This window comes from Vigna angularis, chromosome 7, assembly GCF_016808095.1.
Source record: "Vigna angularis cultivar LongXiaoDou No.4 chromosome 7, ASM1680809v1, whole genome shotgun sequence".
NCBI lineage: Eukaryota > Viridiplantae > Streptophyta > Magnoliopsida > Fabales > Fabaceae > Vigna > Vigna angularis.
The window spans coordinates 28,843,814-28,915,902 of record NC_068976.1 but is presented as its reverse complement, the minus strand read 5'-3'; the positions used below and the strand labels follow the sequence as shown (position 1 = coordinate 28,915,902).

Genomic DNA, 72,089 nt, shown 5'->3' with positions numbered 1-72,089 from the left:
AGAATTAGACGACTAAAAAAATGTTAGCTTTATTATTAGTTGCGGAAACACATGCTTTCGTATTTTTTATGTTTTAAGAAGAAAAAAATTAGGAATAACACTAAGAAATACCCTAATATAAGTGTAAAATGTAAGGTTCTGGAAAACTGTATGGGTCATTGGGCCTTATGTTCTGGGGTAGCCAGATTCAAAGGGCCAAAGGCACCATGATCTTAGAAGGGGTTCTTTCATTTTCCCAACTTTGAACCAAATTCCAGTTTCTCTTTCTCTCTCTAAACTCAGTTTTCTTCTTTCTTCTCTGCCTTCTCTCTACCCTTACACTCATTTGCACCGTTGCATTCCCCGTTAGGTGGCGTTCTTTCACTCACGGAGCTGAGAGCTTCCTTTCTATCCGATTAGATTTTCATTTGGACGGGTAAGTCAAATTCTCCACTCTTCTTGACCTTAGGGCAAACAACTTTACTGGTTGCATAGAGCTCATTTCAATTCTCTGTCTATTATAGCTCTAAGAGCTGTTTTCATCACCATTTAGGTGGTTGTGGGGCACTATTTAGGTTTTCTCTGTGAAGGTGCTGTTAGGGCACTCTAGTTGGCTGTACTGCTCAACCTCAAGGTAAGGGGAGCTAGTCATATACTGTTTGGACTGTATTATGTGTGTGTTTGAATAACTTGTGATTCATGGTACTGCTATATTATGTTTTGGAAATGAACATGTTGATTTGTATTTGCTGGATGTGTTAAAGTTGTGTATACATGATGTGCTGAACCTTGTTTCACTTGGATGAGCATGTGTTGGTTGTACTGGTTTCTGGATTGGAATAAGAACTCTGGGAAATAGTTAGAATGGATAGTGGGTGGATACATGAACTGTTGCAGGTTACTGTGAGGTAAGGAGAGCTAGATCTGTTTCTATAGATTGTAGAAATATTAAACTGTGTTTGACATCTGTGATATTCTGTTCTTTGATGAAAATCTAGGAAAAAGGGGAATGAAAAAGGGGCTCTGGAAACGTGGTTGTGATTCTGCAAAATTCTGCAGAATTCGAAAGTGACGTTCGTCCAAATAGTAATTTAAATATGTAAACGTTCGTCCCAAATGGTAATTTAAATAGGTAAATGTTCGCCCAAACAATCTTCCACCTGATAGGGTTCAGTTTGTAAACGTCCGTTCAAACAGTATTCGACCTGAGAGTGTTCGGTCTTATTATGTGCTAATGATCGTTAGCGTTCGACCTGGATCAGGTATTCTGAGGTTTAGCTTGTAAGCGTTCGGTCTTGGTGTATTAGTGATGGTTAACGTTCGGTCTTGATGATGTTTATTCTCAGTTAGTGATCGTCCATAGTGAACGTTCGGTCTTGATGAGGTTTATTCTCAGTTAGTGATCGTTCTCGATCATGTTTGTCCTCAGGTAGTACCTGTCATAGGTACCGTTCGGTCTTGATGAGGCTTGATCTTTGAGCGTTCGTCCAAACAATATGCGATCCATTATGATGTTCGGTTTTAGCGTTCGGCCAATTGTGTTCAATCTAATATGGTGTTCGGTTTTGAACGTTCGGCCTATTATTGTTTGATCTCTCAGTGTTCGTCCAGACAGTATTCGACCTAATAGTGCAGTAAATAGTGTTCGGCCAAATAGTGTTCGTCTAAATAGTGTTCGGCAAATAGCGTCTGTCCGAATAGCGTTCATCCAAATAGCGTTCGGTAAATAGTATTCGGCTAAATAGTGTTCGGCCAAATAGGTCTCGACCAATAGTGTTCGGTTCTAAGTCCATTTGCTCTTGTTCTCGGTTGAATTGAGTGTGCACAATGTTTGGAATATATATACTGTGATGTGATTTATGTGAAAAGTATGTGAATGCATGATATGTTGGATTTACTGTGATAATATGGAGGTATCTGGTTATTCATGACTTGGGTTAAGTTTCGTAGTAACAGTATGATTCATGGACGTAATTCCATGATCCTCAAGGAGAGGATACATGGTGGGGATTTGGGGGTGTATGGAATGATTGCATGGTAGCTCAGTTTTGGGGGTTTTCCTGACGCTCCAATGGTCTTTCATTCTCAAGTAGAGAGGATTGATCCATGTGGTGAAGAGTAGCAAGAGGTCCTAGTCGTGGAGGCTTCCAGTATGCTCCAGGGCGCAGAACGGACTAACCTCGTGAGGGTGGTAGGGTGGAACCCATTGGCAATGGCTTTGCAAAGCAGTAGAGGCCACCACGAGTGCATAACCCGCCATAGCTCGGTAATCATTCTGGTCCGGACGAGTCGTTCTATAAAGCAATGGGTCTTGTGATGTCAATGTGCTATAGATAAGTGGCTTTTGCATGTCGTATGTGATTGATTAACATGATTTTTGTATCTAGCTCACCCTTGCTTGTTTGTATTGCTTGTGTATGTTTCTTCTTGCAATGATCATCCTTTTGGGATGGGAGCAGATGGCGAGGAGGTTCCTTTGGAGACAGCTTTGGAAGTTGAAGACAATGCTGCTACCTAGTCCCCTATGATGTTATTAGTTTGATTTTGTAGTCTGAAATACTACTTCCCTTTCAGCTTACATTTTAGATCTCTTTGGAGTTTAAGCTTATATTCTGAAGTTACTTAGAGGATGACTATAATCCTATTTACTCTCAACTGCTTTCCTATATTATGCATGTGGACGTCTTTATTATATATATGTTCTCTATATAATTGGGATGTCACATAAAAGCTATAAATATGATGAAGAAAAAAAAGAAAATTTATAACAGTTTTATTCAAAAGAAATTCAAAATAATGATTTCTATGAAAAAATAGTTAATAACAATTGTATTATAAAGAGTAAAAATTAAAATATAAAATATGAAAATAGAAGAAAATCATTTTTATACGTAGATATAGATTATTAATATTATTGATTTTAAAAATTTATATAATTTACTCGATAAAAATTTAAAAAGTGACTTTTGCAAAAAAAAAATATATGTTTTTGATAATTTTAAAATTTATATAGCTCATTAAAAATAAAAAATTTTAAAATTTATATAGCTCATTAAAAATTTTACTTTTTGCTTTTTAATAAATATTAGCTTAGTAATGGAATTTTTCTTAACATTTTACAGAAACAAATGTTGTAACATCCCATAAAATACAGTAATAAACCATATAAAATAGAATATTCACATATATTAATATATCAAATCAGTCTTACAATTAAAGAGATAAAGCATGCTAGTGGCCGAACGGCATTACACAACTACACAAATATTAAAAGTGTACAAACTGAGCATACCTGACCGAACGGTTTACAAAATAGAAATACCGAACGGTCAAATTAAGCAAAAAGGGAAGGGGTCGCTCTAATATATTACTCTAATCTAACTAAACTAAACAGACAACCGAACATACTACTGTTCGGCCTTCACTTCAACATCCACGAGGTTTGCTTCCTCCAAATTTTCTTCTTCCAGCGTTTCCTCAAGCAACGCCTCTCCATCTGCTCACATCCACACGGATGATCATTGCATAGACAGGACGGACGTACAAGGACGATAGACAACACAATGAAAAACGAAGGGTAAGCTTATTGAATTTAATTCAAGTAATAACATGCATTTCATAACACATCAAACATATCAAATATTTCACAACACATGATTCACTCAATTCTTTAACTCAATCAATTCCTGATACTAGACTGACTGTCCGGACCGTATGAATTCTGTGTAGCTACGACGTTCGTGCACCCGGTGATATAGTAACTGGAATTTTCATCAGCTACCCCCCCGAGGTTAGTCCGTTCCGTCCAAGTTACAGTTATGGACTAGGACCTCCTGCCGTTCCCACACATGACATACTCCTCTCTACTTGAGAACGAGCACTCACGGAACATCAGGATGAACCGCCAGCTAAGCTTAACACATTCATACTTTACAAATCTCAACTTTCATCCAAGAGTCGTTCCTCCCTGGAACGCTCGTTCAAAATCCACAACCATCATTTCATCTCATATATTGTTCATTCTTTATACTTTTTCACTTTAATATCATTTTTATCATCCGTTCCAATTACTTAAAATGACGAGCGTTCAGCCCTCTTCATAATGAGGACGAACGTTAAAACTGAGATCGAGAAACACTCGTTTCAGAACATAATAAAACCGACACATATCAGATGACGAATGTCATTACCACTCGAATAAGTTGAATGAAACTGACTCTAGAACGATCCGATCAAAACTCAGAATAAGTTAAGTACAAGGACTCTAGGTCGCATCCAAATGGATAAAGATACCTCAAGACGATTTAAATGACCATACCAAGAATAATTTAATTATAGAAACCAACTGCCAGTCAATGACCGAACGTGGTACACGGAGTTACTGAAATTTGAACGAACGCTATCTCCAACCATTTGATAATTAAAAATAAGGACGAGCGTTCGGTATAAGACCGAGCGCCACTCATAACGTACGCTTTGGGTCGAGACCCATTACTGGTTTGAACTGATAGTAGAAATAGAAATTAATATAATAATAAGAGATGGGGAAGTTAGGTTTTTAAGAATGACTAAGTGTACGAATTTATATTTACAAGCTTCTCAATTTCTCACATAACACTCAGGGAATCTACGTTTGGCCGAACGCTCAAACGTAGCACTTAATACAAGAGGGCGTTCGTCCTCAACTAGAAATCTTTCCAAATGAAATAATTCAATTCAAAGAAGTGTACTAACAGCACCGAACGGTCAAGGACCATTCAATGACGAACGTTCATTATCATAGGAAAATCATATTCACAGTTTCATTTCATTATACTCATTTCTCAGCATAAACTTTCATACTTTCAAATACTCATATCATAGTCCATTACATTTTTCTCATACTTCAACTCATAATCATAATCATATACCAAAAATCAAGTATCACAATTTCATGCTTCATAAAAATCATATAACGTTCATACAGCACAACACATACACAAGAATTAAACTGAATAAGCTTCCCTTACCTGGATCAGTGGTGAACGTCCTAAGGGTATGAATTTTGATTCGTCCAACTACAGCTTTCTATCCCCAACGATTAAGTCTAACCATAAAAATAAAGAAGAACTTAGATGGTATCCCTGCATGCACCCAAAACTGGGTTTTGCATGAAACCCAAGAACGAACGACCAGAAACGAGAACTTACCAGTTTCAGAGTCTAGATCTGTTCGGTCCAAAATGAAGCTTACGACGTCGGGAGTACTTCTATGGTTTCTGAATGATGAACGGAGAAGAGAAATGGTAGGTTTCAGTAGAGAGAAGGAGGAGGTTTCTAGAGAGAATGAGGAGAAAAATGGAGGTCTGAGTTTAGGAAGGAGAAGGTGCGTGCAGGAGAGTGAGCAGCGTTTTCAGAAAATCATTTTGTTTACCCTGCTTCCGAACGGTCGTGCACTCTCCTGTTGACACCTGCACTCCACTAACTGACTTCCGAAGTTTCTACTGTGACACTTGGCGTTAAAGCATGGAATGTTGAGTGCATTTTTAATGCATCTGAGCAAGTGACGTGGGTGCATTTATGAGAGCAAACAGGTGGCTTTGGGGGTGCATTTAATGAGACGTGACAAATGTCAACACAATTAGTTTATAAATATTTTTTTGGATTAAATTAATAATTTTCAAATTTACTAAAAAATTAAAGTCATGTTAAAATTAATTAAGAAAACATATAATCATCTATCATGACCAACTTTGGTGAGTGGTGATAAATTAAAAATTTGATGGTAAAACAAGTTGGTATACTTATTCAAAATTCAACTTCCGATAAATATTTTAGAAAGTTATTCAAATCACTATTTCCAAGCCAAAACAAATACTTGTTCAGTTAACAAAATTTATCAGGACAAGATCAACCGTTTGACATATGAATATTAGCATCATTGAAACAAGGATAACAAAACACTGGAAACAATTTTCAATTTATAAAACCGGCGACAGCGTACAAACAAACTTTGCTGTCACTCCCTACATTCCACAAAAATTCAAACCAGAATAATTGTCTGATCAAGCACATAAAAAATATCACAACCAATACATGCACATACCCAATAGCAGTTCCTGTCAATCTAAATGACCAACTGATCACCAACATTTGAAAGGACAACATAATCATCCACTATAATTTCACAGAATTTAAAACTAGGTTATCTGGTTCCTTATACCTGCACATACCCAATAGCAGTTCCCTTTACCTGGTTCACTTTCCTTTTATCTACAATTCTCAACTCAACATCGCCTGCATCACGTTCCCAACTCCCTCGTTCACTCTTTGGCCTCCAATGGTTGACTTTACAGTGCTCTCCACTCACCCTTCACAGCCCCTAATTAATCACTCTCAAGAAAACTTCTTGGCAAGAAAGGCCCACTTTGGGATCCTTTGATTTCTAAACAAAATCACAAAATTGTAAAGCTTACACAAACAAATTCATCAATAAGAATTAAGAAATAACTTTGGTTCAACATCTCAATGTTAAAAAGAAATGTAAGAACAAAATTGAAGTTTCAATGTTAATACATTTAAGACACAAGGAAAGCATACTGACCCTAAGCAAAAAATCATATGACCTAGAAAAGTTAAAGCGCAAAATTGAATTAAAAAACAAGAACAGAGACAAATCCAACTAGGCATCACGATTAAGCTACAAAGAATTACTAAGGGTCTATCAAACTACTTTCAGATTGCAAAAATAAGTAAAGTGAAGTACTGGAAATGTAAAATGTGCAAGAAAGATTAAAGAACTGAAATTTAACATCATATGCAAATAATTGCATAATCAAAATTTTATTTCATAAAAGGGTTATGCTTTTAGTCCCTCAACTGTCAAGCGATTTTAAATTTAGTCTCTTTTTTAAACTTTGGTACACTTTGATCCTTTTTCCTAAAAAAACTATAAATTTTTGTCTTCCAAAACTAACGTGACGGTATGTCATGCTGTGCCAATGTAAACATAGAAACTCTCTCTCTCCACAACCACCCCACCTCCGCTTCTTTTTATCCTTCGTTAGACGTGTTCTCCTTCCCTCCAACACCAAACCTCGTCTCTCTTTCTCCTACCAGAAAAAGTGTCGCTACACCGGCATCCCTAACCACGCAGACCCGCAAACTCAAGGTGCTGCAATTGTCGCAACTCGTTCTTCCTCGTTCCGGGGGAGAGTTTCTAAGTTTACAACGTGGCACACGTTAGCCAACTTAGTCTATTTTTAACCGTGTTGGTTTTGGAGGACGAAAATTTATAGTTTCCTTAAGGACAAAGATCAAAGTGTACCAAAGTTTGAAAGAGAGACTAAATCTAAAATTGTTGATAGTTGAGGGATAAAAGATATTTAACCCTAAAAGAAAAGATGAAAATGTATTGAGTTCAAGGAAAATAATTAGTACAAGAAAGTTTACTAAATAACTGTCCCGACCACTTTATGTTCATGGAAGAACTGAATGCAATCTCACTAACATAAACCTCCCAACTTCGTCAGCCACTTTGTGCTCACCGAAATAAGAGTGCTCTAACCTAATTGTTGAACTCTCTACAATCATGAAATGAAGAAAAAAAAATGAAAAACCTAAAGAAGAGAAGAAGTCTCCCCGTTAAGACCTACAAACCCTATTTTATAAAAGGGGAAAAGAAGAAAAATCATTATACCTAACCCTCTCTTTACTCAAATTGCAACTTTGATGCCAAAAACCGGTTTGTGCCCAATGCCCAAGAGCTTCAATCAACTTCTGCAACTTCTGCAACTTCTGCTTAACGTTTAGGCCCATGCCTTCAAGCACAAAACCACTCCTCTCTCGCACCTAGTCCCTTTGTTTCCAACATTGTTGTTCAACTCACATTTTTGTGCTATTTTAGCGTTCCAACCGCCAAGATTCCAATAGGTGTTTCATCCTACGCCTACATGCATTTCACTCTGCACTTTCAATTTTCTAAAATACGTCTAATTAATAAGGTGGTTATTAATTTTTTGTTTCTTGAAAATTTTTTTGTCTAATGGACTGTATTTCCATTTTCCTCCTATCACCAAACATGCATCCTTGCATTGACTACACTCCTGCACCCCGCACCTCTACACCCTCATTTCATTTTTATTAACAGACCTTACACCTTAGCACCTCATTTGAATTGCAGCTCTATGCTAATCTTATGAAAATTTGTTGAATGGTTATTTTAATCTGTTGCATATGAAAATCAAAAAATGAACACATCAGCTATTGAGATTGGATGCAGGACTAGTCGGATGTGGACATCCGATGTCTACAATTTTGGATGTCAAAATCTGATTCCAGTTTAACATCATATATAAAAGTTTAATTATATTACTTATTTAATTATTTTATTAGTTTATAATTATTTTTAAAATTATATATGATTTTGTATGAGTTTATAATGTAATTATGTAATTTTTAATTAATATAAAATAATTTCTATGAATTTATTAAAATTAACATATTTGCTTTTGAATTAAAATAAACTTAATGAGCTTATCGAATATGCAATTTCAATGATTACAGTTTTGAATTTCAGAATCCGACTATATATAAATCGGATGTTCATATCCGAAGTTTTATTTTATAATTAAGTTTAATATCCTATTTGGTCTCCACTTTCGTTGGACAATGTCAATTTAGTCTCCATTTTAAAAGTGTTTGGAATATGTCCACAATTAGTAAAATTTGGGTCTAATTTGTCCCTTCCGTTAAGTATAACCAAACAGAGTTAGTGCATTGATGATCTGACACCAGTTATTGACAACATGTCAATATATTGTTTTATGCATGCTGACGTGTTACTTATTAACAGAAGATATGGTGCTTTATTAAGATAGAGTTTTCTAATTTGGGGAAAATATGATTTAGGGCATAGATAGAACCAATTAGGGTCTTCTTCTCCTTTTACGAACATGGTACAACGGTGGGTCTTCTTCTTCAAATTTGTATAGTTGCCACCTGCTCTCGCCTCTCCTTCCTCCGCCCCTGCTCACCGCCTTCCCTCCCCAACTGCTCTCACTGCTCCTTCCAATGCCACCTCATCAAAACTCCCTCCCACCTCTTCCCTGACTACAGATCCACCCACCACTCCCCTCAGTACTCAAACTCCCCCTGCCTGACCGACATCCTCGGCTTCCTCCAACAATTCCTCAATGAAGGAATCCAACTCGATTGGGACCAAAGTCGTGACCTGTACTTCACTAACTGCACTGTCTATCGCGCCAACAACGACACCTGTGGGTTCAACTCATCCTCCAAGAATAAACCATTGCTCTGCTTCCGCTACCGCTCCCAATACACACTCACCCCACCATGGATTCGCAAATTCAAACCGAACAAAATGGCTTTTTTCGCTGCCGCTACCCACAACTTCGACCCCAAGCGGAAAATCAGGGACGGCGGGTTTAGGTCTGTCTACCTCCTGCAACTCCGTGACGGTCGCCTTACGGTGGTGAAGTACCTCCACCGCAACCACTCCTCCGCCGCGTTCTCTACCAAGTCCTTCTGTAACGAGATCCTCATCCTCTCCTCGTCCACCACGTGAACCTAGTGAAGCTCCACGGTTACTGCAGTGACCCGAAGGGAAGGAGAGGAAGAAGACCCACCGCTGAGAAGAAGACAAATTTAAAGAAGACTCTAATTGGTTCTATCTATGCCCCAAATCATATTTTCCCCAAATTAAAAAACCCTATCTTAATAAAACGCTATATCTTTTTTAAGTAAGTTACACGTCAGCATGCATAAAACAATATATTGACACATTGTCAATAACTGATGCCAGATCATCAATGAACTAACTTCGTTTGGTTATACTTAACGGAAGGGACAAATTAGACACAAATTTATCATCAATGAACTAACTTCGTTTGGTTATACTTAACGGAAGGGACAAATTAGACACAAATTTTACTAACTGTGAACATATTCCAAACACTTTTAAAAATGAGGACTGAATTGACATTGTCCAACAAAAGTGAGGACAAAATAGGGTATTAAACCTTATAGTTACTTATTATTTTATTATTTTACTTCCTTATCTTTCTATTCTTATTTTTAATTGGACTATGATATGTTAACAATTTTTTCACAATAGATTATGTGTCACTATTTTATTGGTCCGTATATTTGAAATGAACCCATCACAAACTACCACATAGACTGTTATAAAAAAGTTATAAAAAAAGGTTGTTAAAAAAACATTTTCCTGTTTAATTTCTCCTTCCTACCATCCACATCAACCTTCATTTCAATTTCACATAAACCACCCTCTGCATATCTCTCAATTTTTTCTTATAAGCCATCACGTTAAACAAACTCTTCTTCCCCTTAACCCTTAAAACTCACCTTAATTCTTCCTCCTTCTTTTCTATTTCCCACTATCACAAACTTCCATCTCTGCTAGTTTCTAAACAACCCATCTTCTTCTTCATACAAGTTTCACTTTCTTTCCTAACTATCCTTTCCTCTACTACAGCAAGACCCATGCCCATAAGATAATTTCCTAGTCACTCCCCTTACTACTTCCATCCACACTCTTTTCTTCTTCTCCTACTAATAAACCTACCATTCTCAAAACTATTCACACCTAGACTGGTTCATTTAAATCATGCATTCTAGTTTAAGAAACCATCTCCATCTCTTTCCTCGTCTACACACTCCCCTGCCTCTTTCACGTATAACATTGGCCAATATCTACTACCTCTCTTTCCTCCCTCATTCTTCTCTTTCTTTCTTTTGTCCCCACTAAGATTTACGTATATTATTATCAACTTTCCACATTACCCACGACTCATAAAGCTCTTCTTTCTCATTTCTAAGCAATGCTCTCCACTTTCATGCTTTACCTCATGTACATAGACCATTCTCTTATTTCTTTCTCTGCCAACCTCACGGTGCAGCCCTTCAAACTCGCTCCCTGTCTCACCTAAACATATGCAAGGACTATAATTGAAATGCGAAAGAAAGAAGTAGGAGGGAAAGTTTGTGCACGTTGATAACAACAAATAAGAATCTTTGACCACTTTAAAAAAATATTAAAAACTTCTTAACTAGGGGATAATGTAGGTATTTTATAAAACTTTGGAGGTGTAGGATGAAGTACTTGGAGGTGAATCACCCGACTCCAATGTGTGTTGTGCGTTGTGGCTCACAAGCACATGGTCCACAAATTTGAAAGAGTCACCCCTTTTTTTAGGGGTTATTCTGCAAAAATCAGAAATTGTAACAAGGTTAAAAAGCAAAAGATACAATAAAAAGGCTATCTAGACAAAATTGTTTATATTTTCATTTTTTATTTTTCTTAAAGGAACAAAGATTATTATCTACATTAGAACACTACAAAAAACAACTTTTTAAATGATTTTTCAGTAGAAAAAAAAATGTATACAAAAACTAAAATATAACAACTCTAGAAATTTACAAACTAGTTAAACTAAAAAGGATTATTAGGGGAAAAGGAAAAATAATGGAGTGTTAACATAAAACTTCTAGGACATCTTGCATCTCTCACTATTCATCCTATAATTTTCTACTTGAGATTGGATGATTATTAGAATGATAGGATAACTCTTAATATTGAATCAATATATCAATATATCAATACATACACTATTAAAATGTCACCATAGAATCTCTTCATGAGATCCTTGAAATTACGCCAAACATATACAATGTTCATATCTATTAACAAGCTCATCATCATCACCATTTCATACATCTTTATTCATATGTATATTTATCCATAAATCTATCAATCAATCTCAAACAATCATCATAAACCAATTATCATTTTTAACTTTCACAATATCATACATTAAACTTATCATATTAGAACATATAAAAAAAATATAGTCAGACTCTGTAATTTTACTCAGTGAGAATATCTATTCGCTCAACGATAGCACTTGAAAACTCACTTGTCCAACGACCAGATAGCTCACCCAACGAGATAATAACCGGAACTCATACTTAATTTTTTTCAAAAGTGGCCCAACAAGACTTGTCTCGCCCAATTATTTTCAAGGAAATGAATTCTTTGACTTTGGTTTCGTCCAGCGAATATTTTCTAGCCTAGCGACTAATAAGTCAGTAGTTCTCTGACTTTGACATTGTCCAACGAGTACATTCTCGCTCAACGAACAAAAAGTCAGTTATTCTCTGACTTTGGCTTTTGCCTAGTGAGTATATTCTCGCCTAGTGAGTCTATATCATTCTACATAATATAATTCTGCATATTTATGTCATGTCAGCCCTGCAACTTAGTCCAACAACAATCATAGATGCCAAATACCAACTATCAAATTTTACACTACTCAATGACTCAATTCATATAAATTGTAATACCAACCATACAACATCCAATTTCAAATTACAATTCATGTAAGTCAAATTAAATCTTAACTCAACTCTACATATCTCTTTCATCAAATAGCTCAATCACATAAACAAAATATATTACAAGCATATAATTAACAATTAAAAGGTATTTATCGATTACAAACAATGCAATTAGCTTCCCTTACTTAAAAAAATATGTCAAACTACCAAGAATCTTAAAAACACCTCCAAACACACAAGAACTTTAAACAAATGACCAGAAAGTCCAAAAACCTAAAAAGAGAAAGTTCTCAAGAAAAAAATGATGTTTTTAAAATAATGAAACCCTATTTTATAAAAACTCTATTTATATTAAAAATTTAATATTAAAATAATCTAATCTCGTTATTTTAAACAATTATAAATTCTGAAACACTACTCTCTCCACAAATTTGAATCGTATCTAATATTTATAAAAAATGTGTTAAATTGAATTCAATAAAATCTAAACAGATCAATTTATTACTTAATCTATATTATCCAATTCAATTACTATGTAGTTATTTACCTTTTCATTTTTTTCTAATCTCAATAAGAACTCATTCGGCAGAAAAAAAAAACCAATAACATGTATAAATAAAAAGTTTAAAAAGATTAATTGTCACAACTATGATTACTTAAATTGTGATTACAGAGTCTTATATAAACATTTTCTTACTTTAATAATTTTTTACACTCATATTACTAATTTTTAACTTTACGTTAAAGTTCTTTTTAAATATTTCCACCTACAATCATATTTTTATTTTATTTTACTTTTCAATTATTACACACAAATTATTACATAAATTATTTTAACCAAATAAATATACATTTATCAAAATTAATTTTACAAAAACTAACCATAATTACAATATTTTATTATGATAATTTTTCTATTACCATAATTACAATATATTCAAATTATCTTATTTATTATAATCACTCTTCAAATTTTTTATTTCCAGCTAATTTGTAAATATTAAATTAAATATATTTTTTAAATTTGTATTAACATGAATTTATAAAAAATATAATTTTTAATAAAGTAATTTATTATAAATAAATATCAAATCAATAAAACTAGAAAAAAATGCTGTTAAGAATTCGTTCCTCCAAAAACAAAATTCAGCCGCAAACAACCTACCAAATTAGAAAAAAGAATGATGAAATCTAGGCTTTTGCAAAAAAAAAATAAAAATTGTACTTAAATAGTAAAATGGTCTAGTTTGGAAAAAATTATGATGGTCTATTCATATTAATAAAGTTCAAAAGTCACAACATTTCCCCATTAATAAGGACATAAGAAGATTAATAAAATATAATGCATTGATGAAATCTCATTAATGGCGTTGGTTGAACGCTTTATAAGTATTACTAGTTTTAAACCCTTGCATGCACACTGTTTGATGTTTCTTTATGTGTTTTTTATGGTAGTAAATATATATATTATATTAAAAGATTTTAAATATATGTTATATTAAAAGATATTTAAAGGTTGAAGAAAAAATAATAATATTTTCAAATTTATAATTAAATTTTAAATAGAATCAACATGAAAAATTATTCATAAGATTGGAAAGTCAATGTATGTATAGAAAGGTAAAAGGTAAATTTTGTAAAAATATAAAGGAAGTATCATATAAAAAGGGTACAGAGTAAACTCTTTAAAAATATAAATATTAATAGATCATGCAAAAATATATTTAATATAAATGAATATATTAGTCTAATGTGTATTGCTAAATTCATATAAATAGTGTATCAATATATTCGTCTAATATTTAATACTAGACTTGTCTAATTAGTATATGGATACACTAATCTAATGTATATGAATAGACTAATGTAATGTGTATTACAAGACATATCAGTGTACGAACATATTTAATATATTTAATATGTTTAATATATTTTTTTAAAATACATATTAGTGTATAAACATATTGGTCTAATGTATATTGCTAGACTCGTATAATTAATGTATCAACACATTTGTCTAATATTTAGCTTTGTCTGATCAGTACATGGACACACTTGTCTAATGTGTATGAATAGACTAGTGTAATGTGTATTACAAGACACATCTAATAAAAGAATCTGTATTACAAGATTAGTGTAATAGACTCGTATAATGTTTTAAACCTTTGAAACAAACAATTAATGTAAAACCCCTGAAAAAGGAATTTTAGAAGTGATGATGGTCTAAAAATAGTGAGACTAGATTATTTTAATATTAAACGATTTTATTATAAATAGTTTTGTTATAAGCGAGTTTCATTATTTTAAAACGTACCATCTCTCTAGAAACCACTTTTCTAGAGTTCTCTACCTTCTCTATAAGAGTTCTTGATCTCAAGTCATCTGTTCGACAATCACTATTAAAAAAACAGCGTATAACGTCACGCGTTCAACATCCAACCACTGAATAACTAACGTTAAAAATGAGCGGTAACATTTTTGTAAATAAATACAATTATTAAACGTCGTTTATAATTATAATTCGACGTAAAAGGATATAAAACGTCAAATGACTTTTAAATTCGACGTCAAAAGGTTAGTGAATTCAATAAAAAAATTGAGCGGGAGATTGAAAATTCATTCACTTTATCTTAGCGCGTGATACTCTCTTCTCTTCTCAAACTTTTCTCGAACGAAGTTTGATGAGCATCACATGTAATTTTTTTTTCATTTGATACAAATGCATGTTAATTAATTACTTTATGTATGATTTTTGTTTGTTTTAACCGATTATTTTCGTGCTCTTGTCCTTCATAGGCGCATTCTTCTTTCTCTCTCACTGTGACGAAACTTTATTCAGACGAACCCACCTTTTGAAGGTTAGTTTTCATTTTCGTTTTCGTTTTGAAGAACTTATTTGTTGAACTTGTTTGTTTTTTTTTTATTGAACTTGTTTGTTCTTGTTGTTTAGTTGAACTTGTTTGTTGTTGTTATTTGATTGAACTTGTTTGTTGTTGGTTATTATTGTTTGTTGTTGATACTACACTACACGCTCGTAGTTCATGCTTTATAAAATACCAAACACTGAAATTTGTTGTTTTTTTGTTTTTCAAGTCTCATAAGTTAACGTTGTATATTAACAAAATTCAACATTAATTTAACGTCTCCTGATACAACGTCGTTCGCGAATTCGCCGTTAAAAGCCCAAAATAATCGACGTTGTACGCAATTTTTATACTAGTGGATCAAGAAGTGTCTAGGCAATCTTGGCGTCGAGGGCTACAATTCCTACCGATCAATTTCTTGATTTGAGACGATAAGTTTCATTCCTCTTTTCTAGGTTTCCTCTTAAATATGTGATCATACATAAATTCTATCTTTGCGTGTGATTAGAATCTCCTTCTCTTAAATTTTAGCTCAATTTAAGATCTAAGAGTCGTTTCCTATCTCCAATCGATGATTTATAGGGTTTTCTAGTGTTTTCTTGCGGTGCAAGCATCGATCAGGGTTTTATAGAGTTGTGCAGCGCTTCTCTAAGGTAAGGGAAGCTAGATAATTGCTTTTAAATTGTATGAATGTTGTGTAAAGGACTGGTAGTGAATATTAGATTTCTTAAATGTGAATGTTAAATTAGTGCTCTTGATAAATTTGAGATTTTGATGAAGTTTATGATCATTAGTAGTTAAGATAAAAGTAGCATCTGTTTGTTGTATGTTTATGATGCTGAAATTTGATATTGATGAAGTGAATTGTGTTAATTGTACTGTTGAAGGAAAATAATAATACTAGTTGAAGAAGATTTGGTTGAAATTGGGGTTTTGGGTAGAGAATGGGTGAGCAAGAGTGAGTGAACTGTTTTGAGGTATTGGAGATTAGTTATGAACTGGTTTTATGCAGGTTGAACATCTTGGAAGTGGTAGAAATCTAAATTGTTGGTAGATAATGAGGATGAAGTAGAGTTCTATTTGTGTTAGAACTCAATTTGGAGGAAGTAAGGTAGTGAAAATTGGAGTTTGGAGTTTTGTGTGCAAATGGTTAGTTTGGACAGTTTTGGTAAGTCATGTGGAACTTGTTAGAGCCCATAAGTTACTTGAAATTGTATCACAAATGGTAGAATTCAATTTGGGTCTCTAAGTTGAGTTTTTGAGAGTTTTTGGGTGAGATTTTGAGTTTCTTTGTTTAGATTTAGGTTAGAAGTGTTTATACAATCTTGGTTAAGTATAATTAGGTATATAATACAATATAGGGGAGTTAGAAGTTGGGAAAAATAGTTGGAATTGGTAAACTTGGTGTAGGTTGTGTAATTCTGCAGATTTGGTGCTGCAGAATATGCATACTCGTTGAGTGAGTGGATTCGCTTAGCGACTAGTGATAGAGGTGGGTTGTTTGTCTAAGGACATTCGTTGAGCGAATGGTGTGCGTTGAGCGAATTGTTGGGGTCTGGGAGCACTGTCAGTTTTATTCGTTGAGCGAATGGTGTGCGTTGAGCGAGTGAGTTGAGGGTCTAATCCACTGTTTGGTGGGTTTCGCTTAGCGAAGGTAGCGAGGGTATGCGCTTAGGAACTGGTCCAGGTTTTTGTTTACACTTTTCTTATTTGTTCTTGTTTGATTTGAATGATGTGGTGATTTATCTTGGATTATGTTTGAGGGTGTACTGAGTTATATATGTGTCAAAGAGATAAAATGTGATTCAAATGGAAGTAAAGTATGGTTTCAAAGTATGGATTCAAATGGTGTGGAAGAGAATTCCATGGAGGAATTTCTCAGTGGTTGTTTCAAAGGTTGTAAGTATGAATATGGGAAATTCAGTCTTGGAGTTCATCCTGACATTCTAATGATCACCTATTCTCAAGTAGAGATGGCTGGGGCATGTCGTGAGAATAACAGGAGGTCCTAGTCTAGGGGCTTTTCCTTGGTCTAAGGTGAGTGATAACAGACTAACCTTGTGTGATAGCTTAGGGTGGGCCAATTGTTTCACCACAACAAGTGCACGAACTACCATAGCTACATATTCATACTAATCCGGATAGTCAAGTCTAAGGTCTTTACAGGTTAAGATCTTTGAAATGATGTATGTGATATAAATGATTTATGTATGTTATGTTATAAATGTGATATGATTTCTTTGGTATCTAGCTTACCCTTACTTCTGTGTTGTATGTTGTGTATTGTTTTCTCTTTTACAATGATCATCTTAACTGGTGTGAGTTTAGGGATGACATCTTTTAGGGAATTCAAAGTTTGGTTGAGAGGAAAAAGCAACATGATCAATAGTCTTTGGTTCGTCAAGAATATGATCTCTCGTCTTAGTAGCCTCAAGTTACTTATAAGTTCTCATTTATGTACGCCTTATTTTAGTAGTTTTATACTACTAAAATGTGATGTTACAATTAAATACAATTTTAATACGAAATTCTTTATAGAAGTGATTAGTGTAATTATTTATGAAGTAATATTAATTTAAATTTTATGTACTAAAATATTTAATAATAAAAATATTTATATTATAAATTAATAAAAATGTCTTATAGTTGATTTGATAGTTTTTGGTTGATATAAAATTATTATTATTATTTTTAAATGATAATATTTTAAAAAATAAAAATAAAAATATATTTTTTAAAAATAGTTTTATAAGTGACTAAGTAACGAAATATAATAAAGGAAAATAAGTTGTATAGAAAAAACTAATTAATATCATGTTTAAAAAACTAACAATTGAAACCGTTATCAATAAAATAAACATAGAATAAATAATTATTTAAAATTTTAAACAGAATTTAATATACATATCATTAATGCTAATTTTTATTAGATAAAATTAATTTAATTCTTAAATACGAAAAATAAAAAAATATTCAATAATTATAATATTTATGTTATTATTTAATATGAAAATGATGAATATAATTTTTCGTTGGTAAATATTTTAAGACAAAATTATGTCATCACACTTGTTTTTATATTTTTTTATATATAAACATATATTATTTAAAAAATTAAAGTAAAATATATTTTTTAAAATTTTATTTTATTAAATGATTAAGTAATTAGAAATCATAAAAAAATAGTATATAAAAAAGTAATGCTTTAAATATAAATAATTTTTTAACATAATAAATTTGTTAAAAATAGGTTGGAAAAAACTTTTAATAATGGTCAAAATGTGTGTATGGACACACATATAAATAACTACTTATTTATTTATTTTAAAAATCAACTTACTTTAAAAATTAAATTTATAAATTAAATTTATGAATGCAACATATATTAAAGCTTATATTTTCAATTTATTATGTAAAAGAAATTGACATAAGATATTATATTATTTTACAATGATCACCTAGATTGATTGACAAGAGAATTTATGAATTAGTGTTTTGGTATAAGAAAATTTGTAATATTAAATATGATTCTAAATTTTTATGATTTGGTATATTTAAGTACTAAATTTAATTATTTATTGCTTAAATTAAATTATTAGATATATTTGGCTTTTATTGGTTTGAACATTTTAAATTGTTAAAATGAATTAAAAAAAATATAAAACAAAGTTTATAATATTACGAAGTGTTTTTTTTATTACAAATATATATATTTTAAATCTTTGAAATGAATTATTAAATATAATTTTAATATGGAGTTATATGTAGAGGTGATTAGTGTAATTATTTATTAGGTAATATTAATTTTAATTTTACATACTAAGTATGAAGAATATTGAATGATAAAAATATCTATATTACAACTTAATACAAATTTTTTATTGTTGATAGTTTTTCTTAAGATAAAATTACTATTAATATTTTTCATGGATAATATTTTACAAAATAAAATTAAATATACTTTTAAAATTTAATTTTGTAAGTGATTAAGAAATAAATTATCGTAAAAGAATAAAAGTAATATAAACAAATAATTAATATCATAAAAATATCAAATAAAAAAAAACTGACAGTTGAAATATTTATCAATAGAATAAACATTGTTAAAATACTTATTTAAAACCTTATAGGGACTTTTATGTACATATCATTACTGCTAATTTTTATTACATTAAATTAATTTAATTTTTACGTACTAAAAGAAAAAACAATATTAAATAATAAAAATATTTATATTATTATTTATTATAAAAAAGATAAATATAATTTTTTATTGAATAAATTTTTAAGACAATTATTTCATGAAAGTTGTTTCTATATTTTATCATCAATAAACATATATTATTTTTTAAATAATATCATTTTAAAAAATAAAATTAGACTATATTTTTATATATTTAATTTTATTAAATGACCAAAATAATACTTTTAAAATATGTTAGAATTTTTTTTTAATATTTTTAAAATAATACTTTTTAATACAATAAATATGTTAGAAAATATTTTTAATAATGGTTAAAATATGTGTGAGGACACACATTTAAAGAATTATTTATTTTAAAAATTAACTTACTTTAAAAATAATTTTCAAAAATAGAATATGGATTAAAGTGTATATTTTTAATTTATTATTTAAAAAAATTGATGTAAGATATTTTATTTTATAATGATCATCTATATTGATAGACAAAATAATATCAACTTTAGATACAAGTAAGTTGTATAGGAGATTAGAATGCCAAATAAAAAAAAAACATATTAATCAAAACAAATAAGTAAATTGTGTTAGTTATATGAGTAAAAATGATAGTATTTTGCAAAATAAAATTACTATATCTTTCTTAAGTTAAAATTACTATTATTGTTTTTAAATGATAGTATTTTGGAAAATAAAATTCAAATATCTTTCTTAGATTTAATTTTATAAGTGATTAAGTAATGAAAATCATAAAAGAAAAAAATAGTACAAAAAAATTAATACCATAAAAATATTAAAACGACAAAAGGACTGACTAGTGAAACATTTATCAATAGAATAAACATGGATAAGAAGGTAATTTTCCTAATATCATGTTTTATTATATTATAATAAGTATTAGATATTTGTTTAAATTTTAAATAATACATAATAAATAACTGACTAAAAAAATAATTTCAACTCCATGTGACAGTAAAATAAATGTAAATAAAAAAATTAGTTTAAAAATAAAATAAATTGATAAAAATGTAAAAAAATTATATTTACATGTAACAATAAAATAAATATAAAATATTAAAAAGTAAAATAAATAATTTAAAAATTAAATAAATTGATAAAAAAGTAAAATAAATTCTATGTACATGTGTTAACTGTGTCATCCCAAAATATACGACATGCATATATAATAAAGACGTCATTGAGTTATAATATTGGAAAGCAGTTAGAGACATATAACAAACTATATTGGTTACAGTTATCCAAAATAAAATTAGAGTTGGTCTCCTAAACATAAAGGACCATGTGAATTATCATCAGAATAATATTACTAATCAAGATCCTAGACATACTAAGCTGCAGCATCATCGTCTTCCAGCACTTGCTCCACAGACACCTCCTCTTCATATGCTCACATCCAATTTTGGATAATCATTACAAAAGAAAGCATACCCAAACAAAGCACGAACACACAAGCAACGATGAGCTAGTTTCACAAGCAAGCATACTATATTAAAGTAAACAATTCATCAAATAAATACTTTAAGCCAAGCAAGTTAAACCATACAAAGGAACATGTCATAAACTAGACTTGACTCGTTCGGACTTAGAATGATAGTCAAGCTATGGCGGGTCCTGCACTGGTGGTGACTTATGAAACTTGGGTTCCCCACCCTGCCACACTCACGAGGTTAGCTTGTTTTGGGCCTTGAGGCATACTGGAAGCCCCCAAGACTAAGACCTCCTGTTACTCCTCACCACATGGATTAATCCCTCTACTTGAGTATGATTAGCCATTGGAGTTTCAGAATGACCCCCAAGACTGAGCTCCTACTTTCATTCTAAAATATTAAGGATCTCACCAAGAGGTCCTACACAGATGGAACTTGATTTACAACTTGGATCATACTTTCATCACTTTGTAATCATATACTTTTTGCCACAATCAACATATACACAATCTCAACAATATACATTACTCACCACTCACAAATTATAAAAATAACATCTCCACAATTGAATCTAAGTTAATCAATACCAAGAACCAAACAACTCCAACTAACCCATAACAACTCATAAAATGCATCAATTTATACATACCTACAAGTAATATAATTATTGATAACTTTATGCATCTACAATCAACTTGTTTTATTTTATTTTCATCCTAGTAGAGATCTTTCTTTACCCCAATTGGTCACCGGAGAGGACCCAGATGTCTGAACGCATCAAACTCACCTTCGACGGGAGCACATATGACTAGTCACAACTGACTGGACCAGGCCAGGGTTGCTCTATGATCAGGGATGTGCCAACTCAGGTTTTTAAGGTTCCTCTATCCTACCATCAAAGAAAGGCTCTCAACAATTAACAATTAATTTATTTAAATTATCTACCTGTTCTCTTATGCTCTAAATCTGAAATGCCTAATTTTAATATTTTCACTTCCTCTCACAGCAACCTTAAACAGTACCTGTACATCTATTTAATACCCATATACATGCTATTACAAAACCCTTACTCCAAACCTTCCAACAAGATCAATTTCAGCCAACAAACTCATTCAAAACAGATTAAATTCATCACATCACAACATGCACAATTTCACAGTTTCAGTTATAACACCCAATACAATAAAAGTCATAAAACAGTTTCACAAGAGTTCAACATTCATATGCATATATTTTTATAAAATAAATTCATACAAAAATAATTAGCTCCCCTTACCTTAGTGGTTATAAGCACAACAACCTTTAGACGAAACCCCAAAACAGTACTCTTGCACAGAAGCAAGTTCAATAGGATCTACAAAACGTCAAATTGGGTACAGAGACATCTCTTAGAGTTAGAATAGATAGAGAATCTAGAGAGGAAAACCATTGACTACATGCAACTAGAAAATTGCATGCCCTAGGTTCAAAGGAAAAAGGGGAAACAGAAAAAGATAACTTACCTGTCCAAAACGAAAATCTAATCGGATGAAGGGAAAACTCTCAACTCCGTGAACGAAAGCACACTACCTATTTGAAATTTCAACGGTGGGAAGTGGTGGAAAAGTAGAGAGAAGTCAAAGCAAGAAGAAGAAAATGAAGCTGAACTTAGAGAGAGAAAGAGAAACTGGATGAAGAACTCAGAGTTGGAAAATGAGACCTCTTCTAAGGTCCTAGTATCCTCAGCTTCTTAGGCCAGGCTGCGGGCCCAATAGCCTTACATTTTTAGGCTCTTAATTAACAAAATATATATAAAAAATTGAAAAATAAAATAAATGAATTAAAAAAATAACTTTCAGGTATATGTGATAACAAAATAAATATAAATACATTAAAATAAAAATAAATAAATAAGTAATAAAAATTTATGAATACGTAATAGAAAAATAAATATAAATAAAATTTTAAAAATATCAAATAATTAAAAGCCTAATATATAAGACATCTGCAAATACTAATTATCGGTCACGAATTTTATCAACGAATCTCGAAGGTACAAAATTTTTTTTCTATTCCAAGACTGACATAATTAATGTAACTGTACAGAAGTTTAATTTATTTATACTTTTTTATATTATACTATTTTCTAGCTCAGTTTAAAGAAATTGAACATTTGCATTTGTAGTTTACTTAACTGCCATAAACTAAACAGTCATCATCCTCTATTAGTAGAGACTATGTCACCACTACGTGTAATAACAACTGGATGCATAGAGAGTTGAGTTAGTAGTATTTTTTCTACTGTAACTGATCCTATAACCTCGTTGACATTATTTTTTGTAGTGATTTAATGACTACTTTTAATTATTATCTATGCATTATGTATAAATTAAAAATTGTATTATGTATATAAGACATATAACATTTTATTGTACATTTTTATTTATTCCTTATAATTATAATTTTGAATTATTACTTATCCTGAGGATCTAATTTTCATCTAATCTTTGATTTTTTTTTTCTGTTTTACTCTCTCAATATTTATTTGTTCCAAATCTTTTAGATTTTTAACATGACAATATAAATTGTTCAATATTGATGATTTAATATTTAATCTCATAATTATTATTTTTATTTTATAAAAAAATAAAAATAATCATATAATACAAGAAATCTTGGTATCATAGTTAAAAAGCGTTATATATATATATATATATATATATATATATATATATATATATATATTTCAAATTATTTAAAAAAATTAGTTTTATGGTTAAACTAAAATATATATCTAATTTGTCTTTATAATTTATGATATAAAAGAAAATGAAAGGTTGTGAGACAAATATAATTTAAAGGTAAAAGGTTAAATATATTTTATATTTTATAGGAATAATTATCATTAAACTAAATATGTTTTTGCTCTGAGAGTTAGGTGTAAGTTTTGAAGAAAGAAAATTAGGAAAAAGAATAAAAACATAAAGGAAAAACAAAAATAAATAAAATTTATTAGAATTCTATGTTAATTTTAATTATTTTTTTATAGAAAATATTACAAAGTTATTTAATTTTATTTATTTAATAAGGTTTGAAATAAATCTAAAGTATTTCCCTCACGTTTAAGAGTAAACTTTTAAATAAAACAAACTTCCAAGAAATTATATTAACTTTTGATAAATGATTTCTGTTAAATATGATTTTTTTAATAGATAACATAAAAATTATATTCTATACATAATAACATATTATATGATTTGTATAAAGTCTAAAAATATATAATTTATTTTAAAGACAAAAACAAAGAACAATATTTAAAACCCAAAATAAAATATCTGTCGTAAACACTGTAAAAAATTTGAACGAAAAGGGAGTGCTGTAAAACTGACTTACGCTAATAGTCTTGAAATGATTTGGTTATTAATTAATTGTATAAGTTCAGTTGTTAAACTCTTAAACAATACAGTTTAGATATAATATTAAGTAGTTAAGTTTTTTTAGTTTATTAAAAATATAATTAATTATTGTTTATTTACTTATGTCTAGCCCTACTTAAACTAACAATTTATTTTTAGAAATATTTTGATTATTACAAAAAGTTAATTTTTTATTTATAAAAAATGAAAAAAATTAAAAGATAGAATAGTGAATGTAAAGTGTGGATACAAATTTGTTAATGTGAAAACTATAGTATCTTTTCAGTCCATAGTTAAATCTAATTGAACACACTAGAAAGAGTACTTCAAAAGGCATGCAACTAGGCAGCAACATTTATTTATCCACCAACATTTCAATAAACCTAAACAAACACACAACACAACCAACAACAAGAAGATTCTTTCATTCAACTTAAAAGTCACACAACACTACACTGACAGATATATAGGGAACTTCAGAAACAACCAACCAACCAACCCTTTTAGAACTTCACTTCACTAGATGGCGAGAATGAGTCCTGGAACAGACTCGTCGCAAAGCTTGCTCTGCCAAACGCTTGTACACATGGCAGAAGCAACAACATCGTCCGAGCCATGGAAGCCGAGCCTGGTGACGGTCACGGAGGTGTTGACGTACTCCCTAATTTCCGTGATGACGCCGTCTGCGGTGGTGGTCCACGCGTGCACCCACCACACCAAGTTGGTCTCGTCGAACCCTTCAGCGATGGTCACTGATCCGAAGCCAACGATGAGGTCAGGAACCAGCACAGGCTTGGAGGAGGAAGAGGAGGTGGTGGCGGCGGTGAGATGAGGAATGAGGTGGTGGCGGTGGGAGGGTGGGCCGTGGAACCACCACTCCAAGTCTGGGGCTAGAAGACGGTGCATTGTGTTGGTGTCCTCTGAGGTTATGGCTTTGTATAAGTCCGTTATGGTTCTCTTGTTGCGATCTTCTTGATCGTGTAGCCATGGTTTCTGTGAATTCGAGTTTGCCAGTTCCGGAATAATGAGTATGTAAAGTGATTGTTTTAGTATGAATGCGAGAGAGGGGGATGTCAGGAATTGGAGTGGAAGACAATGGTCATGAAATGTTCTTATATAGGTCTCTCGAGAGTTTACATCAGACCATGTTTTAGAGTTTTAATAATTAGGGTTAGTGCTATAAGATAACAATCCATCAATAAAATTATTTTATTAATAGACCTGCATTAGAAATTATAAGGGTTTGTGCACACTTTTTCAATTAAAAATTTGCATTATTGGTTTCTTATGGGCATATATGTTTGCATTTTCTTAATAAAAATTTGATGTTTGTCTTTTATATTTTTTTTAGGAGACAGGTATAATATTTGGCGCATGTGTTCACATTATTTAAATTCAATTAATGCTGGTGTTACAATAAAGGAAAAAAGAAAAGTCTTATATGTATCAATTTTTGAAGTGAAACAAAATTAATTATATGTATCAATTTTGAAGGATGTCATATCCATTAATAAATGTAGTTTAGTGGGAGGGAAATTAAGGAAAAGAGAAATTACTTTATATGTATATATGGAATATCCCAATAATTCTTTATGAAAATATATATTTTTGTTTGGCAATAAAAAGAAAACAGCTTTTTCTCGATAAACAGTTGTCTCATAAGGCAATGTAAGAAATATTTCAGTTGGTAATGAAGGCTTTACAATATTCAGATTCTCCCACATAGTTAATATGATTGGCTCTTTTGTTTATAGAATGCGGCGTTCAAAATCATATTGGCTCTTTCGGGGTGATTTTTCGTCAATTGCTATTTGAAGGAATGAACTGCAGTTTGCAGATGGTGAATTTGATTTGAGAGAAAATGATCTTCAAAGTCAACTTTGAGTTTTACTGTTTTTTATTGGATAGTTCTATTTTAACAAGTATTCCAGTTAATTGGTCGATCGTATGTTGTTGTTTGTAAGATTGAAGAAGAATTTGTTCTGCACCTAGTTTTCTATCCATGTAATGGTCTGTTATTTGGTTGTTGTCTATTAAAGCTATTTTGTACTCGGAAATATATGTTATTTAGAACTTTATGGCTGAATTTTATATCTAGGGTTATTTGCACTAGTGCATAAAGGGCTTTAGACATCTATTCTTTTAACCTTTTAACGTCCGATATGTATCCGACGTCTTTGTGGGTGACGTTACTCAGACGTCGGGTACGCTGTCCCGACGTCTATATAGACGTCGGATGTGGTCATCTCCGACATCTATATAGACGTCAAAGGGATACACCCGACGTCTATATAGACGTCAGAGGGGGGTATATCCACTAGTGCAGTAAGAGGAAACGACAACGGTTATTTTTGTCCTTTGGATGCGGTTCTTGAACCGAGGTATATACAGACGAGGCAAAAAGTCTAGACTTTTATGCCTCGGTTATGAACCGAGGCAAAAAGATGGATGATTTCTCTTCGGTTCATTGTGAACCAAGGCAGTATGTCAACCTCTACTGCCTCGGTTGGGACCTGAACCGAGGCAGTAGGGCCTTTTTTTTTCGTGAGTCTTTATTGACAAGGTTAAACAGGTCTCGAACAGGGAGGAAGAGTTCTCCGAAAGGGAAGAAGCAATTTAGAATTAATCAACCTCAAGAAAACAGTTGCACTGATAGCTGAGTTGCTTAGTTTGCTCCTGTGCCAGAAATTCTACTCAAATTCTTGAAATGATTGCACAAGAAAATCCAGTCAAATTCTCTTTCACAGAAATATCCAATAGCAAGAAATACCTTCATTGTTCTTGTCATCTTCATCTGTGATGAATGTTTTTGAATCATAGATGAAACCCCGTTCAAATCCCTAACCCCCAAATCCAGTCAAAACCCAGTTCAAATCCCTAACCCCCAATCGGATGACCAACAACCCCAAACCTCCTCCAACAGTCGCGAAGTCCCCAAACCTGCAGCAATAATGGCGATGCGGAGACGCTTTGCCGTGAAACTCCCTTGCGCCGCGGAGACGCTTTGTCGTGACCACGGTGCCTCCAAATCGCTTCCTCTCCATGCGTGAACGAACCAGGAATAAGGAAGGAAAGGACGCCTCCCACCTCGACGACGAGCCTCCACCCGAAATGTCGTTGTCGCCTCCTCGTGCCACCAGCATTCGCAAATTCGAACCAGGATGAAGGAGAAGAAGAAAAGCCCATAAGCGAGAAAGGCCTCACCCTCACAATAACCTGCAAAAAAGGCAAGAAGCGAGAAAGGGAAGTCAGATCGAAAAGAGTAATAGGTGAAAGCAACCTTGATGCCGGAATCAGAGGATGCGGGGAGGGAATTGTCTGTTAGGGCATCAACAGCCATGGCAAACTTAGCGGGGGAAGGAACGACGAGATTGGGATCGGAGGGAGGGTCATTCTCTTTGGGCGGGTTTTGGCGGAGCTAGGAGAGGCGGTTGTGGTGGTCGTATTAGCGAGTGGAAGAAGCATGAAGTGCTTCATTTTGGGGCAGAGAGGAGAACGAAATGGGGAAAGAATCGTGTGGAAGAAGAGTTCATTTTAGGGCAGAGAGGAGAATGAAATGGAGGAAGTGCACAACCCTTAGCTCGAGAAAAGTGGAGGCACCGTCGACTCCTTGGAGAAATCACCGGAGGCAGCGACAACGACAGCAGGGAGCACCAGCAGAGATGAAGAAAGTGCGAGAGAGAAAAGACGAAACGACGAGGAAGATAGAGAGTGAAATCTGAATATGAACCTACGAAAGAACAACCAAAGCAATATGCCTCGGTTCTTCAGATAACTGAGGCCTCAAAGCCTTTTGACTTCGGTTCCAAAGCAACCCGAGGTTGTTTCTCCTGGTCAGAACGCTCAAAAGGGGTTGCTGACTTGACTGACTTGATGTGTTGCAGGTGTTTTGCAGGTGAGTCAGGCGTTTTGCTCCGGTTCTGCTAGAACCCAAGGTAGTATCACCTTTTTACACAGTTTTCTGACCGTTTCAGACGAAAAGGTGGCATGGTAGGTGATGTTTAGGCACCGGTTCCCTATGCAACCGAAGTTGTATCAGCGTTATGCACCGGTTCTGTATGAACCGAGGCCTATAAGGTCTCCATAATTGCGGATCTGCCACCGCATTTGGATATGCACCGGTTTGGTTTAGACAGATGTCTATTGTGCGAGTTTAAAGACACATTTTGTACTAGTGACCCGACGTCTATATAGACGTCGGATGTGGTCATCTCCGACGTCTACAGGCCCTAAAATGTTTTGTTTACTGTAACTCATTGGACGTCGGTTTGTGAATTGACAGACGTCTATAGACGTCGGTTAGTGCACTAACTGACGTCTACTGGGTGTTTATTTTTAAAAAATTAATTTATTTTTACAATAAAACCACACTTGAAAAACAGAAAATTGTCCCAGAACAATATAGTATAATATATATATGCGTTTCATATAAAGAAAGTTCTACTTAATGTAAAAAACAATCCAATACCAAAACTATCAAAATATAAACTTAAACTAAACCTAAGTAATGCTCAACAACAAATATAAGTGTTCCTAGCTCCATCTTTGTAGAAGATAAGTTGTCCACTCCTGTTTTATCTGCCTAATTGTGTCCTCTGGTATAAGAGATGTACTCTTGAAGCGCTACAAAATGAAGAAAGATTCATTATGGTTTCATATATATGTTTAAAGATGAATTTGATTTGTAATGTATTCAAGGTATGCATCATTACCTCATTCCAGTCATCTGTACTGACAACTCGAATGATGGTCTTAATCCAACACATGACATAGAAGCCACATTCCCATGAATCTAGCTGCTGGTTACACTAAAATGACAAACTAAATAGTCAAGAATTTAGATCATTCAATAACATAGAAAATGAATTAGATGTATAAATGACTTACAACCTTTGGATACAAAATTTTAACTAGTTGACCTTGAGATTTACCAATAACTCTATTTAGATTGAAAACACAAAGTAAAATTAATATAACTATATTTATCATAAAAGTTTAAGGTGAACATCAAATTCAAAGTCATTTTTGGAGAAACACTTACCCTTGAAGCATGGTTCTCAAGTCAGTTTTCATCTTCCTGTGCAACGAACAAAAGCATATAATTTTACATTGTTTGAGAATGATGACCATCAGCTGCCAGTGCGACCTATCACGAAGGACAAATAGTTATTTAACTAATTAAGGAAACTTTAATAATGAACTTTTACATATAACAACACCTACCCATCAATGTATGACACAAGGTATACGTCTCTTTTTGACTCATCCATCCATGTTTGCAAATAATGTTGTCTGTTTTCAAGTGTGTTACCAGAAGGTTGAATGGTCTAAGGTTCAACAAATTCGTACATGGAAGACCGACCTTGGTCTACAACGATTGTGTCCATGTACCTAAAACAACAAAGTTAAGTTGTTAGAAACTAGGAATCTAAATAAAACTAATATGGAAGACAAAATTAACTATCTTACATAGTTGAATGATGGAAATATTCAACATCCTGTCTCCCCCAATCACCTCCAATGCATCATGTCAATGTGATATATACTGGCATATGGGGGGAAGACCAAATACTCTCAAATCCTAGTATAGTTCTAATGGTGCTCTCTTTAACCTTCACACTTCTTAAACAGTTACAAAAACTTTGTTTTTCTTTTTTAGAAAGAGTGTGACAGGCTGGGGGCAGATAGGTGCGTCTTCCTATTATCTGTGGATGTAACTCAGATCGGATTCCCATGTCAGCCAAATCTTGTCGTGCTTTTATTCCGTCTTTGCTCTTCCCTTTCACGTTTAATAAAGTTCCGATGACACTGTCACAGACATTTTTTTCAACGTGCATCACATCAATACAATGTCTAACATCAAGTTTACACCAGTATGGAAGCTTAAAATATATTGATCGTTTCTTCCAAATGTTTTTTGCAAAGGTACTTTTATGATGTTTTCCAAACACAATGTTAATGTTTTTGACTTTGTTGTATACCTTTTTCACCATTCCGAGGTCTGGACACAACCTCATCCTCAGCACTTCCATTAAATGCTTTTTTCAATCTACGATAAGGGTGATTACGAGGAAGGAATTTCCGATGTCTTGTATATACCGTCTTCTGACCATGCTTCAATTGAAGGTAACTAGTGTTTTCTTCACATATGGGACATGCAAAATGACCTTTAACACTATAACCGCTCAAGTTTCCATACGTTGGGAAATCATTTATAGTGCAAAACAACATTGCATGCAAACAGAACTGTTCCTCAACATGTGAATCAAACACTTCCACCCCTTCTTCCCACAACAATTTCAAATCATCAATTAAAGGTTTTAAGTAAACATCAATGTCATTTCCAGGTTGTCTAGGACCCGATATCATCATGGACAACATCACATAATTTCTCTTCATGCACAACAAAGGAGAAAGACTGTATATCATCAACATAACTGGCCATGAACTGTGTTTGCTACTTAAGTTTCCATAAGGATTCATACCATCAGTTGCAAGTGCAAGTCTTAAGTTTCTTGGATCTGCACCAAATTCTGGAAATTTTTCATCAATCTTCTTCCATTGTGGTGAATCAGCTGGGTATTGAAGAAGATTATCGCACTTTCTTTCGTCAAAGTGCCATTTAAGGTTCTTTGCATCTTCTTTAATAGAGAACATACGTTTGAACCTAGATATTATAGGAAAATACCACATCACCTTAGTAGGTGCACCATCATTACCTTCATCAGTGTTTCTGTCAGATTTCTTTTTAAAACGGGATAAACCACATGTTGGAAAACACTTTAGCGAAGCAAACTCCTTTATGTACAAAACACAATCATTAGGACAAGCATGTATCTTTTGATATTCAAGACCCATTGGACATAAAAAAAATTTTGCCTCGTAATTACGAATATGTAAAGTATTATTTTCTGGAAGCATCTCCTTCAACAACTCCAACAACTCTGTGAAACTTTTATCGGTACATCCATTCCTTGCTTTTAAACTAAACAACTTTAAAGTTGCAGACAGACGTGTAAAGTTCGAGCATCCTGGGAACAACGGTTGCTCTGAATCATTTATAAGAGAATCATACAAATTAGCTCTTCCAAAATTATCTTCACCGACATCACGTATCATGTCCTCTAAATGATCATTTATCCATTCTTCCACATAATTCGTTCGTCGTGACGTGGTAGGCTGGTCCAATACTTCTCCATGCCAAGTCCAAACGGTATAAGTTCTCATTATGCCGAACATGAATAGATGGTCACGCACATTGCCTAAGTCTTGCCGTATTTGATTAAGACAACAAACACAAGGACAAAAATATGTCCCGTTCACAAACTTAGCATTTTGTTCAACATATTGCAAGAACTCTGAAACACCCTTATCATATTCTTCACTGATGCGACGTTCATTCATCCAGGTTTGATCCATACTATGTTCGTAAAATCATTCATCAGTTTAAGTTTTTTAACTCTCACAAGGTTAGGCCTTACCTATTCAGAAAAATTATTTTTCATAATTTGCTAAGACACATGCAAAGAAGTCTACATCATAAATTTGATAAGATTTTGGCAGCATTTCGCATTGGTCTCCGTAATACACGAAATGAGAGTAGTCAAGGATGACCACAATCAAATATGCATCCGGAGAACAACACAAATACTGAACCAAAATTTTATCAATCTTATCCATAAACTCTAACGTACATGTTATAGCAAATTATGAAAAATAATTTTCTCAAACTGTCCAATCGGACAATTCAAAATTTAATACAAACGATTAAAAGATTAATCGTTTGTGTTAAATTTCAAACGGGAACTAAGTTTCACTCAATGATTTGATACTTATAATCTAACATGCCAATTATAATAACACAACTATCACATGCATATTCAAAAGCCAATAACACATGCAGACCTTAAAGTCAAAAACATGCATACGCAAAAGCCAATAACATGTATACGCAAAGGCCAATAACATGCATACAAAAAAATTATCAACAAAGAAGCTAACCTTTTTAGCAGATTAAAAAAGAAATGCAGGGAAATGGAGTAATGCAGGCCCAAAAACGTATAATAAAACAGTCAAAAGCGTCGCCCAAGTTAACAAGCCAGAAACTGCACCAAAACGTAACGAAAACGAATTTTAATCGGTTCAAATGGAAGATATTTCATGAAAGAGTAATTTAATCGGAGTAAAAGTAAATTTAAATGATCCAAAAGAGAGGAAACACACCTGGAAATGCAATGTGTAAGAGAGAAAACGCGGGAAAGACGATGAACAGTAAGCGTAACTCCTCGCGGGTTCGCGTTTTCAGTATAAATGACTGTAGACGTCGGGTTCTGGTGAGCCCCAACGTCTATAATATTATAGACGTCGGGGACCTAACTAATATGACGTCTTTGTGATTTAAATATTCATATTCGCGGGGCTTATAGACGTCCGTTGAGGGGGGCTCGACGTCTATAATATTATAGACGTCGAGACCCCACTCAAACAAACGTCTAAATGGCTGAAAAAAATAACTCCTCACCTACCTTGTCAGCCATTTAGACGTCCGTTATGGGACGTCGGGGCCCCCCTAACGGACGTCTAAATGGCTGAAAAAAAAATCTTCACCTACCCTGTCAGCCACATAGGCGTCCGGGCCCCACTCAAACGGACGTATAAATGGCTTAAAAAAATAACTCCTCACCTACCATGTCAGCACTTAGGCGTCTGTTGGGGGGGGGGAAGCTCCGACGTCTATAATATTATAGACGTCAGGTCCCCCCCTAACGGACGTCTATATGCCCACTTATTTACGAAAATGTCACCGGTCAATAATTTACGTTGGTGTTTTGGTGGACCGACGTCTATTGGGTGACATTAAAGGCCAATTCTGCACTAGTGTTGATACAAGAGTCAAAATTATTATTTTTTAAATCAAGCCAATTAATAATTAATATCATATAATTAAGCTAATTAATTTTTTGTATTTAGATTATTAAATCTCATGTAATTATGTTATACATAATTAAATATCTTATTTAGATCATATTGTTATGTATATATATCTATCTAATAGTTCATACATCCAAATTATCTTTCTCGCTTACATGGTAACACTAGTCTTTCTAATATTGTCATATCTTCTTACATAGTGCTCCTCTTTTTTATGCATTGCCTCTATCTTCAACAGCTTAGCTCCATTGTTGTTCGTCCCAGTCGCCAACAACGTGCAAAACGGAGTAAGCCTAGCCAATGGAACCTTCAGTACGCTCGTGTCTTCTTGCATTTGATGGTCATACGTCCCTTCAATTTTACGCACCACCTCATGGCGTCGTCGTCGTTTCCTATTTCCATCGCATCTTTCATCTCCATTAATAACCTGCTTTCATACTCTTACTCCCTTCTCCCACTCGCGCACTGTCCCTTGGTCCTCGAGACTATGCACCACCACCTGAAAGGTCTCGTCATGTCTCGTGCCTCACCGTTGATGCCACATCTTCAACCAACTCTCCACTAGACTCCTCACCGTTCATTCTATCATAGTTTTCCCCAGGTAAAACTGAATTTCACTCGACACTCATTGTCTCTAATATAAAAAAATAACACCTCTTTATGCTAGAAATGGAGAAGGATTATTATGTTATGTAGGCTGAACATTTTGAAACTCATGCTCGGGCCATTAGAGTTATTTACCATATCATCCCTCAACTTTGGAAGAAACGTTCAACTCCAGTCGATGCTGATCACAAACAATGGACCACCCTTGATTTTATTGTACTTGAATGGATCTACTCTGCTATCTTTTTTGATCTCCTTGTGATTGTCATTGACAAAGGTTCCATAACTATGGATACCTGGAATCGTTTAACTATAATTTTTTAGGACAACCATAATTCCTGTATTTATGCTCTCGAGCAAGATTTCTTTTCTACTCGCATGAATGACTTTTCAAATGTTTTTGCATACTATCAGCGTCTTAGACGACTCTTTGATCAGTTATGGAATGTTGGTGCTCTTGTCAACAATCATCCTTTGGTTCTACAACTTGTCTCTTGTTTGTCTGAGCTTTTTCATGGTGTAGTAACCCTGATCCATCAGAGCCATCCTTTGCCTTCTTTCCTTCAGGCTTGTTCTATGTTAACTCTTAAGGAATCTGGTATAGCAAAGATGTAAACCATGGCTTCTCACATCGCCATGCACACTTCAACCCTAAGGGATATTGATCACTACTTTCTAGATTGCTTCAATCGTTGCTTGAATCATTGTTATGGGTTTAGCCGTAATCACAACAATCATGGTTGCTTTGGTTGATGTGATCAACACAATGATTGTCACTTAAATGGTTCATTTGGTTCGTCTGACTCTCATGTTGTAGTTCCTTCTCCATCATGGCAACCACCTCAGTATGCCCCTTGGAATCCATTGGGTTGGACTCCTCCTCTTTGGGGGCATGCCTCCTTGTCCTTATCCTACATCTCGGTGGACTCGCCCTACAAGACCTTCAAAGCAAGCTGACATTCTTGGTCAAAGTCATTAGACATACTCTGTCTCAAACTCCCCAACACCCACCAACATTGTTGCTATTATGCACACCATCTCCCTGACGCCTCCTAACAACACGTAGTACATGGACATTAGAGCCTTGTCACATTCAATGCATCACAAGGTAATCGATAGTCTTTTTCTAATTTGAGTTATTTGAATCATACACTTATTGTTGGTAGTGGTCTAGGTATTCCAATTCAGGGCTCTAGTCACACAACCTTTCCTATTTATTGGTCTAACTTCTGGTATCTAGGTATTCCAATTCAGGGCTCTAGTCACACAACCTTTCCTATTTATTGGTCTAACTTCTGGTATCTAGCACAATCGTCTTAGCCATCCCAATTCCTCTATTTTATAGTCTTTTCATAAGAATAAGTTTGTTGCCTGTGAACATTTAAATTTAAATACTATTTGTGATTCTTATCTATTTGGCAAACATGTTAAGTTGCCTTTTATCTCATCCAATAATGCTACTTTGATGCATTTTGATACTTTACACAGTGATCTTTGGACATCACATGTTTTAAGTTCCTCTAGTAATCCTTATTATGTTTTTTTTATGATTACTTTGATTTCCTATGGACATTTCCTTTAGGTAATAAATCTCAAGTTTTTGAAAAGTTCACATCTCTCACTAATCAAATTCAAACATAATTTTAGCAAAAAATTAAATATTTTCAATGTGATAACGGACATGAATATGAAAATACTTTGTTTAATTGGTTTTGTGATGATAATGGTTCTTCTTCCAAAACAGAAAAGCAAAATGTAAAATCTGAATCATTAACAACATGATTAACACTATCTTTGCTCATTTATTCGTTCCCCCTTCATTTTGGCATCACGCCCTTCAAATGGCTAATTATCTTCTTAATATACTTTCTCATAAGACTTTGTCTAATCAGTCTCACACTCAACTTTGTATTATCGTGATCCCTCTTATACACATTTGCGAGTTTTTGATTGTCTTTGTTATCCTTTGTTTCCATCTCCAACCATTAACAAACTACAAACATTATTGACTTCATGTGTTTTCTTAGGATATTCCCGTAATGACAAAGGTTACAAATGTTTTAATTTTTCAAATAGAAAGATGATAATGTCACAATATGTCATTTTTTATGAAACAATTTTATTTTGCTCATATGCCTTCCTCTTCTATCTATAATTATGATCATTTCATTGATGACATACATCCCTCTCTTCTTCATCCATGGATCAACCTTGGCCTAGAGCCTTTTCCTAACTTATAGCTCACCAAATTACTCTCCTTATCATGTAGCACATCCACCTCTACGACCATCATTTCTACCTCACCTACTTTAAACTAGGCTAACCTACCTTTGAACCCTACACATGCACCACAGTTTGCCCCTCCTACTAGGACCATGGCCAATCGTAGCATGATAGGTGTCTAAACATCTAGAAAACTCTTTAACCTTTCTGTTTCTATTGATGACCCGACCATATCACCTCTTCCCAAAAATCCTAAAATTGTTTTCTCAAACCATAATTGAAAATCTGCAATGCAATTTGAATTTGATGCTTTAATTAAGGATAATACGTGGGATGTGGTTTCGCGACCTTGTGATGTTAATATCATTCATGGATTTTGAGACATACAAAGAAATATAATGGTCATTTTGAGCGTTACAAAGCTCGTTTTATAGGTGATAGAAGATCTTAAATTACAGGTTTGGATTCTAATGAGACATTCAATCCGGTGGTGAAACTTGCCACCATTCACATAGTTCTCACCATTACTTTCTCCAAATTTTGGCCCATTTACTGTTGCATGTTCAAAATGCATTTCTATATGGTGATCTCCATGAGATTGTGGACATTAATCTACCATTAGATTCTAGCATAGTACTTTAGATAACTATTATGTAATATTTTATAATATAAGGGAATTTTATTTATTATGAGAACAATATGTAAATGTTGTAAGATATTACGAAAGCAATTATATTGAATTAATATTATTTTCTAGTTTGGATGGAGGGGAAGTAAATAGGCCCCTCAAGATCGAAGCTCTATAAGGTTAGTGAATGAGGTTGTAAGTCAGTTTGGTACAACTGACTTAGAGTGTGTTTATATATTTGTAAATTTTATTTTTCCACGTCGGTGGGCACTTAATATTTTTCTACTTCATCGGGTTTAATTAATTTTGCTACCACAAAGTAGTATTGCTTTTGCCGCCTCTACCTCGATGGATAGTGATACTTTTCTAACTAAGCAAGTAATCCTTTTTCTACCTTGGCGAGTAGTGATATTTGGCCAATAGATGTACAATGTATGATTCTCGTCTTAGTATGTTTCCTTGGTGAGCGGTATATGAATCAAATCTTGGTGGGTGAAAAATGCTACTTAATAGGTTATGCACGAGATATACCTTAGGTTTAAATTTTGTGATATAATGGTGCTACCTCGGTGTTAGTGGATAAGTTATACATGTATAGGTTGTAATTTTTTGCTACCTTGGCAGGTAATGCATATGAATCTCTACAGGTTGTAATTTTGTGCTACCTCAATGGGTAATGCATATGTACCTTTGTGGGTTATAATTTTGTGCTACATTAGTGGGTAGTGCACATGTACCACTATAAATCATAATTTTGTTCTATATAAGTGGGTAATGCACATGTACCTTTGTGGTTTGTAATTTAGTGCTATTTCGACTGGTAAAGAACATGTACATATGTGGGTTGTAATTTGGTGCTACCTCAACAGGAAGTGCACATGCACCTTTGTGGGTTGTATCTTTTATGCTACTTCATCGGGTAGTACATATGTTATTGTGCTATCTTAGTGGATAATGCACTTGTTATTGTGTTATCTAAACAGGTAATACACTTGTTATTGTGTTACCTTGGCGGGTAACACACCTATTATTGTACTACCTTAACGGGTAATGCATCTGTTATTGTGCTACCTCGACAAATAGTGTACTTATTATTGTGCTACCTTGATGAATAATGCAGTTGTTATTGTACCACATTAACTTGTAGTGTAACAATTATCGTGATTCAGCGGGTAGTGCAACTATTATTATGCTACTTTGGTGTGAAGTTCATCAATTATTGTGCTACCTCAATGAGTAATTCGCCTGTTATTGTGCTACCTCAACAAGTATTACACCTATTATTTTCTTACTCAGTGAGTAATGCATCATTTATTGTGTTACATCGGTGGGTGGTGCACATGTTATTGTGATACCTTAGTAGGTAGTTTGCGGGTTGGTGATGTTTAACTTGAATACCTTATCTTGGTTGTTGTGTAAAGTTGGATAATTACAAATGTTGGTGTTAATCTTTCCTTTTTTGTATGACTTTATATGAACAAACTACATCTTTGAACTTGGCCTTTGAAGCCTTTCTATTATTCTCTTTCTGATAAGGATGATATTTATATTGCCTTAGCCCTAAATGTTGTTTATAGAAAAGATGAGATAAACTTTTATGAAAGGAAACTAAGACCAAACAAACCAATATGTGCAACATAAATAGAAATTTATTTTCGAATGTCCAAGGTAAAAAGATATGAACGCTAAGTATATTCTTCTTATTGCAACTAGATGTTGGAAATGGTGTTACACTAGAGTTTGTAGTTGGTTGTTGACCCATCATACATACAATTTATAGTTTGAATATATGATACAAACTCCTTTATTTTGTAAAGCTTTATAGAGGAATTTTGGCAACACATCGTAGGATTCTACTAGTTTAATATTCCTTATTTTAATAAAAATATAATAAAAATATATTAAAACCTTTATGGGAAAGACAATCAAAGTGCTTGAGAAAATAAATTAAAATTAAGGAAACTTTGTAACTTTACTTGAAAAAAAAATGATAATAATTTTATTTTTCACATGGTTTCTCTCATTTTCAACAAAATGATTATCAAACTAACTATTTTAGTAAATAAAAAAGGTTAAAAATTGTCACCTATCAAATAATATCCAACAATGGGTCAATTTTATCCCCTTTTACATATCTTATGCTAATTAAGAAAAAAATAAAGATTATCACCATAATTCATAAATTAATCTCTTTATCAAACATATATGGTGCATATAATTTACAAAACATAACACAATATAAAAAGAGATAATAATAAAAAATAATAATTATAATAATATGGAAATTTATATTACGAATTATATGACTAAAATATAAAATAAATATTTTAATTTGATAAGCAAACAAGCGTTAGATTATTATAGCAACAATAATCGCACACATAGACATTTAAATATGAATATGATTCTGTTTACCTTGATGTACCTCTATATAAAGGTAAACCTTGTGGATAACATTTATGGCCTTTAGTTGAAAAGGTTAAAAATAAGTTAGAAAAGTGTCTTTGTCATGTATATGAAGGGAAACTTATACTTATGACACTAAGTGCATATTGTTACATAGTTTTCAAATTTATGAGTGACCTACTTAAAAGGCTTGATTCTTTGATGAAAACTTTTTATGGTCTAATCATATTTTCTAGCATGTATATCTTGTGAGAATAATGGCTTGTGAATTAAATATAATACTAACATGAAAAGAGTTATGATTTAAAAGGCTTGTTGGGACATAATAGTTGGTAACTCAATATGGGTTGATATCCTTAAATCTTGGGGTATAAAAAAGAATGGTGGATACAATTCTATTATTGATTTATTACAAGCATTAAAAAATTAATCATTTTAGAAAAATATTCTTAGCAAATTTGTAATAAAGGGTGTAAGAAATATTTTTCTACACATGAAACATACATGAGTTGATTTATGGTCAATACTATCAAATGAATCCAAAATTTATATTAATCCTTAATGAACCCATATTCCAATTCCTAATGAAATAAAATGCAAAAGCATACATCAATTTGTCATTCAAAATTATATGGATCATCATATTAACAACTGAGTATGTCATCTTCCAATATAAAGGATTTAAAGTACTTCTACCTTGGTTAGTAGTGATGTACGTTTGACAAGTGTACCAATCGTTATTGTAGTAACAAAATATTGTCCTTTAGGATTAAATAAGTTGAGTACTAGCTTATTAATTCACGTAATTTTGAACAACCAAAAATCAAGTGAAATAATGAATATAACAAATTATGAGAATTCAATTAATGTAAACAATGTTAGAGAATTTGTTTCATACTCTTTCATATAAATTCCTATTGATGTTCGAATTATAATTATCCACTTGAGTTTATTAAGAGCTTGTTTACCTTTAATTCCTTAGACAAACAAACTTATCCATTGAATTGTAAACCCAAATTTACAAAATTCAATAATATCATGAAGAACAATTATTATCTAATTGAAAACTAATTAGCTATGCCCAACTTCTCAATTGTGACAACATCTAATCTATTCTATTTATAATCACAAACAATCCCTAATTTCTCAATTGTGAAACTGCTTATAGAATAGACATTAGAAGATAAATAGAACACTGGAATAATTAAAATTAACTAAACATCAATTGAAAAGGTTCAGAAATTATAATCCAAAGTATTACATTAATCCTCTAACAAAAAGCAAAATTAGTTCTATATAATGTAAAATTCCAAAGAAAAACTAAAAGAAGAAGAAATGAAGAGTTGTCTCGTGCTTTTTGATGTGCGTTTTATGATCCCCTCCTTCTTCTAATTGTTACATTTTAAATTGTTATCTCCCTCACTTTTCCTCTAATTCCCTCTTTTAGGAGAGTGGTTACTCTCTTCTAGTAATTGTCCTTCATTTCTCTATTTTTTTAATCTCTTTAAATTGACACATAATGAGATGTTAGTAACTCCTCTGAACAATTCCACTGCTCATGGAAAAATCCATAATCTGCTTGTGCTCTTCTCTAGTTTCAATTTTGCTCTCCTAAAGTAAATCCACAAGTTGTGGAAAAAGCCACAACTCAATTGTGGAACTCTCTGGTTTGCATTCTATTTCTCTTGAAACAAATCCTCAGGTTGTGGAAACTTTCACAACTCAGTTGTGGAACTCTCTGGTTTCGAATCTGCATTTTAGAGATAGTTCCATAGTTTGTGGAAATGTTCACAACTAAGTTGTGGAACTCTCTGGTCTCAACTTTGCATATTGGACATCAATTCTTCCAAAGTTGTGATTTTAACACTAAGAAACACCTATCTACAAGAAAAATACAATACCCAAATGTATGATATGAAACAAAGATAATGCATGATAAAATCATTCAATTGCTGCAATTGTGCATGCAAATGGCCTAAACTAAGATATGAATGCATTTTGTTCACACATAAAGTAGTATAGTAATTTATACTTCTATATTAGTTTATATGAATTTATAGATGAAGAGCACAAAATAGAACATACAAAGTATGTAATATCTCCTTTCCTACAAATTAGATAAATACTCATTTTGTAACTTTTATCAATTGTATTCTAAACTTTAATAATTCTAATTTGACCCCTCGTTAAATAAAAAAATTACCTATAGTATTTATAGAAAATTTCCCTAACATTTATATATTTAGCCATAAACTTAATATTACCATACCAATTTAATATCTCGGCGAAACGAATAATGATCCCAAAACATTTATATATATATATATATATATATATATATATATATATATATATATATATGTGTGTGTGTGTATGTGATCCAAAATACTAACATTGTGTAGCATTTTATAGCCACAATTAATTTGTTCTTGTTTTAGTAAAATCATTTGATAAAGACAATAATAACATCTAAAAACAATAATAGATAAAATTTTGTATGTAATATATAAATTTTTAGGAAAATAATAATAGATTATAAAAACATATGTTTCAACACAATTATTTTGTTAAAAAAAATTCATATATTAAACAAACCTAATACGAGGCAGAATATGTAAAACAAGATGATACAATAATCAAACAATTTGGATAAGAGGAATACTAAAAAAATATGAAGTAGAGTGAGCCAACACATCATAATCATACAAATAATGAAGTTACAATTGGAATAATGAATAATCTTGTTTTAAATTAAATTTTTTTATTGCGATACCAAAGAAAAGTTAATTTTTTGTCTTAGTTTTTGTATTGTACTTTACTAATACAAGTAATAGAAAAACACATAAGATATTCTTAAATGTCTAAAATAAATAGTGTAATAATCTCAACCATGATAATTGATCTTTTATTTGAACCTCAAAGGAGTGTGAAAAGAGATTCTCCGAGTCTCACGATGGATGTCATATGTTCTTATCGAAAAAGAGCATAGATTTTTTGAAGTGACATGGAGAGATTAGATAGTTGATGTGTAAATAAAACTAGATGAAAATCCACGAGCAAAAGATTCTCTAATGCTCAAATTAGTATTAACATAATAAAACTTAAGTATATATGAGATTGATTATGTGTACTCATTGTGAGAATGCATAGTCTTTATAAGAAGGTATGGTAATTAATTGATAATACTAATGATTGATAGATTATACTTCATTTAATTGATTACTTCTATATATATGTATATCAATTATTAGATTTCCTTCTATGATGTATTATGCTCATAATTGTAAATATTACATAAAGATATTATAAGAACAAGTATATTGATTTAATATTATTTTTTAATCTTGAATTAAATGACTATTTATATGATAAAAAGTGCTTAAAAAAGCTATCACAATGTCATAGACTCAATTAATAAAATCATATAAAAGGAAATAACCATAATGATGTGTGTATTTTCTTGAATAATGAATCCTAAAAAATAACACAATACAAAAATTTGTTTACAAATTATTTTATATTAACTAGTTTTATTAGTTTTTTTAGTACACATTTACAAATAAAAATAGTTCAAATTTATATATATATATATATAAAAGAAAGGTGGATGTGTTAGTCAAAGGAGGAGGAGAAAAAGGAAGAGTAGGAGAGGAGTAGGAGAAGGAAGAGGAAGAAGAGAAAGATGGAAAAGAAGAAGAGAGGAGAAGAAGAAAATAGGACAAAGAAGAAGAAATGAGGAAGGAAAACAAAATCATGTTATGTCAGATAATTATCGACAATGAAAATTCATAGATAATTATCGATAATGAAAATTCAATGGTAATTACCGAAAAATATTTATCAATGGATAATTACAAATTGATTTCGAATTTTTATAATTATTGATGATTTTTTTATCTGTCAATAAATATTTTCTATTAGTCATTAATAAGTTATCAATAATCTTCGCCTAGCGGTGGTTGGGGTGCCAAGGCGTTAGGGTTTGCGACCGGGAGAGGTCGGTCTGCTGTGAAGGGCGCAAGTTCTTCCGTTGGAGGCACCGGCGGCGGCTGACCTCGTTGGTGGCCAGGAGAACGTATCCCGTTGAGTGAGGGTGTTTCTCTCTCGCGTACGAGGAGAAGACATAAAAGGAGGTCTTTCGCGGTCGCCGACGATGAGTTTTTCGACGAGCGGCGTCGCCGGCGAAGCCTTTGGCCGACCGAAGGAGGGTACTGGCTTAGTGGGTGCTGGCTCGGTGGGTGTCGGCTCGGTGGGTGTCGGCTTGGTGGGTGTCGGCTCGGTGGGTGCCGGCTCGGTGGGTGCTACTGTTCTCACGGAGAAAGAAGATAGGATGATCCTTGTTTTTCCCAGGAAAGAAGAAAGGCAACTAACATCATGTTGGGATTGAAGCTGCGACGGTCGGTGCGGATCGAAGAAGGAGACACTGACGTTTGCATTGAAAAAGATCCAACGTGGCAAACCTTAGGAAGTAAAGATGTCATCACACGTGAGCATACATTAGCCACCTCAGCTTTTTTTTAACGCCGTTGGTTTTGGATGACGAAAAATTATGGTTTTCTTAAGAAGAAGGATCAAAGTCTACCAAAGTTTGAAAGAGAAACTAAAAACAAAATCACAATAATTTAAGGACTAAAAACATATTTAACCTTAAAATTTACTAACAAAACTTGATGAATTTTGAACCGTCAAGTTTTCATAATAGATTAATACCGATAAATTTTATCCATCAATAATTTTATCCATCAAATCAAGACATAATATTCAAAATATTTTGATTCATACATAACAAGGCGGCGGGATGAAGACGAATTTCATTATCTCATTTTCATTGAAGTAAAAATTTATATTCATCTATATGATATTCATCCATGTGATGTCTAATAGATATAAAAAATTTGTGTGATCCTAATTGGATAATGGGTATACTTGTATTTATGCTCATACCATTTTCTTCATGTTTCAACGTCACTACAAGAAAATACCATATTATTAAAGGTAAAAAGTTGTCAATAAAATAATATTTATCAATAAATTTTACCAACAAATTTTATAATTTTAATTATTGGTGGATATTTTCATTAGTAATAAATCAATCGATAAAATATGTTGATAATATATAATTTATATTACTAAAAGAAATATTCGTTGATAAATTCTATTAATAAAATAAGTATTAAATTTTTCACTTTAAATTTAATCATGATGATAAAATTTATTGATAATGAATTTTTTTAAATTCGAGATAAATCCATTGATAATTGAATTTGAAAACTTATTGGTAAATTGTGAATAATTGAATTTTTTATATCAATAATTACATTTTTGATATCAATAATTAAATTTTTGATAATTTGTTGATAAATCCTTTAATATTTTTTCGTTCAACCTTTTGGGGAAAAAAGTTTTTCAACACCAAATCAACCTCCAGAACAAATTATTTCGTCTTTTCTAACCATATATAACATGAACCTTCAAAGTATATTCTTTCATGTTTTCAAGCTATGTTGTTAATATTTTGAAGATAAATGAGTCTAACTATTCAGGTTTCCGTTGTTGAGTTACCTGTTCTAATAACATTTAGAAATTTTATCAAATTGTATGAGACACACGAATCTACTAGTAATACTACTTAAATGACACACTAATAAATAATATAATTTACCTCTACTTTACTTACAACATATACGCTTATTTCTTCTCCTTACGTTAATATAATATGAAACCTATTTTTTTCATTTTCAATTTATAAATCATATTTATAAAAAAAAATAAAAAAATCAAACTTAGTTATTCTGCAATTGTTCATTAGGATTTCGGCAATTGATTGGCACATATTAATCTTCTTCATAATAATCTAATATAAAATAGAAGTATTTGAGATCGCTGAAAAGGATTTAAAATCCTTAATATATTTAATTTCAATAATGAACTCTCTTATATCTTTTTGAGCTTATAATTCGACTTAATATCTTATCAATATATATATCTCATACAAATGGAAATCATATATATATATATATATATATATATATATATATATATATATATATATATATTTTGTAAATACCGTTCATCCTTTTTGCGTAATATATATATATATATATATATATATATATATATATATATATATATATATATATATATATATATATATATATATATATATTAATTTCTTGAATAAATGAAATAATATTATATTATTCATTTACTTTTTTCAAATACAAAAAAAAAAAAATAGTCAAGTGACTTATGTAGAAGCATGGCTCTATTTTACATCATAATTTTTGAAATACATAGAATTTTTTATATTCTCGAACCGTACGAGGATAAAACTTTCTATACGTTTCTAGGGGTATCTATATCAATCCCAAATGATTGTTTATCAAATTGTTGTAAGGAATGTTCAACTCCAAAGAGAGGAAAGAGATCTTCAGAAAGTGGATCCTATAAAGAATGAAACCTATTTCAATATTCCTTTTATTCTTTCATTTCTTTGTCTAAGAGCTGTCAAAATGGATTGTAATCCGAGTTAATCCAACTCACCACCGAGTTTAAAAAAATTATAATTTTTTTATACAGATTAATTTTCAACCCGACTCACTTAGAACCCAGTTCATCTGAGTTGAACCTGTGACGAGCCGGGTTGACTTACCAACCCACCTAATTTAATTTAATTATTTATTATTTTGTGTTTTAATATTATTAGTTAGCATTTTTTTTATTATATTGTAGATGGGATAAAAAAAAGATGTTTTAAGAGAGAAAAATATTACAAATTTATCTATTCAATATTCTAATATTATAGATGGACAAGTGATAAAAAATTATCAATATTAAAAACTTATTTGTTTACCTTTTGTGCTTGTTTTAGGATTACGCTTGAATTGTATAATTTATTTTTTTAAATTGTCTTTGAAGTTTAATATCATTTTAGAGTAAAATTTATTTAGATTTAAATTAAAAAAATGTATAATTTTTTTTATTTTAAAAAAACTTATAATTAATTGAGTCAGTGAGTCAACCCGTTTAATCCACCAACCCATGGTAAGTCGAGTCGGGTTCGAATTTTTTTAACTCGCTAATAAGTGAACCGAGTTGGGTTGAGTCACTAAGTGACCAACCAATGACGGGTCAGGCCAGATCAAGCTGGATTACTCGTTTTCACAACTTTATGTGTTAGTTTTCATACCTAGAACTTTCAATAACTGAATTCTTGATTTTTGTTTCCGTTATGACTAGGTTTTATTTGACTCAAGCATAGAAAATTATTGAGTAGTTATGTATTGTCTGAAGAAGAACCTCGTGGGGTGGTAATATAAAAGTATATCTCAGAGGCACATAATTCAGATTAAAAATCACTTTGATTCAAGTTGCCATTAGTGGATCATTTTGGACCAGAACATACACCACCTAAGCATGAATGGATGCAATAGAAAACCACCATAATTGCTCACATTATATTCTCCTTTCTTGCTAAAGCCATTATTTCCTCCATTATCTTCACTTTTAATCCTCGCTTCTTCACAATTATTGTCATATTTAGTATACTTGTTGTGAGCGTTTGACAATATAATTTGGATAACTTAGTAAATCATTTAGTGGCGTTTCTTTCTCAAAAACACAAGTCAAGCATTAAGGCACTCAACCTTTAGGTTTATATTCTGCCATCAATCACAATGAATACTTTTGTTTCAATATTTATAAGGAAGATTTTTTATATAAAAATTATACTATACTTAAGATTATACTGTATTTTTCTGAGATTGTCACACGACTTTCATACCATTCATGAATTTTTTAATCACACACCAATTAAACAATGAATTGATAAGTCTTTCTTTTTCTTTTTGATCGATATATGTTAGTTTTAATAGTTTTGTAACAGCGAAGAGAGTTAAATCCATAATAGATTGGTGAGTCTTTTTCTTTGCTCAACTTTTTTTTATTTTTATTTAATAGGAAACTTAAACTCATACTTAAAATTTTCAACACTTATAATTATAAGATTATAGTAAGAAATAAAACCCTAATTAAAATGTATGCATCAGCATTAAAAGTGAATACCGAAAGGAATAGACCACTAAAAAATGAAGACATTACGCATTTATTCGTGGTGCCTTACACGTTGCATGCACATGTCGTATTGCTTTGGGTATTTCGTAGTTTTGCACTAATTTTTTTTATCTGATTTATCTGAATTACGCATGCAATCTTTTTGATATACTGTAGGCAAAAAGTTCTTGATATTTGTCGTAGTGGTCTTAGTATTTAGTCACCTCTGAGGGAGATCTTGTCATTCCACTTCCTCGTCTTCCCAATGAATTCCTTCTAAATTGTTCTCTTTCGTTATTTAAAAACAACGATAGAGAGAGGAAGATATAAAACGATTATATGAGATATTTGATTGATATATGATTTGAACAAGTGTCGATTGTATATGCATTGTTACCATAATTTTAGTATTGATTAAATAATCACCAACTATAGAAGGTAATTTTGGCGTATTGCCTTGTAGAAGTTAACTAAAAATGCTGACCCATGCCGTTGACATAATTAAACCTAGTTTGATTTGATACATTCTTAGACGAGGTTTATTTAATTCCAAAGCCAAAACATATTACAAGTCTTAACAAAAATGTAAAATAAAAGAAACTATTTATAGGAAAACTATGTAGTAAATTGAGGTCTATGATAGGGTTTCATAATTGGAAATGGGTTCAACGAGGACAATATACAAAGTATAAAACCGTGCAATTAATTAACATATAACATCATTTAACATAGTATGCCAATTTCGGAACACAGTTAGCCAAATCGTTTTTGAGAATAAGATAAAATTTATAGTTACTCTCCTTTTCATTTGAAACAAATGTCATTTTAACTCACTTTACACTTAAGAAACAATTGTTTTATTTTCTAAATTATTTCTTGATTAAATAATCAACTTCTTTGATTTGTTTAATTAACAATAATTTTGTTCAACAAATATTATGCACGATGAAGTACTCGCAAAATACTATTATAAATAAATGTTTTTCATCAATGAATTATGATTTTTACTTTTATTTTTAATTCAGTTTTATATTTCTAACCATAAAAAATCATGGAATTTGTTATATTTACTAATTAACTTTATTTAACACAATAACAAAATAGTCAATTACATTTTTTGTTTATTTATGGCTTAAATGGTGAATTTCTTTTTAGTACCCAGTTTTAAAAATGAAGACATTGGATCCTTATGTTATGAAAAGTGTATGAATAAGGTTATGTCCGCTAAGTTGACAGTAACGACGTTAAATCCATGTTAATGTGATCATACTTTTTCTCTTTTCTCTTCTACTGTCCAGTTTTTTCTCTCTTTTGTTCAGTTTTTTCTTTGATAATTTGTTGAACTTGTTCTTTCTTTGTAGACCTTATTCATATATTTTTCATAACATAGAGACCCAATGTCTTCATTTTTAAAACCAAGTATTAAACAAAGATTCACCTCTTATGAAAACGATGTAAGCATTTAAGCCTTTATTTATTCATTTACTTAATTTCAAATATGTATCATTCATTTTAAATAATTTAAATTAAAAATTAATAAAAAATACATTCAAAGTTTAAAATAATATATTCATACCATATATGATCAAAATTTACAGTGTACATAAATGCAACCCTCTCACTGTAAGTTGATATTATAAAATTAAATTCTAATAACAATTAAATTGATCAAGAATCACTCATTCCCAAATATTGATCCTTTACTTTATGAGTGATTCCATGACAATCAAATAATCTAAAATGTACAAGCCATTCTGATTCAGACTACCTGTTTGATCAGAACTAACCTCCTCTAAACAACAAAAACAATGCGAAGCAATAATTATTACAACCATGGGAAGCAAAATTCAATGAGAGGATAAATATGACAAAAGAAAAAGGAATCTGATTCACCTCTCCTAATGGAAAATATGATACACCCATGCTGTTGCCGCAAAAACCACTGTTCAACTTCCTCATTAATTTCGAGTTGAACGCTGTGACTAAAAAGAAGCTTAGTGGAGAAAAGAATCTGTAAATCACTTTTGCTTCGGTAACCTGTTGTAGTTTGTAAGTTGTCCCTGCCTCAATCAGAGCATTGATTCTCAATGCTTGAAATTACTGTTGATTCTCATATGTCGAGACATTCTCCTCATCCACTACTTTCAGTGCAAGAAATCACCAGCCAGAAAAATTGGTAAAATTGAATTCATTACTCAAGGTGTAAACCATAGAACGGAGATTGACACAGTGGGCATGATGATTTGTGAGAAGTAGAAAACCATTTACAAAGACAAGCAGAATGAAATTTGTGTTTGCATGTCTTGCAACCAAGACGAGGAAGACTGTGGTCTGCGGTGTGAATTACACTGTAACAGATCGGGCACTCCTCAACACCTTCAAATTCTTTATCGAAATTGCGCTTCCAAATTCCTATAGCTTCTGCTAAAGCCCCATTCTGCAGGACCAGAAGAAATAATAGTTAGTTTCAACGCAAACCTGCTCTGATAATCATTAATTCTCAAATTAATCCATTGTGCACTTAATTTCACACTGGTAAAACTAAAAAGTAATCAATCACAGGAAATAACTTCAGCAAACTGTTATATTTGAACTAATCATGCAATGCAAACAAAGAGTAACTTCAGCGCAAACCTGCTCTGATAATCATTAATTATCACGTTAATCCATTGTCCACTGAATTTCATAAAGGTTTATACTATTCAGCAAGACTGGTATAAACTAAAAAGTAATCGATCACAGGAAAGAATTCTCAATAAACTATATTTCAACTAATCATGCAAGGCAAACAAAAAAGAGTAAGTTATACGAGTTTTGACTCTACACGATTAATTCTGAGCAACTTGCAAAAGTGGGCAGCAGAAGCCCACTACAAAATACCTGATTACGAACAAATAGCATCATTGACATCAACCATTTCCTTTGCTTGGTCTCAGCAATTCCAAGGCTCCTTGTACAATCAACATCTACTGGCCTTAGTGGATAAGATGCAGGGAGACGAATGACTAGATCCATTCCCGTTTCATCCTTTGTGTAAGTAGCAACAATCTCATTTGCTGATTTGCTTACACTTACTGAGAAATTCTCATCACGAAAGTCGGCTTTCTTAATCTGCATTGAAGATTATAAGTGAGCATATATAATAGAACTAAGCTTATACCTATATAAACTAGTGCATGTTACAATAATAAAGAACAAACAAAGCCTCTTTCCACTAGGTGGGCTGGCTACAAGGACCAAACAATGACGCTGGGTTGTGGCATAAACAAGTGTTTAGAACTTTAGAACATTGAGATTTGATCCACACCAAAATAGATCCTCTGTAACTATGACCTATGGATTCTAAGCAACAGTTACAGCACAAAATCTCATTGACAGCTGAAATTTATGCTCTAAACCTTCCCCCAGTTAACCTCTAGTAGAATCCTTGTTAATGCCACCCTTGAATCATCAGATTTGTAATAGTACTTACAATCAAGGTTAAAAGTTTAGAACAAGCATACATATTAGTGTATCTATTAATATAACTTTGTTCGGAAAGAGTAATGTGATTATCACGCAAAATGTTTAATTAGTTTGTGCTATTCAACAAATATGATACGATCATGCAACTTGACCTTAAAATGTCCACACTCTAGGATAACAGATTCTGCTATTTCACGAAAATATTTATCAAACGGCAAACTACTTACATGGACAAGAAATTACATCATACCTGAGACAATTCATTTGCAATGAGAGGAGGGCTGCAGCAAGTCCTTGTAAAGGATTCAATGACAGCTGAAGTGTTACGGTCACGTAAATCACTAAACCAGCCACGTACATAAGCTGGAAGAACCTGGAGCATTAAACCATATATTGCACCAGCAAGTGATGAAATTTTCTCCGATTCAACAGGCCAAAGAGATTCCACAGCAAACAAGAGTGAACCAGTTGTGGTGGCACGGGTTGCAGCACTTGCAGCTTCCGACAAACCACCAGAGAGCTCTGCATCTTTCTTCTTTAGACTCTGAACTGTGAAAGTCTCTACAGGAATATGCTGAAAAAGGCAATCCAAAACAACTGGAGTAGCAGAGTCTTGTATGTACTGGATCAGTCTCTCCCTTTGAGACGAGGAAGATAATGACTGTAGATGTGATAACAACAAAGACCAAGCAAGGAAGAGATTTACCTGCAATGTATTTTGTAGATCATTAGTACCATCAATGAAACGGTAAAGTAAATGAGTAAATAAACATTAGAAAATGTTTATGAAGCATAGTTCAATTACATTCCCATATAATATAAAGCATTCTTACGCGTTGATGTGAAAGAGACTCCGTTCCAAGAACCTCAAAAGGTGCCCTTTCTACCATGACAGATATTTCCTTTTTCAGATGGACCTTTTCTTCTATTGACATGTCATGCCCCCTGACATCAACGTCAGTAGCAGCATATACGTTTGAGTTGCAAGCATTATCTTCAAGGATGGCAATGCTTAAAACAGGCTCATTTGAAAGAACAAAATATGCAGCAAACTGCAATGGAGGAATTGGCTTGGAAGTAAAAAGTAAAGCATACAAAGAGCTAATAGACCCTTTCCTTAGTCCCCAAAATTCAACTGACTTCACTGCTTTATCTCTACATTGTGAAGAGGAATTAACAACCCCAAAAGATACCAAATTCCAGAAGTGTGTATATTCAACCCGTGATGATGCAACAACTAAGGCAGCTTCTTTACAGCAAGCAGATGCAATAGCCTCAGAAATTCCAGTACAAAATAGTAGGCGGAGGACACCCTCTAGAATTCGATCTTTAACAGAATCCAAATTTTCTGATTTAAATGTACGTAGATTATCTCTCTCTTCATCTTGTTGAAGTTTACAATGCTTAAGGAGAAGCAAAAAAGAGAAAAGGGCATTTTCACAAATCTTTATTGGAAAAGGATCTGAAATTAAAATAATTTGCTCAATTTTCTGACTCATCAGATTTAAATTATCAGCTGAGCTATCAACAACACCATTTATATTTTCAGTTATATCCTCCATCATGACAACTGCTGATTGAATCCAACACCTTAGGTTAGACAATAAAAAGTCCCAATCTTCTTTACAGAATTCATTCCAGCAATATCCTACAGAAACAATCATAAGTTTTGATAGAAGCATCTGCACCACTGTAAGCTGATTAAATATAGCTGATCCACCAGCAACATGTCTTTGCTTCTGGAATAATTTACAGAGAAGCTTCCTCTCATCAGAGCTGATACTTCTCGCTGACTTCAATGCTTGTGGACCAGACACTGAGATGAAGGGATAACAGGCAATAACCAACTGAAGCCAATCTTCCATGTCTACAAGAATAACGAGCAATTTCATTAATACCAACATTATTCATCGCGAGATTTTTTGGATAGAAATTTTTCATGGTAACAGTTTCATTTGAACAAAGTGAACAATTAGCACTATAAAAAAAAAAAGCACACACCCATATACACAATCATCTTAAAGTACACAAAAAATACATAATTTTAATGGAATCTCTATCCATACTGATAAAAATGCATTTTCAGAACAAACTGGTGAATTATCAGTGTTTTTATCTGAGAAAGGGAAGTTTACCTTCTCCTGTCTTCCATGTGACCAAAGGTGGAAGACTTAGTGCCCTCTCCAGCCAGTCTATCATAGTATTTTGCACGAATCTTTCTTCTAAAGAACAATGATGGACACCAGTACCAGGTTCCTCATACCCATAAAATGGTTCTAGAAGTATATTTATAAGCAAAGGTAGAATCTTAAGACAATTAGTATTAACTGCTTCCCCAATAAAGAGTTTATTCACAAAAAGTTCTATCAGACTGGATGCCTTTGCTGGGCCCCATATTTTCTCTTTGAATAAAGCAGAGAGAAACGAAATAAGTGCTCTTAAGAATGGTTCTTCAACACCTTCCATTTCATCAGCTGGAACTGGCCACATACTAACGGAACTCTTTGTGCCAGTGCCTCCATAAACAAGGGAACCATCAAGCAAAATTCTCAACGTTTCATCTAACAGGCCTTCCTGGACATAATTATTGCCCTTGGCATAAGCACAGAATGAAGGTAAGAAAGAAGACATAGCACAGCTTCCAGGCCATCTCCACGTGCACAGGATTTCAGCACCTAACCATGCAGAAGATGCAAGCTCTTGACCTTTTCCAAGCAAAGATGGATTAAGAACACCACACCCAGAAATAACTCTATCAATCCCTATTTTTGATATTAACTTGTCAATTAAAGCAACAAACTTCTTGTCTCCAGAAGCCTGCATTCAGTATAAATTAGTGGTTAAAGTAGCACATAATTTTCTCTATATATTATGCAGAATGTTTTATTTCCTAGAAGCCATAACTAGCTTTATCATAAACCACTGTCTGAAGGCACTAAAATTTGTTCTGAGCATTCACAAAAATAAAATAGCAGAAATACTAACTACATACTGAGTCAATAAACTCCAAAGGAGTCTTATTAGCTATTATTTGGTGAAGCCAACAATAGCTCAATGAGCTAAGGATACGTATGAATAAATTTCTCTATAAGAACTACTAGAAGAAATATAAAAAAAAATGGAAAGAGTTTTCTCCATAAACTAAAATTAACGTATGCATAAATTAATTTGGAGAAACTCCCCCATATTAGCTTTTCTAAAACATGACTTTTAGTTTATGCATGAGCTAATTTTAGCTCGTAGTAGAGAAACTTATTTCATGTTCCTTCTTATTTTCCACTTCTAGAAGTGTTTTTGAAGAAATATATTGAAACACCCTATATTCACATCGATGTAGTTTTACAAGAAATTTGTTTCCAGTATGTATGTCAAAATAAATAACATGAATGATTCCATTTTACTTAGTAAGCAATAGTACATTTCAAAAATGAAAGATGAACACATAAACATGTCAATACCTTTGTCAAGCTAAAATTTGGAGTAACAAACGCAGGCCACATTTCATCCTTACTCAGTAGATATTGTAGCAGACTTTGTTCTTCATTTTCATCCACACAGACATGTTCAAGAACTTCAAGAACCCATGTACAGCATAACGATACAATTTCATCATTAATAAGTCTGTCTTCGGCAAATAGCGCTAACCTTGTTGACTGAACTAAGATATTTGACAATCTCTTGCGGCTATCTGAGCAAAGGCTTTTCAAAAATTGAACATTTATATTGTTATGGAAAGCACACACTAATTCACCAAATGTTATCCTGGGCTTGATTTGTATCATTGAATTGTCATCAAGTGAATAACCTAGTGCTTTGCTTAAATTACACTCCCATTCAATGACAAAAATTGCAGATAAAATTCCAGATACAAGTCCACTTTCCCCATCAAGAGTCTTCAGGCTATAGAAACTACCATCAAGTATCTCAAGAGAAAATTGAGCTATCTCAACAATGTTGAGAGAACTATCAAATTCTACAGGGATTTTTTCATCATTGATTAAAACAGAAGCTGCATTCTGTACCCAAAAGAAAGGTGAAGCCTGGAGAAAACATAGTAACTTCCTGAAAATCTCTTCATAAATGAGAATCAAAGCATTTCTTGACAAAAAAGAAGATTTTTCTTCTGTTAAACCACCGAGAAGAGAGCTGCAGGTAAAGAACATAAGATCAGAGTGAAGTTTAAGCAACTTTTTATAAATTCATGCTAGGCATGATGCCTTCACATCAATAAATTTATCAAAAGAAAACAAAAACAAAAAATGTATGTGGGGGAGGGGGCAAACCAAACCCATATAACAAATTACAAAAAGAACCTCCAAACAAAAATTAATCAAGTCTATCCTTTATTTCTGTGGAACAGGTTCAAAATATTTATATCTATTCAACATTGTATATCAGTCTATTATACCAGCTACACATGCCTTTTTTTCCCCATAAGCCTTGATGGCTTCAGATGCATATTATCCATGTCAACTTTCAAACATCATAAACTACAGAAACTATCCACTTTCCAATATCTTGCATAATTAGTTGCATGTTCATAGACATGATGATGTTTAAAGTGGACTCTCTGCATTAGCATTTGTCAGATTGGAAAAGATAGGCTGTCATCAAAACCTAACCACCACAAAAATCCTTTTTAACAAGAGACAATGAAGCATCAGACTCAGTCCATTCAATTCTGTTATGAGACAAAATTATGTACAAACATATTCATGGCATGCATGCATTGACACAATCAAAACAATTAGAACCACTTGTCACCAATTGATGCATTCCATTTCACACCCATTACTACCCCCCACCCCCTCCTTGCTAAAATGAATGTTAGTTTCCAAACTATAAGAGAATTTTAAATAGGGTTCTTGGACTTATAAATTATTTTTAATTGGATGCCTGAGATGGGATTTCGTCAAAGTTAGACAAAATAATCTCGATCCTTGTTAAAGTACAAGGATGCTCTTGAAAATTCCCAAATAGTTCAAAGATCAAATTTCTAGTTTAATATTCAGTAGGTCCAAAACTGTTCGGAAATTTTCAAACAGGTCTCTACATCTGAAAAGGGGTCAAGAGTATCCTTTCCAACATCAACAGAAACCTAGCCCAGAAACCTAAACATTATCTTTTAGAGTACAAGGACTTATTTAAAAATTCTAACGTAATTTATGGATCCATTGATTAATGTTAGAATGTAATCCGCTGTTACAGATTTGTAAGAAATTAACAGTTACATATTCTAGAAAATTAGGATGATTGATTCCTAATTATTAGGTTGATATTTATTATAATTGATTCAGAAAATTAGTATAAATACATACTGTGTGTGATCTGCATTAGACACACAATAAATTCAGTAAATATACATTTCTATAATTAATTTACCCTATTTCCATTTTTGCTTGATATATCCAATTTTGAAAATTACTAATCTGTTTAATGCAAGAAATGGGATCAAGACCAAAATAGAGGAAGATAACTAAACTTTGGATTTAAAATAAAAAAAGAAAAGAGAAGACTATAGCAATTATATTATTGACATGTATAGTTCTTGACAGGTGAATAAATAAATAATGTGTGCTATTACTTCATCTTGCCGCTGAAATGTTGAATTAACATACCATATAAACTGCACATGAGAAGTGCTGAAGGGCGGCAGGGATTGAGAAATAGCAATAGCAGATGATTCGAGATATTGATGATGCCAATCTTTGGCATTGCTGCCTGGACTATGACTGGAATCATCTTCCACTTTCCTCTTCATTCTCCCATCCCTTGCTTTTTCTAGGAGCATAGCCAATATTGCCGCATGGTCAGCATCTAATAACCTTGATTCAAACTCAGAATAACTTTGGCCAATCACATAGTTGACGATGAAGGACCATTGTTCTGAGAAATACTCATCATCCAGCAGTGCCAACAACAAATCTAGCAGAGCACTGGTTGAGCAACTATTTGATTGCAGGCACCAAGGAACAAATATATTCTTGAATATTTGCATAAAGTCTTCAGCTTCCCCTAATTTATCCCCATTACACGAAACCTGACTAGAGTAATGCCCTTTGTTTTTAATAAAAACTTCTTGGACAATCATTTGTGGTCCAAATACTGAAATAGCAACTGTCAGAAGTCTCACAGTATCTGGTGAATCCTGATATTTAAAAAACAGGGTGAGTCTGGAAAAACATGGTAGAAAATATCATTCACATCTAAAGTAATCATTTGATGCTTATTAAATTTAACATTATTGTAACCCTATGCAACTTTCAAGCCTATTTCTAAACAGGCTAAGCTAACAACAGTGGCATCATAACTGATTCCCATAAGTTGCTAGTGTAACTTACACCAACTATTACATCATTCAATAACTAGTAATACAATTTATTATCAAAAACCCACCTGGACTGGAAGTTCCTTTCATGTAGATCATATCTGCAATATTTTATATTTGATACCTTTCATGTAATCAACATAATATGAACTTTTCAAAATATATTAAAATATGAAGAATTTTATTAAGGTCGTATTGTTTGTTTGTTTTTCATAAAATTTGACAAACACCATCAATGTAATATAAAATTATAACTCACCAGTTAGATTGATTAAGATCACATTCATTGGTGTAATAGTTGATGTAAGTTACACTAGTGTAATAACTGATGTAAGTAACAATTAGAATAGGGGCTGTCAAACAACTTTTACACTTACAATAAGATATGTAATATATTATATGAAGCATAAATCTAACAACTTATTTATATTTTACGTGTTTCTTAACTATTCTCTTGTTGAAAAGCCCCCAAAAATATCTCCTTTGTATACTATACCACTTGTCTCTAGATTTAAACAATTACTGTTTAAAAGACCTAAAAATAATCTTCAGAGCAACAATAGAGCCCATCAAACCCAGATTTGTTTAATAAAAGAGTCTGATTCTAAGCATAGATAAAAATATAAATGATTAAGCCAGAAAAATATTACAAGGTGAGCAAGTACTAACAGGAACTCCATTCTGATTAAGATGAAAATGTTGTATATACTCCACATTACATATATGTGATATGTCAATACCAATTTCTCATTATCCAACCGATCATTAAAATTACAAAACAAGAATAAGATAGATTACAGAGTCAGAAGTTTGTAGAAATATCAACTTACTGAAGATTTAATGAGTGAGAAAGACTTCGCCAACATTGGTCCCACAATATAGGCCAATGGCCAAATTGCACCTTTCAGCACAGCATGTTTTTCCAGCAAAAACATGAACAAAATGATTCGTTCAACAATGTCCACATTAACTGCTTGCTCAAGAGCACCCATGCAATTAACCTGAAGTTCCTCAATAAAAACAGATAGAACATTGATATCCAATATATAAATGCCTAAAAGGATTTCAATAAAGCAGTTCCCCAACTCTTGCAAATAGGGCATAGGATACTTCATACTCAGCATATCCACTTTCTCGTTTTCAGAAACATTTTCCTCCGATGAAAATGTTGCTTTTCCTGCGTTGATTATGTCATCGGCTCTCGAGGTTCCAGCTGTAAGGAAATCCTTCCAAAAAAGCTTTACAAGGACATGATCAACAAGAGTGACTCGGAAATGACAGATTGACTCTTCTCCATCATTATATCTAATACAAGCAGAAGACAGGTTATAATAAAAAGGGACAAGGAAAGCTAAATATTTTCTTTGGTGGGTGAGGGGCATATTGACATGTTGTAAATAGATCCGCAAAATGCAGCCAAAGAATTAAAAGGAAAAAGTTTTGCACCTTGAAGCATTTTTCAAAGACCAAAGGAAACATTCTTGCAGTGCCTGGAAAAATGCCAGTCTATCTGTAGATAGAGAAACTCTCCTTCCAGCCCACAAGTTCTTGAAAAATTCAAGAAAAAACTTATCCCCTCTGACAGATGTAGGTGGAACATTGTCTAAAAATAAAACCAAAGCTGGATATGAAACCTTCTGGGAACCAAAACAACCATTCCTAAGAAAATTCCAAAATGGATTTAGTATGCTTTTTTGAATGTTTAAGGAAGACCAACCATCCGGGAATTTTCTAGAGAAAAGTAATATTACATCCCACATTGAGGGATGACAAGTTGGATCCTTCTCATTGAAAGCACCAAGAATTGCACCAGCAACAGTTTTTAAATTTCCATCATTAATAGCCTGTGGCATATTTTTTATTAAGCTCTTCAATACACTATAAGTAGCTGATCGAATGCTAGGCCTTTGTGACCTCAAAAAGTCATGAAAGTATTTATGATCTTTGAACAGCTTCTCAGTAAAAGAAACAGCAGCCACCCTAGCCTTAGAAGCATGTTTAGGTTCAGTAGTTACGTTCTCAAAACCAGGTCCTTGTTGTAAGCAAATTAAAACATCAAGAAGAGTGGCCAATGCTAACAACGTTGATGATATCACCTGTAAGATCAAACGAATATTAGACTTTAAGTAAAAAAAGTATGCCACTAAGATAGGTTGACACCTTTGAGCAAAAGATTAAATGACTAAATTAAAAATAGATGTCTTCCTATAATCAGTTTGTAAAAAAAGCTTCCATGATGCAATAAGCATACCATAATTTTAAAATCCTTACATCATATAATAACTAAAAAATGTCTGTTGTGTTTGTGATACCAAAAGAAGGTATCGACCCAATAAATTTTACTGTAGAGAATATCTTTCTTAATCCACTAAAAAGGAGATCCAATGCAAATCAATAAATCAAAGACTTGATTTCTAAGTGTGTTAAAGTGATTCTCACGATATACCTGCTGATATATCTCATCTAACTCATCTGTAGCTACAGCTTTATCAGATAAATTTTGCGGTGTGAGCTTTAGGTTTTCTTCTAAATACATAAATATTTGTGTTGTGCATAAAATCAAAGCATCAAGTCTCTTTTCCTGTGCTGGAAAGGCTGCCTGTCACAATCCAACAAAGGATTAAAACAAATAACACAGCACAAATTTGGTAATAAGGTTGTAAAGTACAAGTTTAAAATCTGCTGTGCAGAATATACCTAGTTAGACCAAAAACCCTACAAATTACAAGTTACTGAATTGAACATACTAAAGACAACAAACCTGCAATTAAAACGGAATGCATTCTGACATCCATGTACAGTTTAAAGATACTTCAAAACAAAGGCTTACATATTTCAGTTTTCAGTTTAAGCATATCAACGCCCTTCATGTTCCTTTCACGTAAATTCTCATTGTATCACTTTCTAAAAAGATTTTAAACAAAGTTGGGCCATCTATTTCAGCATGGAACATGCAAGCATGACTTGAACTTAAGGGTATGCATAAGAAAAATATATGCTCAAGACTTTAAGAAATATTTCCCATGATAATCAATTCTACACAAATTACATTGAACATTTCATTCAAAGTAACTTAGAAAAACTTCCCATCATTTTTTTAGCGTGAAAAGAAATTATCAGGTGGATCATCCTTATCCTGACATTACAAACTGATACAATAGCTAAAGATACCAATTGAAGCCAGGCTTGATTGTGGATTAGGTTTGAAGGATTCCTACCAAATCACATATAGCATAAGTCTAGTTATACCCAGCCCAACTAGGATTTCTTAGAATTTAGGATTATCTCTCAACCCCACAAAACAAACTTGTAAGAAATTTAGATGATGTAGGAGAAACCCACTACCTCTGAAGATGCAAGTAAAGCAGTCCCCAAAGGAACTGTTTTAACCAAAGAAGTTGCCACTATGGCAGACTAAGGGTGACTACAATTAGGGGGGGTTTCAACACTCCCTCCCACACCCAGGACAACAGCAACTATATACTTCTTATGCATTAAAAGAGGATACATCTATACAGGAAAGGATATGGAACTACTATCTAAAAAACTTTTGCCAGAATATTTTAACCTACTCCCAGCTTACAAGAAAGATTTTCAAAAGAACAAAGAAACCACCGGGACCTCTAAGATATGCTATAAAACTAATAATTGCATCTTGGTCTTGCCACACCACTAAAATATTTGAAGAACTGTGTCTATGAACTTACCAAGTATCTTGAAAATTTTCAATGAACCAACTCTTTATAATACTAAAATACAAATTCCAGATAAACATTTTCCTTTATAAACCTCTCTTCCATTCCATAAAAAAATTATTACAAATTAAAGTGGATACTTGTAGATAAGAAACAACGGCAAGACATGTACTTCCTATGCATAATATTACAGTAAGCTTCCAGAACTGATCATTTGTGTTCCTGGCAGGTTGAAAACATATAGATGTATGGAGCATCAAATTATAAACAAGTTTACTATACTTTAAGATGACTTTGTTCATCATCATGAAAGAAATAATTTAGAACACAACTGTAAGTTGCGATAACAAATATAGCAAACCTGGAAAGACCTTTTTGCTGCCTGAGAAACTTCAGAAACTGGATCAAATTGAGCAAACCACCATGGTCCCATCAAAGTCTTCAAATGCAGAGCTAAATCTCTCCTGAGAAGGATGTGAGAAAGGAAATCAACTATAAATCTTGTACTGCATTAAATAAGTTCTCAACAGAGAATCATCAAAGTTTGGATCAATTACACAAGTACATAGCTAATATTCAATCTCCACTAAAAAAATGTGAATTTTAGAAAACTAGTAGAAATGCAGTTTGCAGCAGACAGGTAGAGTTAAATGTTGAGGCCATTGTCAAGATGTTTGGTTTCCCCATAAACTATTGTTGCAAGTAACATAGAAGATATAACCAATCAGATAATTGAAATGGAATAATTATAACTAGTATGGACCGTAAACATGCTGTAATAGAAAACAGTATGTCAATATCCCAAAGCATTTAAGGTCTTATGTGCTATTGTCAGACAAGTATCCATATAAGTTTGCAGAAAATGAAGCAACACATTCAAATTTCCATTTTCATATATTAAATTGTACATTTGAGAAAAAGCAAAAAGAACATCATATAAATGTCCGTCAGAAAAGTTCTTACCCAACAGAAGTAACAAGAGCGGTCATGGTATCATGAGTGGCCCGCCGAACCTCCCTATTGTAGTCCAGCAAAAGCCTTTTATACTCAAATGCCTACATAAGAACAATTTAAATAGTCAAATACACTAAATAAGTATATTTGGAGATTGACACTAGTGGATTTAAAAATTTATAGAAGGAGCCAATATCCACCAGAGAAGAAAGATGCATGATCAAACAAAACAAATGGAAGTCTGACATCCAATTCAATGTTCCAAGTCCCATCCATTTCTAGATATTAAAATTGGAGGTCTGTTTTTTTTTTTCACATGTCAAAGTACAGTGGTTATTGTTAGTCTGTCAAATCATGTCTACATAGAGCTGCATGGCCTATGAACTTTGCGATTAATTATGTCCATCGTCCAAATAAACTTAAAAGGAGCCTTACGTTATTGAAGAGAGGCCAGCAAAATCCTATTGAGCAATAGCATGAACATTTGAAAAAATCTCCCCAACTCTCACACACTCAAGACTTTTGTAAGCCCCACTAACCCTGTTTACTTTCACATCTCTACCTACCCAAATTCACTCAATTTAAAGAAAAGTTAGCCTTGCAATTATTCAAGCTTTGAATCAATGGGAAAAGAGAATGATGAACGTTTTTAGGGACAAACATATAAAAGGTTTTTAGTCTTCAAATGTATAAACCTTTGGATTTAATTGTAAAGGAGAAAATGTAATTGTGATTATTATTTAACAATAAAGGAGAAATTGTAATTGTGATTATTATTTTGTTGTCTAACATCATCCAAAAGATATGATCAAATTCTAATCTATAATTGAATGTAAACCCCACCTTACAAGCCATTTTTTTAGGTTGAGTTAGGCTTAAGTACACTTCTATAAGATGGTATTAGAGTCATTATTTTGTGTTAGTGACCAACTCGGATCAAAATGATAGAATGGATGATGATTCCTAAGTTTGTGAATTCCTTGTACCATAAGTTTTCTTGGCAAGGATTTCAAACAACTATGACCCTGTTGTGGTAAAAGATAGCACATACAAATAGGAGTCACCACTTAGGTACTTAGTTAAGATAAAAATAAGGTGCTTCAACTAGAGGTGCCAATATGTAAAGGTAGCACTCGAGGGCGAGGGTTCGACATTAGGTAGAAATAAGATGAGCAACATACAAAGAGAAAGAACCTATGGACTTAAAATTTTGAGTTGAAAGTAGTGTCATGGTATCTTATATGGGTGTGCTTATGATTCTTTGGAATCAAATCTCTTTGGAATCTCTCCTCGAAAGAACCAAATAAGTGATTGTTAGATCCAAGTGAAAGTCAAAGTCCAACACTGGGATATAAACTTCACCTTACAAACCGATTTTGTGATTTTGAATTAGACTTAAAGTTTAATTTCATGATAGGTCCAACAGACCTCACCAGGTTTAGCTTTGATATCATCTTAGAAAGTGAACTTCAAGTCTAACTCAACCTTACAAAATCAGTTTATAAGATGATTTTGCACCCACTTATATACTATAATTTGGTCATATCTCTAGTTGGTATAAGATCTTCAATAATAGGGAAAGAATTTGTTTGATCCAATGCAAAGTTAATAGTGATGGTGATAGCAAATCGTGTGAGCATAATGTAGCAAAGCCAAGTTTGCACATTGTCTCCATTTTGGAGCGGTTGGGGGATGGTAAAACATTAAATACTATTGCATTCAAGAATGCCATATACTATGTTAAGTCATTCGATGACAAGGGTGATGCTCATTTATATGTGCCACCAAGAACATGGTTGAATAGAAGTTTCAATCTTACTAGTCATATGACAATTTTTCTAGAAAAAGTGTTGTCCTTCTTAAATCTAAAGTGTTTCACCTTTTTCTTTATCTTTTACCGACTTCGGATCATTTGTCCCTTTGATTTAGGATAGTACTTGTATGGCTTTGGCCAAACTTGAGTGCATTAAGCAGCCTTCAAGAGTTGAAATTTTTGTGAAGTTGAGCAGATCAAGTGGTACTATGATCATCTGGCAACCCTTCATATTATTTCCAATCCAATATTTAATGACAGAAGTAAATATATAGAAATTGATAGTCATTTTGCCAAAATGTTGTTCCATGTTTGGTGCAAACAATTTATATGTTGTAGTTTGAGAGTGTTAAAATTGTGATTATTACTTTATTCTACAGCTTTCATAAAGCTGCTTTTTTGGTGTATGTACCTAGCCTAAGAATTGAGTGTTAGCTATTCCTTGTATTGTACTTTTCATTTTTTTTCCATGTTAGATCAGATGGTCTTCAATAGGACTTCTTGTAAGGTGCTATGTGCTTTGTGCTAGACCTAGTTCCTAGATGTATCTTTTCGAATTCTCTTTTTTTCACTCTCATACATTGTAACTTATAATATATATTCCAAGTTATTATAAATATGAAATCCTAAGAGAGAGGAATGCACTCTCTCAAATTCATTCTAATATTCCTATGTATCTTTCTCAACTTGGTATCACTACTTTATGAAGATGGAATACCCAAATTATTGGCTATTGTGACGTTTCGGTTGGTTCTCCTATGGATACAGGATATTGCGTGTTGTTCGGAGAAAATGTTATCTCTTAGAAAAGCAAGAAGCAAAATGTTGTTGCTTGATCATATGTTGAAAAGTAGATCAAACAAAGACTAATTTAACCATTAGAGATAGAATAAGGCCAAGAAAAACAGAGACAACGATTAAAAAGGGTTTAAATCTAAATAGCTTAATGAAGAATTCGCTTTCCACAGAACACTATGGCATCATTTTATTCAGGTAACCTCTCAATTTGTTTTGTTTGTATTAATTCTGTTCAATAATGGGTGATGGACTTTAACATAGGGCCTAGGATGTGGAAGGATCGATCTTATAGTGAATCAGGAGAAGTATATGGGCACTTTCTAAGGCTAACCAAACTGAGAGAATAATTGATGCCCATCACTGCATACTCACAGGATAACAAAAGAAAGAGATAACAAGGGATAAGATCTCTAGTCTTGACTAGAGATGGAAAATGGAAAGAGATCCAAAATCATAGGACTTAAATCAATTAAGGATTCTACTGAATGAAATCCAACCTATAAAGAAACAAAATAAAACTCTAATTGGGAGAACTAGGCTGTCTTGGCTGCAGCTGCCTTGCTTCTCCAATGTTGTTATTATGTCATCCCACAAAGGAATCCAGATAACAGGCCATAAAATGAAAGACCATACAAACAATGTCTAACTCAGTCTACCTAAATTTTTTAAAAAAATAAGGGACTTTGATTGACTTGAGATTGAAAAGAAATCATTTTTGAAGGCTTAATTGATCCCTCTCATAATCTTCTATTTATAAAAATAAATTGATACAAGAATACATGATAATTAGGGTAACCTTAAACACAATATAATCATGATAAATAGGGTAACCTAGACACAATATAGTCATGATAAATAGGATAACTCTAGACACAATATAATCATGATAAATAGCGTAACCCTAGACACAATATAATCATAATAAATAGTGTAACCCTAGACACAATATAATCATGATAAATAGGATAAATATTCTAACAGATTGATTAGTCTACCTTAAGGTGTAATGTAAAATATAGTGTCCCATCCCAAACCTTTCAATTCCCTCCAACTCCAGTATGTTCAGGGGAAAAAACAGAAATGTACAACATATCTTATCACTCCCATCCCGTTGGTATACCTGTCTCTTTTCTCAGTTTCACTTCCATAACAGTTTTCAATAAATGGTAATCATGATTTGTTGAGATAAAAATCTGACATTATTAAATGCCAAACAGTTAGACCATTTGGAGGAAAGAAAATCCTTTTATTCTTTAAGGGAAAAATCACCATGCAAAAGAACAATCAGTTCAGTATTCAAACTATATATTCTTTGTATAAAAGGTAAAAGAACTGCTCCAGACAATTTAGAGACAAACAAGTAATATAATATGAAGACAACATACCCATTGCGGAACTATTAGAATGCTTTCTTTTGCAGACTTTTCTTGAAGCAGCATAGATAGAGCTGCCAATGCCTTAAGCTGTGAAAAAGAAAATGGAAAATAAGAAGCCTTAAGCACAAACTCACTTATAAGTGATGTCATGTGCTCACTTGAGCGAACACATAAGCAATAGATTTTATAAATAGCAAAGCTTGCTTATGCGAGTGAAAATGATAAGGCAGCATGAAATAAAATCTCTCAAATAAAGAAGCACTTATGCAATCACTTTTAGACCAAAGATTTTAGATGTCTAAAATACTTTCTAGACAGTGAAGTGGCTTACTTAAAGAAAGGTATTGCAATTTCTCAAAGGTAATATACTTTAGATGTGCAAAAAGAAACAAGCATCATTGGTTTTATTCTCGTAGATACTCCTATCGATTCAAACCAAAAATTAATGACAAAATAAAGTGAACCTTTCTCATAATCAAAGAGATACAGAACATTTGTTAGAAAACTTATTTATCTCACTATTACTAGATCTGGAAAAAAAATGCACTTGGTGTGACAAGTTGTTTTTATTGATCATTGCAATGTTATCATTCACATCCTTATATACGTCAAAAATGCTCTAAGAGAAAGTATGGTAAATGAAGATAAAAGAAATAACCAAATCTTTGGGAATTGTGGTACAGACTAAACACAATCTTCTATAGACAACCGTTCCACTACTGCATATTATGTTTTCATTGGAAGGAGTATTAATATCTTGGAAAAACAAAAAATATAATGTAATTTCCCAATCAAGTTTTGAAGTTGAATATAGGGCAACAGTGTGACTCACTTGTGAACTGGTGTGGATAAAACAATTTCTCCAAGAACTGAAATCTTGTGATAACCAAATAGCTCTTCACATAATTTCCAACCCCATGTTTCATGAGAGAATCAAACACATAGAAATTGACCATAATTTTAATTAAGAAAAGTTGTTGTTCAAGAAAATGTGTATTATGTTTATTAGCTCCAATGATCAACTTGAAATATTTTGACAAAAACCCAAAGAAGACCTCGGTCGGACCTTGTTCCTAAGTTCGTACATACTATTTGTATCAGCTTCAGGTGAAGTGTTACAATAGTTTATATTATCTCCTAAGCAACTTTGTAGAAGTTGCCTTTCATGGTATCTATTTGTCATCTAGAACATGTGAACTTTATTTTGTTTTTTGTTCTCTGTCTTTGTACTTCCGTTGCAAGATACACATATCTCTTTCTCTTTCTACATATATATGAATCTGAAGATAGACCTCACAAGTACCTTTTCTCATATTATTTTTCTAACGTATAGTGTCCTTTTTCATGTATGATGTGTGTATGAGATTCATCGCCTTCCATTCGTTTTATTGGTATTTGATTGACACTAAAAGATAATTTTAAACCTAGAATCTAGGAAGAACACCTCATTGGGATTAATACTATAACTAGTTGCAGATGAGCATGTCAGATATATCTCCAAACTAGCTCACAAGTTAATCCAAATTTACCTTAGTGGTGGGATCCTTCCTGCCTAGCCTCTTCAAGTGAACCGCAAGCTCACTATCAACATCCTGCATATCCAAAATATCAATATATTGGCATTAAGGCAAGGATTGAAATTTTGTCAACTAAGCAACACTAACAGACTAGTCAGCTCTCTTAACTCAATTCCAACTCAGCACAAAACTCTCGTACAAACACAGAATGAAAGACACCGCAAATTAAAAGTTCGAACTTAGTGCATCCCAGTAGCACATGCGTTCTAATTATGAACTCAATTTATTGAACCAGAACATGAAACTCGCTGCAGCAGTACCATTCCAGTATATTAATTATGACCACAAAAACAGACCTAATCAATACTCGATTATAACTACAGTCATAAATAACACAAAATTGAACAGGAAATAGAACTCTCTCTCACAACAACCATCTTCAAAAGTAAAAAATAGCATAAAACTAGAAACACATACGACAAAGGGGAGGGAGTCCTCGGACGAAGAAGGAAGATCAAGGCGCGAGCTGCCGACAAAACCACCGAATCCGACGGCGGCAGCGGCGGCGGGGCCGGAAGGCAAGAGCGAGGCGGCGAGACTGCGAGGAAGAAGAATCGATAAGACGAGGAAGACGAAGTAGAAATTTCAAATTAGGTATTGACGCTAACCTGCTACTGGAAGGGCGTGACTTGCTTCTGGCGTTTTCTCCTTTCTGCTTTCCCATTATTCTCTTTGTAATGCGTAAGCAAATTCCTCTTGTTTTGTGGAAGTGCTAGTTAGGGAAACGAAGAAGAGCGAATAAATACAGTAATAACAGAGTCACCGTGCGTCGTTTGGCAAATGAAATCTTCAGCTACTGAATATTTATATATTAGTGCTTTGACGATGTTGGTGAGAATCGCAGAGAGAATTGCGAGAAATGTCGAAGGCGAGTTTACGATTTGCAGCTAATTTATACCAATCACGTCGCACCGTATTGACTAGTAATCGAAGAGTATTTTATGTCACGCGTAACTTTAAACCCTGATACATATAGATAGAAGATATTAGATAAATTATGATATTCTATTAAATAAGATTTTTATCATATTTTTCATAAAAAATAAGTATCCAACCTTAATTACAGACTAATTTTCTTTAGCAAAAAATATTGAAATAAATTTTATTTATGATGCATTATAAATATTCTTTTGACGTCTTTCACTTTTTTTTTAATCTCGTCTTAACATATTTTTTATACTTTCTATTTGGTTAATTGAAGTGATAGTTCTTAACTTTTTTTATATGAAAGAAATATCTTTTGAAAATAGAATCTAAACAGACACAGCGTGAATTATCTTAAACCCTTTAAGGTAAATTAAAGTAAAAATATGATCAAACATTTCAAGAATTATATTTTTTTAAAATATTATTGTTTGAAAATTATACTGTAATTTTTATCTAATTTTAACCCATCCGAATTTTACTTTAAGGTATTATGTCAAATTAATAAATATAATGATCATGGGTATTGATTTAAACAATTTATTTTTATATTTTTCCTTGAATTTTAAAAGTTTATTCTCTTTTTAACTTTTTTAAAGTGTCATCAATAATAACAAGCATATCTCAATCGGGCCATTATTTATTTTAGGCTGAAATGCTTACTTAATCTCCATGTTAGGAGGTAATTTTCTGTTTAATACCTGGTTTTAAAAATGTAGGCATTTGGTATCTATGTTTTGAAATTTGTATCAATTCAATCTTATCTGTTATGTTGTAAGGAACGGCATTAAATGTTAAATGATGTGGAAATAACTTATCTGAGCTGGCAAAAGATTATTTTAAACCAAAGGCAGGTATGAAATTATTATTTCATTACAATAAATTAAAGGCTAACGTGGTTGCCCTAAGACATTGATGTTGAAGGAGCTTAGGTGAAGGAGCTGAGGTGAAAGAGGTGAACTGAGGTGGGGGTGGCCTTCATTCTTTGGTTGGTGTGAGGTGGGTGCCCTATGTTGAGGAATTGTTGCTGTTGTTTTCTGAGGTGAAGGAGGTCGCTGAGGTGAGGTGCCCTTCGTTCTTTCCTTCGTGTGAGGTGGGTACCCTATCGCTGTTGTCTTCTTTGATTGTGGTTCATTTTTGGGGTTTGGGGTTGTTCTGTTGGTGTGGACGAAACATTATTGAGTGACGACGACGCAATGTCAATGAATCACTGTTCGTCTTGCTCACGGGGGAGCTCTCGTGGTGCTTCATCAAGAGGAATGCTTGGCAACCAAATATGCTATTGTGGAGAGCTTGCCGTATTGAGAGTCGCAAAAACTGCTAAGAACGAAGGCAAGCCTTTTTGGGGCTGCCCTAATTACAAGGTTTCTTCCCTACGTTGTGTTTTTTATTTTGGGATACATTTATTTGGTTTTTGCTGAGATGATTTTGGTTGGATGTTTTGTACAGCGTAGTCGAAATGGAGAAGTGCGAGGATGTAATTTCTTCAAATGGGCCAGTGAAGATCATGTTGATGAAAGGGATACTACAATTGGGTGGCAAAGGAGAAAGATTATTAATTTGGAAAAATCACTTTTGGTTTGACAGAGAAGGGAAAAGGTCTTAATCTGGATGTTATGTTTGATGGGGTTGATTAATATCGTCTTTGTATGTGTTATGTTTTAATTTTGTTGAAGTGTTGTATCAGTCACATTTTGTGATGAAGAAGTTAGTTAAATTGTAATGTTTCTTTGACACTAAATATGAATGACAATCTGGTTGTAATGAGATTGTGCTTGTAATGCCATTGTATTTAATGAAGAAGTTGGTTATATTAGAATGTTTGTTAGTTCAAGTGTAATTTTCAAAGAAGCCAATGAAATGAAGTTTGAAATCAGAGAAGCCAAATTAATATGTCTATCAGAATACATTAAATATAATAAAGTTTGAAATCAATGATGCAAAATTAATATGGCTACCACAATTACAAAAAATATAAACAAGTTTCAAATCAGAGAAGCCAAATTAATATTGCTATGACAATAGATTATGACAGAACCCAAAATGTTAATCCAAGGTTGAAAATACTTCACAAAACATCACATATCCAAAATAGTTCAGATATCATACAAAATGTAAACGTTGTTAAGTGCAAAATACACGACAGAAAGCAACACTATTTAACGTCAAAGTACATATCCAAAATAGAACAAAGATGTACTTAATGTTTGAAAGTAGAACAATCTAAAGTTGTGCTGTGATTTCATCAGTCTAGGGTTCTTGAGTTATCTAACTTGCTTGAGTTGGGTGTGGTGTAGGTTCTTCGTTTGATTGTTGACTTGCTTGAGAAGGGTGTGGGTGTTGTTGTTGTTGACTTCCTTGTGGGCAATTAGTTCTTCTATGCCCAAGTTGTCTACATATGGAACATCTCTTAGGGATTCCTTTTTGTACAAGTTGTGTATAATATTTTTTTTGCTCCCAACTCTCGAGCTTTCTTTTCTTTCTTGGTCTACCTGGCAAGACCCGTTTTGGTGGAGGCAAAATATCAGGAGTTGAAGTCCTTTGCCATAGATGAGGTCCATTGAGAGGGAAAATGATTGGAATGTATGTTTCTTCATACGTGGAGGTTCTGAACCAGTGCGGGATGAACTCTTCTGGATTCATGTTCAAAAACCTCATTGCTGTGACTGCATGACAACAAGGAATTCCTGATATACTCCACTTTCTGCAGCTACAGTCTCTTTTCTCTACATCAACGACATACTTTTCACCTATGTTGGATGTATGACAGATCTCAAATATTTGCATCCCTGACCAACTGCAAAATCATAAACAATGAATGTTAAATGGAAACAGTATAAACAGCAATAGTAAAGGAAATCAGTAGTTGTCATACTTTGGTATCCAATATTTTGTGTTTTGTAACTCTTTTTGTAGCCTCTTTTGAATTTTGGGGCAAATGAGACCTTGAAATCTACTTATCTTCTCTCTATTGGATGCCCACCTCTTCATCAAGTATATACAAATCTCTTCCAACATTGTTATGATTGGTTTCCCCCTTGCATCTAAGATGACACTGTTAAATGCTTCTGAAATGTTATTAACAAGTGTGTCACAAACAGGTCTTGATGTAAATCTGGATCTAGACCAAAATCTGCAAAAAAATATGAAGTTAAACATTTGGAAAAGAAACAAACATTTACAAAACATTAAACAACAATTACAGTTTTGAATACTAGCTTGGGTGGAATAGCTATCAAATGTTTGAATGCATCTTCATTAACGTCCTTAATTTGTCGCATCACTGACTCTCATGCTTGTTGATGATGCTACCTTCCATAGTAATTGTCTCAGAGTTATGCCACTAAATTTCTTCCTAAAATTGGCATATATGTGCCTGACACAAAAACGTTGGTCCACCCCAGGCAAAAGATTTTGTAAAGCTGGTAGAAGTCCCTATCACAGTAAAAAAAGAAAGTATGAGTATTAAATTTCCATGGTCATCAAAGTAATAAATAAAAGTTACACATTTACTTACTTTCTGTTGATCTGATACAAATGTACACCTTGAACAAAAGCCCCCACCTCCAAGATCATCAATTAACCATTCTAAAAACCAAGTCCATGTTTCCTTATTCTCTACTTCAACAACAACATATGCTAACGGACACATCTGGTCATTGTCATCTCTTCCAACAACAGTTAAAAGTTAACCTCCATATTTCCCTTTTAAGAAACAACCATCCAAATGTATAATAGGCCTACAACATACAAAGTTGTCCTTACATGCTTTGAAACACACATACATTCTCTTGAATATGGCCTTATCCTCAGTTGGTTCTACATTAACTTTAATTGTTGAGCCAGGGTTTGATCTGAGTAACTTGTGTGCATAATCAAATAGTCTTTCATATTATTGTTCGAAACAACCATCAATGTTGGCGGATGCCATTGCTTTTGCCCTACTTGTTGTAGACCTAGACACACCAATGTTATACTTTTTACAAAATTTATTGTGCAGGTTTTTCATATTAATATCCAGATTTCCTTTCATGCTCTTCTCTAACCTCCCACTTAACCATTTAGAGGTAACT

At 32.7% G+C, this 72,089-nt stretch overlaps 2 protein-coding genes across 4 annotated transcripts; both read right to left on the bottom strand.

Annotated features, from left to right (window-relative positions):
* Window positions 1-24,649: 24,649 nt before the first annotated feature.
* On the bottom strand, window positions 24,650-27,580 carry LOC108336652 (uncharacterized). Its single transcript, XM_017573122.1, has 2 exons — window positions 27,181-27,580; window positions 24,650-25,364 (listed from the first exon to the last, which is right to left on the bottom strand). Exons 1-2 carry the CDS (start codon window positions 27,578-27,580, stop codon window positions 24,760-24,762), a joined length of 1,005 nt encoding a protein of 334 aa, XP_017428611.1. The 3' UTR covers window positions 24,650-24,759.
* Window positions 27,581-48,641: 21,061 nt separating this feature from the next.
* On the bottom strand, window positions 48,642-68,009 carry LOC108338059 (E3 ubiquitin-protein ligase listerin). Of its 3 annotated transcripts, XM_017574727.2 has the most exons (16): window positions 67,701-68,005; window positions 67,510-67,630; window positions 67,045-67,107; window positions 65,525-65,602; window positions 61,538-61,629; window positions 60,936-61,038; window positions 59,326-59,478; window positions 58,326-58,975; window positions 57,710-58,184; window positions 56,170-56,699; window positions 54,010-54,697; window positions 52,687-53,368; window positions 51,385-52,418; window positions 50,802-51,257; window positions 49,967-50,197; window positions 48,642-49,523 (listed from the first exon to the last, which is right to left on the bottom strand). In XM_017574727.2, exons 1-16 carry the CDS (start codon window positions 67,754-67,756, stop codon window positions 49,278-49,280), a joined length of 5,658 nt encoding a protein of 1,885 aa, XP_017430216.1. In that variant the 5' UTR covers window positions 67,757-68,005; the 3' UTR covers window positions 48,642-49,277. The 3 variants fall into 3 exon arrangements, with proteins under 3 accessions (XP_017430216.1, XP_052735863.1, XP_052735864.1); XM_052879904.1 differs by lacking the exons at window positions 48,642-49,523; window positions 49,967-50,197 and having other exon boundaries at window positions 50,824-51,257; window positions 51,357-52,418; window positions 67,701-68,009; XM_052879903.1 differs by lacking the exons at window positions 61,538-61,629; window positions 65,525-65,602; window positions 67,045-67,107; window positions 67,510-67,630; window positions 67,701-68,005 and having other exon boundaries at window positions 60,946-61,038.
* Between the last annotated feature and the right edge of the window lie 4,080 nt (window positions 68,010-72,089).

Coding starts and splice junctions, on each gene's coding strand:
- LOC108336652 (XM_017573122.1), bottom strand. CDS start 27,580: ATGGCTGTTGATGCCCTAACAGACAATTCCCTCCCCGCATCCTCTGAT. Junction 25,365..27,180: donor CATCGCCATTATTGCTGCAG/GTTTGGGGACTT, acceptor TAAACTCTCGAG/AGACCTATATAAGAACATTT.
- LOC108338059 (XM_017574727.2), bottom strand. CDS start 67,756: ATGGGAAAGCAGAAAGGAGAAAACGCCAGAAGCAAGTCACGCCCTTCC. Junction 61,039..61,537: donor GCTCTTGTTACTTCTGTTGG/GTAAGAACTTTT, acceptor CATCCTTCTCAG/GAGAGATTTAGCTCTGCATT. Junction 52,419..52,686: donor CACATGGAAGACAGGAGAAG/GTAAACTTCCCT, acceptor TTATTCTTGTAG/ACATGGAAGATTGGCTTCAG.